This window comes from Phocoena phocoena, chromosome 20, assembly GCF_963924675.1.
Source record: "Phocoena phocoena chromosome 20, mPhoPho1.1, whole genome shotgun sequence".
In the NCBI taxonomy this organism is placed as follows: domain Eukaryota; kingdom Metazoa; phylum Chordata; class Mammalia; order Artiodactyla; family Phocoenidae; genus Phocoena; species Phocoena phocoena.
The window spans coordinates 39,729,569-39,800,198 of record NC_089238.1 but is presented as its reverse complement, the minus strand read 5'-3'; the positions used below and the strand labels follow the sequence as shown (position 1 = coordinate 39,800,198).

Below are 70,630 nucleotides of genomic sequence, written 5' to 3'. Positions count from 1 at the left end.
GATGAGGAGACTGAGACCCACCGAATTTAAGTGACTTTCCAGAGATTCACACCTGGTTAAGCCACTCTAGGTAAGATGATGAAACACTTTTAAAACAGGCAGAAAAGGTTACCAGGTGTCCTTCGAATTGACTATTCGGTGTTACCCAGCACATGGTTGTCTGTTTCTACAGGAGTTTGTAGCTTTCATGGTCTCTAAGCTGTTTTATTATTTTGGAAGTTGTAGAAGACTGTGATGGGAAATTGTTCTTGTCCATTAAGATGCAAATACACTTCATCAGGTGAAGTCAATTGAGATCTTGTAGCGAGGGGGCTAAAAGCTATACTTGTGGCTGTGCTTCGGATTCTCCTTTAAATTGTGTATAACGTCTTATTTTTCCCTAAATAATTAATCCGTTAAATGAAATCTTTGACATGTGTTGTTTATTTTATATTTGTATAACATTCATGATTTTATCCTTTAAAAAATGTATCTTTTAACAGTAGTAAGCTGGGGACTGCATCCACATGGGTCTGTTTTACGTAAGACCTTAGCCTTTCATCGGAGGCATCAGGCCCAAGGCCCTCAGAAGAGACGGAAATGAGTGCGGGCTGGGTCAGTCCTAGAGGGCTTTCTGGAAGATGGAGAGGGTGGGGTTTGAGGGGTGGGGAAGGATTTAGAGAGGGACACCTGAAGACAGAAGGCTTTCCAGGATGGAGGGCGGGGCCTGGGGTGGAGAAGGAGTATGGAGGCTGGTGAAGAGGCCTGTCTGGATGAAGGGTGGGCTCTGGGGTGCCAGGTGCCAGACGGAGGATGGAGGTGGGATTCCAGGTAGAGGAGACTGTACCTGATGCTGTAGGCAGCGGGGAGCCACCATAGGCTCTTGAGGGACTTAAAGAAATGGACCTGTTAAGAAGGCTGGTCTCTGGGTTCCTAAACTCTTCTGGGCACTGAATAGGCCCCGAATACCCTTTCTCCCGGGTGGAGGGCTGGGGCAGGCTGCCCCTCGCTGTCTCCTGTTAGGAGGGAAGCCACCCTTCCAGGGCCCTGAGAGAAGGCCCCAGGTAATGAGTGTGAAAGTCAGCCCCTCCTCTCTTATCCACCGAGGCCCATCTTGGGGAGCCTATTTCTGGGCCTGCTTGAAGATTTGTACTCAGGGTAGAGCTCATTTCAGGGTCAGCTGGCTGCGGGGTGAGCAGGGTCTGCACGCACACCTTTCTGCTGCTGTTCCCAGCCAGTCATGACACGTCCTCCCAGTGACCATACCCTCTGTCAGCCACTCTACGTGCATTATTCAATTCCGTCCTTACGGTATCCTGTGGAGGGGGACGATATTTTCTCCATTTTTTTTTTTAAATTGTGCAGGAAGGAGGTTTATGGAGGCCGAGTAACTTGTTCAAGTTCACATGGCTAATTAGGGGCAGAACCCAGATTTGCACCTAAGCCTGCTTGACCCCAAAACAAAGCCAAAATAGTCATGGTCTCTCCTTTGTGGGGCTTACTGCTTAGAGGAGGTGACAGACATTAACCACGGAGTGACAGAGATAAATGTCAAGTTGCCATGATGAGACATGCCGCAAGTTTGGGAAGCATGTGAGTGAATGTTTCGGGAGGTCTGACCTCGTCAGGGTGTGGGACGAGGCGGGAGAAGTGGGCAGGGGACAGGACTGCTTTCGATCTTGAGAGCAGTGGAAGGCATAAGAATGTTTTAAACAATATTGGAGGAGTGGTGGTGGCATAATCAGACCTACGTTTGTTTTTTGGGTTTTTTTGGCTGCGTGACATGTGGGATCTTAGTTTGCCCACCGGAGATCGAACCTGCGCCCCCTGCATTGGAAGCATGGAATCCTAATCACTGGACCACTAGTGAAGTCCCCAGACCTGCGTCTTGGAAGATTGCTTTATCGGTAGTGGGGAGTTATTTGGGGCAAGACAGAATGGAGGCAGGGAGGCTGAGAGGTGGTGAGCACACTAGCCCGGGAGGGAAGTGATGGTGGCCCTGGAGCTGGAGAGAGATGAACCGGTTAGAGGTAGATGTTGAAGGTAAAATCAGTAAGACGTGGTGATGTCTTGGGTATGGGCGTGGCGGGAGTGGATGGAATCAGGGATGATGCCTAGATTTCTGGTTGGTGCAGCGGGATGGACAGTGTTGCCGTTCACTGAGGAGCAGAACACTGGGAAGGAATCAAGTCTGGGGAAGAAGATTATGAGTGTGGTTTTATACATGTTGAATTTCGGGAGTCGCTGGCAGGCAGCAGAACTGCGAGAGGAGTCCAGGCTGCAAAGACAACCTAAGGACTGAACCGTAGGCTTAGACATGCAGGCATCGGAATTGACTGATCCATCCATTTATCCATCTATCTGTCCACTCATCTATCCTCCCATGAATTCACATATGCTTTCTCCCATCCTCCTGTCATCTCTCTATTTATCCACTCATTCACCCATCTGTCCTCCCACTAAGTCACCTATCCCAACTCCTGTCTTCCAGTCCGCCATCCATCCATCCATCCATCCATTCATCCATCCATCCCCTTGAACATGTCTCGGTAGTGTTAAAGGGGGATGAAGAAAGACGTTCATGCTTGGTGGGGTGTGGGGACAGTGGCAGGGCCCTCCTAAGACCAGCGAGCTCAGAGGTGGTGCTGAAGTAGAGGGAAGAAGCTCAGCAGGTGGGGAAGCATCTGTAAAACCTGAAGCGGCACCTTCCGGAGCTGCTGTCTGCTGAGAGCTTGAAGGGTTTTGTGCTCTCATCCCACTTTGCAGATGAGGAGATTGAGGCCTTCTGAATTTAAGTGGCCTTTCAGAGATGCACACCTGGTTAAGCCATGCCAGGGAAGATGATGAGACACTTTAAAACAGGCAGAAAAGATTATCAGGTGCCCTTCTAATTATCTATTAGGTGTTACTTGGCACATGGATGTCTGTTTCTATAGGAGTTTGTAGCTTACATGGTCTCTAAGCTGTTTTATTATTTTGGAAGTTGTGGAAAACATTGTGATGGAAACTGTTCTTGTCCATTGAGATGCAAATGCATTTTATCAGATGAGGTCGATTGATATCTTGTTGGAGGTGAATGGGCTAAAAGCTGTACTTGTGGCTACATTTTGGCTTCTACTTCGGATTGTGTATAACATTCTATTGGCTCCCTCATTAGTTAATGAGTTAAATAAAATCATTGACATCCATCCATCCATTCGTCCATTCGTCCATTCGTCCATCCGTCCCTCCGTCCCTCCGTCCCTCCGTCTAACCTTGTTTTCATCTATCTACCTCCATATCCTGCCACACATCCACTTATTCTTCCTCCTATCCATTTACCATCCATTTATCCATACAAACTCCCATTTATTCGCCCATCTACTTATCTATTTACCCCATTTGCATGCATCCATTCACACATCCCAAACATACTTACTGATGCCTACTACAGGCCCAGCACTCTGCTGGGTACTGGTGAAAAAGATGATGTAGAAAACCAGGTCTCTGCTCTTAAGGAGCCCACAGTCTGTCAGGAAAGGCAGATGTGTAAACCAATGGTCACAGAACAATTAATTTTCTTTGCCAAACGTACACAGAGAAAGGACACTTAACCCAATCTGAGGAGGTTAGAAAAACCTGCTTTGAGGTTGTGCTCCTTGAATTGAGCTTCAAGTTTAATTAAAATTTCGCCAGATGGACAGGACTGGGTGATGTTCCAGGAGAGAGAATAGCTTGTGTGTACGATGGCTGTGTAGCTGTCGAGAGACCAAGGTGATTCCAGGGACCCAGGTAATTTGGAATATTGGGAGTTGAGTGTGAATGAGTGGTGTGTTATGAGAGAAGATTGGAATGAAGGTCTGGAGTGTTTTCCACAGCAGCAATTGATTCTCTAACTCTCCAGACATCAAGTGGGTGTCCAGCAACTCGATTCAATCCTGCAGCTCCCCAGTCAGCACAGATGCCACAGCTTAAGGGCGCAGCACCACAAGACTGCCCCCCACTTTAGGCATCAGTTGCAGAACTACCCTTTGATTATAAGTAGAAAGTTCCCATGATCCCCTCCTTGGGTTCAACAGTGTGCTAGAATGGCTTGCAGAACTCAGGGAAACACTTTACTTACGTTTACCAGTTTCTTACAAAAAATGCAACCCAGGAACAGCCAGAGGGGAGAGATGTACAGGGCAAAGTGTGAGGGTGTGGAGTGGTGTGTGAAGCCTCTGTGACCTCTCTGGGGGCACCACCCTCCCTGCACCTCGATGTGTTTGCCCACCAGGAAGCTCATCAAGTCTCATTGTTCAGGAGTTTTTATACAGCTTCATCTCCAGCCCCCATCGGCTCCATCCCCTTTCCGTAGGTCAGTGGGTAGGGCTGAAAGTTCCAACCCTGTAATCACTTGGTATTTCTGGTGACCCTTGCCATCCTGAGGCTGTGTGTGGGCCCCACCGTAAGCCACCCCATTGGCATAAACTGAGGTGTGATCAAAGGGCTTGGTGTGATTAACAAAAGACACTCCTGTCACTTAGGAAATTTCAAGAGTCTTAGAAGCTCTATACAAAAACCAAATATTGTGACAAAAGATGCCCCTATCACTCTTCACACTTAGGAAATTATGTGGGTTTTAGTTGCTCTGTGTGAGGAACCCAGGACAAAGACAAAACATATTTCTAATTGTATTACAGCAGGTCATAGAGGCCTTGAATGACAGACTAATGCCTTGAATAACAGGCTGAGGGCCTTGGGGGCCACGTAAGAGCTTTAAGGAGGGAGTGACATGGTCAGGTATGTGTTTTAAAAAGGTCTCTCTGGCTATCTTGTGGAAGATGGGGTTGGCTATCTTGTGGAAGATGGGGTTGGCTGTGTGTGTGCAGAGGGGATCAAGTGGTCCAGTCTCTGTAGAATGAGGACTTTGCCAATGATGTGCTCTTGATCTAGGCCCTGGGGTTGGCCTAACCCCCAGGTTTAGCCTGGGCCCAAACCCAGTTCTCATTCCACTTACACTGCCAAGGCTGAAGTTAAGGCAGCCCGGCTGAGGGTTGTGGTACGAGGAAGATTTAGGGCTTCTCCATTTTCCAGGGTGGCATGCAGTAACCCCTCACCAAAGTCTTCAGTCTTGCTGTGGTCCATCTCCAGCTTTAGGACTGCTGTGGACTTTTGTGAACTGCTCACTGGTTTGTCTGTCAAACTGGGAAGGATCTCAGTTCCATGCCCCACTCTTCTGCGTCTACAGTTTGCATCCACAAAACCCATTAACTTCCCATCAGTCACCCCGTGATGTTTCCCCTGGCCCCGTGAAATATCCATCCCACCAGGCTTGCTAGTGACACCTGACAGTGTTTATCCCAGGTGGAGCTGCTACAGGGAGTTAGACATGCCTCCAGCCCTCAGAAAGCTTGCAAAAGGGGTGAAAGTTTGATCTGGGGCCCCATTGATCTGGACTGAGAAACCCCAGCATGTGGAATAGGAAACAACTCAGGCTGCAGAGTTAGGGGGACTTGGGTTCGTGTGTTTGCTCTACCACTCACTGAATTGTGCCCTTAGGGAAGTCACTTCACTTCCTCTGAGCTTCAATTCCTTCATATGTAGAAGGGGAAAAATAATATTTACCTACCTTAGTTTCGATTTTTTTTCGGTAGCAACTAATGCAACTAATGGGTGCCAACTTGGACCATTTTAAGGAAAATTTACTAGAACCTAAGTCTGGGCTTTTTGAGGCCCTGGAGTGGGGAACAGAGAAGTAGATGGGAACCCAGGCAGGACTTTGCCTCTTGTCTCTGCATCTCTCTGTTCAGTCTCCTAATTTTCTCACCCTGCAGACCCTCTCTCTCCATTACTCCAAAAAACTCCACCCTGCAGCTTAGGAGTGAGTTCACAGTAGCTCATTTTAACCAAAAGCAGACCTGACTGACTGTCTTTCAGACGTAAGTCCAGATTCCCAAGAGAAAATCGGCTGAGTTGCATTCCGGTGTTCACGTTTGATCCAATCAACTGTGACGAGGTTGGGTGGGGGAGGGCATATAGCACAGATGTGGCATCTATTGGACGTATGCATAAGCAGGGGGTAGTTTTTGTTTATTGAGGTATAGTTGATTTACAGGTGTACAACATAGTGATTCAAATTTTTCATAGGTTATACTCCATTTACAGTTATAAAAATTGGCTGTATTACCTGTGCTGTACAATATATCCTTGTATCTTATTTATTGTATACATAGTAGTTTGTACCTATTAATCCCCTACCCCTGTCTTGCCCCTCCCCGCTTCCCTCTCCTGACTAGTAACCACTAGTTTGTTCTCAATTATCTGTGAGTCTGTGTGTTGTTATATTTTTTCATTTGTTTTTTTTAATTTTTAAGATTCCACAAATAAATGATAATACACAGTATTTTTCTTTCTCTGTCTGACTTATTTTACTAAACACAATATCCTCCAGGTCCATCCATGCTGTTGCAAATGGCAGAATTTCATTTCTTTTCCCCATTGTATACTTTTGCCTCCTTTATCATAGATTAATTGACCATAAGTGCGTGGGTTTATTTCTGCTCTCTCTATTCTGCTCCATTAATCTATGTGTCTGTTTCTTGTGTTGTACCATACTGTTTTGATTACTGTAGTATAGTCTGAAGCCAGGGAGTGTGATACTTCCAGCTCTCTTCTTCTTTCTCAAGATTGTTTTGGCTATTTGGGGTCTTTTGTGGTTCTATATATAAAATTTATTTATATATAAATTTTAGGATTATTTGTTCTAGTTCTGTGAAAAAGGCCATTGGTATTTTGATAGAGATTGCATTGAATCTGTAAATTGCCTTGGGTAATATGGTCATTTTAACAATATTAATTCTTCCAGTCCATGAATATGGTATATCTTTCCATCTGTTTGTGTAGTTTTCAGTTTCTTTCCTCAGTGTCTTATAGTTTCTGAGTACATGTCTTTTACCTTTTTAGTTATATTTATTCCTAGGTATTTTTTTTTTTATGTGCTCCTATGTTAGATGCATACATATTTACAATTGTTATATCTTCTTCTTGGAGTGATCCCTGGATCATTATGTAATGTCCTTCTTTGTCTCTTGTTACAGTCTCTGTTTTAAAGTATATTTTGTCTGATATAAATATTGCTACCCTGGCTTTCTTTTGATTTACATTTGCACGGAATACCTCTTTTCATTCTCTCACTTTGTCTGTGTGTATCTTGAGATCTGAAGTGAGCCTCTTATAAGCAACATATATATGGGTCTTGTTTTTGTATCCATTCACCCAATCTGTGTCTTTTGATTAGAGCATTTAGCCCATTCACATTTAAAGTAATTATTGATGAGTATGTTCTTATTGCCATTTTGTTCACTGTTTTGGGCTTGTTTTTATAGTTCTTTTTTGTTCCTTTTTTCTTCTTTTGTTCTCTTTCCTTGTGATTTGATGCCTACCTTTAGTGTTATGTTTGGATTCCTTTCTCTTTTTTGTGTATGTATCTATTATAGACTTTTGGTTTGTGGTTACCGTGAGGTCAGGCTGTCTATCTGTCTGTCTATCTATGATTATTTTAAGTGGCTGATCTCTTAATTTCAAACACATTTTAACAACCCTGAAGTTTTACTCCCCTCCCCTCATGATTACTGTTTTTGACATGATATTTTACATCTTTTTGTCTTGTGTATCCTTCAACTGATTATTGTGGATATAGGTGATTTTACTACTTTTGTCTTTTAACCTTCCTACTAGCTGTGTGCATATGGTTGATTTACTACCTTTACTGTATATTTGCCTTTACCACTGAGCTTTTTCCTTTTATAATTTCCATGTTTTTGGCTGTGGCCTTTTCTTTTTTGCTTAGAGAAGTCCCTTTAACATTTCTTGTAAAGCTGGTTTGGTGGTGCTGAACTCTTTTAGCTTTTGCTTGTAGGTAAAACTTTTGATCTCTCCATCATATCTGAATGAAAGCTGTGCTGGGTAGAGTATTCTTGGTTGTAGGTTTCCCCCTTTTCATCACTTTAAATATATCATGCCACTCCCTTCTGGCCTTCAAAGTTTCTGCTGAAAGGTCAGCTGATAGCCTCATGGGAGGCCCCTTGTATGTAACTTGTTGCTTTTCCCTTGCTGATTTTAATATTCTCTCTTTTAAAATTTTTTTTTGCCATTTTAATTACAATGTGTCTTGTAGTGGTCTTCTTTGGGTTGGCCCTGTTTGGGATGCTGTGCTTCCTGGACTTGGACGTCTGTTTCCTTTCCTACATTAGGGAAGTTTCCAGCTATTATGTCTTCAAATATGTTCCCTGCACCTTTCTCTCTCTCTTCTCTTTCGGGACCCCGTAATGAGAGTGTTAGCATGCTTTATGTTGTCCCAGAGGTCTCTTAAACTGTCCTCATTTATTTTTATTCTTTTTCCTGTTCAGCGTCAGTGATTTCCACTATTCTGTCTTCCAGCTAACGGATCTATTCTTCTGTATCATTTAATCTGCTGTTGATTCCTACTAGTGTATTTTTCCTTTTAGCTATTCTTCATTTCTATTTGGTCCTTCTTTGTATTTTCTGATTCTTTGTTAAAAACGACTAGCTTCTCACTCTGTTCATCCATTCTTCTCCTGAGTTCTCTGATCATCTTTATGATCATTACTTTGAACTCTTTATTGGGTAGGTTGCCTATTTCCACTCCACTTGGTTCTTCTTTTGAGGTTTTATTTTGTTCCTTCATTTGGAACATGTTCCTCCGTCACCTCATTTGCTGTTTTTATTTCTGTGTATCTCGTAGTTGGTTACATTTCCTGACCTTGGAGAAGTGGCCTTCTGTACCAGACATCCTGTGCATCCCAGCAGCACCCTGCCCTCCGGTCACCAGAGCTCTAGGCTCTAGGTGTGCCCCTATTTGGATAGTGTGGGTCCTTCTGTTGTGGCAGGCTGACAACTGTGGGTGGTCTGGTAGGCACGGCTGGTCCCCAGTCTGGTTGGTTGCCAAGCCCTGTCATAAGCAGGGGGTAATTTTCAGAGAAAGTGGGGACCTGTGAGGTGGGCAACACCCCCAAGGTGGTCTCCTATGTTATCTCAGTTTTGTTGAGAAGACTGAATAGGGTAATGAATATAAACATTTGGCACAGTTTCCGGTATATACTTTGGGCTCTATAAATGGTATCTGCTATTATTCATTCATTGACTTATTTAATAAGCACTTTTTTTAAAAAAAAATTTCAAGCATGGACATGTGTTACTTTTTTAAAAATAATTAATTAATTTTTGGCTGCCTTGTGTCTCTGTTGCTACTCACGGGCTTTCTCTAGTTGCGGTGAGTGGGGGCCACTCTTCGTCACTGTGTGTGGGCTTCTCATTGCAGTGGCTTCTCTTATTGCAGAGCACGGGCTCTGGGTGCGTGGGCTTCAGTAGTTGTGGCTCACGGGCTCTATCTAGAGCGCAGGCTCAGCAGTTGTGGCGCACGGACTTAGTCGCTCAGAGGCATGTGGGATCTTCCCAGACCAGGGCTCAAACCCGTGTCCCCTGCATTGACAGGCGGATTCCTAACCACTGCGCCACCAGGGAAGCCCCTAATAAGCACTTTTATTGTATGGTTTGTATTAGATCCTACACTAGGTGCTGAGGGCAAAGCTGTAAGTTGTTGCTGGGGTTTTTGTCAGGATTGAAAGAAACAGTGCATACAAAGTGTTTAGTACAGTTCCTGGCACACAGTAAAGTTTCAGTAAATGTTGTCTGTAAATGTGGAATGTCTAATTGCAAAAGAGTGAAAAAAATTCTTTTTTTTTCTATATGTTTTTTGGTCCCTTGGCCATAGGACTAAGACATGTTTCATTACAAAACTGGATTTTAGTGATCAAAATAATGTCAGCTGCCAGACTGACAGTTTTCAGATGCTGTGTTTAAGTCAAATTTAGGAAAAGTTTAGGAAAATGACATTGGCATCTTCCAAACTCAAGCACTTAAAGAAATCATTAAGAGTTAACTCAGTTAAAAATACCCATCTGCAACCTGTGGTTGTCTTTATCTTCCTGACCAAGGATGGATGGACCTGCCCATCTGCAGGAGACTAATTGTGGTATAGCCACACGACAGAATTCAGCAACGATGATGAACATACTACGGCCACAAGCAATGTATGGGCAACTCACAAACACAGGGGTTGAGCAAAGGAAGCCAGACACTGAATGATTCAATTTATGTAAATTTCCAAAACAGGAAAAGCACATCTATGGTATTAGAAGTCTGGGCAGTGTTTGCGCTTGGCAAGGTGTTGGCTGGGAGGGGGCTTTAGGCATGCTGGTAACGTTGTTTTCTTGATCTGAGTGCTGGGTACACAGGTGTATTTTGTAAAATCTTACTGAACAGCACACTTAACGTGCATTTTAATGTATATATGATCTAGTTTGATAAAAAAGTTTTAAAAACAGAAGAAAGAGTGCCTCATCTTTATGCACCTGCCCAGCCGAGGCAGGTGAGGCAGGCTCCCCACTTGGTGATTGAGAAGGAATTAGATTTCTAGGCAGAGGGGGCAAAGGGAAAGTAACTCATATATTTATTCAGTCCATGGGAGAACTTGGTTTCGAGGCTCAGTAACAAACATAGTTTCACTTCTTCCGAACAATAATTTTTTTCTTTTTACTTATTTAAAAATATCTCTTGAATATTCTGTAGAGGGTGCTTCCCTCTACAGTGGCTGCTACTGAAGGTCAGTTTCGGACTCCACCTCTTACAAGTGCAGGAATTGTATCTTTCATTGTCATCCTGAGTTTTTTCTTTTATTTCCTATCTTTATTTTTCCTTTGTCCCAGTTCACTCACTTATTTTAAAAAAGTTGAGATGTGTGTATGTTTCCTTTGCCCCTAGTTACTCACTTGTTAGAGAAAACATGATAGTATGTGTGTGTCTTTAAGTGGCTTTGATTCTTTTTGGATGAACATGGTGTACGAATAAACAAAACAGTGCAGAAAACATTTATAGCAGCCTTACGTGTGTTGGGTATTTCCACCATTTATTTCAGAGGATGTTACAGGGGAAGGGTGTGGTTTGGAGGGGCTGGCCTGGTACACAGTAGGTGCCCAATGCACTTGTGGGGCATTGGCCAGTGAGGGATGGGGATGGAACACAGAGGACCGCACGAGGGCTCTGCTTTCTCCAAGTACCAGAAAGCAGAGAGAAATTCACTCTGGTCTGGGTCAGGAGCTTTGGGCTTGGAGCCAGAAAATCTGGGTTCAATTCTCCTCTTTTTCACCTGCTGTGAGTCCTGGGGCGAATCCCTTGTCCTTTAAGAACCTTGGTCCAGCAGAAGGGTCTCCATCAGGTACCACCTGGGGCCTGGGTCTTCTGTCCAGCATCTTCAGACTGTGGCCCCCTCCCCTGGAGCATCTGTTGAGTATGAAGGGGACTCTTTTTTTAAATTGAAGTATAGTTGATTTACCAAGTTGTGTTAATTACTGATATATATATATATATATTCAGTTATACATATGTATGATTCAGTTATACACATATATGTGATTCAGTTATACACATATATATAGTGATTCAGTTATATATCTATATGTAAAGTGGCTCAGTTATACATATATATCTTCTATTTTTAATATTCTTTTCCATTATGGTTTATTATAAGATATTGAAGATAGTTCTCGGTGCCGTACAGCAGGACCTTGTTGTTTATCTATTCTATATATAAAAGCTTATATCTGCTAACCTCAACCCTCCCCCAACTCCACTCCCCCTTGGCAACCACCAGTCTCTTTTCTGTGCCTGTGATTCTGTTTCTGTTTCATAGATAGGTTAATTTGTGTCATATTTTAGATTTCACATATAAGTGATATCATATGGTACTTGTCTTTCTCTTACTTCACTTAGTATGATAATCTCCAGTTGAATCCATATTGCTGCAAATGGCATTATTTCATTCCTTTTTATGGCTGAGTAGTATTCCATTGTATATATGTACCACATCTTCTTTATCCATTCATCTGTCGACAAACTTTTAGGTTGTTTCCATTTCTTTAAAAAAAATTTTTTTTTTTTTGGCTGTGTTGGGTTTTCATTGCTGCATGCGGCCTTTCTCTAGTTGCATTGAGCAGGGGCTACTCTTCATTGTGGTGCGTGGGCTTCTCATTGTCCTGGCTTCTCTTGTTTCAGAGCATGGCCTCTAGGTGCACTGGCTTCAGTAGTTGTGGCACACGGGCTTAGTTGCTCTGCGGCATCTTCCCGGACCAGGGATCGAACCTGTGTCCCCTGCATTGGCAGGCGCTTTCTTAACCACGGCGCCACCAGGGAAGTCCCTCCATGTCTTGATTATTGTGAATAGTGCTGCTGTGAACACAGTGGTGCATGTATCTTTTTGAATTAGAGTTTTGTCCAGGTATATTGCCCAGGAGTGGGATTGCTGGATCATATGGTAATTCTTTTTTTTTCCCCAAGATTTATTTATTATTTATTTATTTATTTAATTTATTTTTGGCTGCGTCAGGTCTTAGTTGTAGCACGCGGGATCTTTGTTGAGGCATGCGGGATCTTTCGTTTTGGCGTGAGGGCTCTTCGTTGTGGCACGTGGGCTTCTCTCTAGTTGTGGCACGTGGGCTCCAGGGCGTGTGGGCTCTGTAGTTTGCAGCACGTGAGCTCTCTCGTTGAGGCACATGAGCTCAGTAGTTGTGGCGTGCAGGCTTAGTTGCCTGGCGGCATGTGGGATCTCAGTTCCCTGACCAGGGATCGAATCCGTGTCCCCTGCATTGTAAGGCAGATTCTTTACCACTGGACCACCAGGGAAGTCCCTGGTAATTCTTATTTTTAGTTTTTTAAGGAACCTCCGTACTGTTTTCCACAGTGGCTGCACCAACGTACATTCCCGTCAACAGTGTGGGAGGGTTCTGAAGGGGACTCTTAACCCTGCCTCTCCTTTCTGTCCTGGTCCTCTCCACCAGAGCTCCTGGGGACTCTTGGTAACTCGGGGACATCCTCATGCCGCCTGCTCACATCCACAAATTTCAAAAGAACAGGAAATCCCAGAACCCAACAAGATGGCTGTGGGGAGTTTCACTGCCCCCTGCATCTGCTCCCCTTAAAGTAGGCTTAGCAGCTCAGGAACCTAGGAGAGCTGGAAACTGGACTGGCAGAGACAGATGGGCCCCTTTTTTGCCATCCCTTAGGAGGCAGTCTGTCTGCTGTTTGTTTTGAGCTGACCGGGGTGGACTTGAAATGCTGCTGGGAGAACCTGTCCCTGAGAAGTATGTTAATCATGTCACCCGAATGCAGTACAGAACAGTTTACACCCCCAGCCTGGAGTAGCTGAGCCTTTGCACTTGGGAAGAGGCAGCGCAGCGGTCCTGCAGAGTCTTGTGAATTTGACCCTGTGGGGAATAAGCTGTTTCTCAGCATCTCTGTTTGGACTGTCACCTTGTTCATTTTCACTGGCATACAACGTGCTACAAGCATCCCGCTCCCCCTAAAGCACGGCACAGGCTGCCCTCAATGTAACCTTTTCTCAGCTCAGTCTGGAAGAAAGGACACCCTTCCACTGCAGCCTTGGCACTGCCTTAAATCAAGCCACACCCTTGCTTAAGCCCTTTAATAGTTACCCATTACCACACGGTCAGGTCCACACTGGAAAGGACAGTCAGGGTCCTTTCTGATCTGGTCCCTGCCCACCTCTCTAGGTTCTATTCCAGTCACTCTCCCCCTCACCCCTTGGGCTCCAGCCATCTCTAACATCCAAATGCCCCCTTCTTTAGCCGCTTCTCTGACCTTGTTTTCCCTTAGGTTGAATTAATATCTCCTTCATCTGGGGCCCCATGATACACTTCACATTTCAAAATGATAGAAATTGCATAAGATTTTTTTGTGTGTTTGTGCATACATGCCCCCCTATTTGAGAGCCTTTGGAGGGGAAGAACAGAATCTTATTCATCACTGTGGCCCCAGCTCAGGGTCTGGCACAGGGCTCCATAAACATTTGTTGCACCAGTGGAGTTAGATCATAAAGGCACCAGAGACTGTGCTGAAACAGGGGGCTGCCTCTGAAGGGCCCCATCTGCCCTTGTGGTGTTCTAGTTCTTTCTCCCTCCCTGCCCCTTCTCAGTGTGTTACTTCTAGCTGTCCTCCTCCTTCCATTTGATACTTAGAAGCTTCACAGAAGAACTGTAGGTTTCTCGAGAGAACAGTATCCATGGTTGCTAAATAAATAAGCTACATTCACCGACAATTCAGCAAAACCACGTTTGGTGAGAATGACTGACTGCATTCTTACCAGGACACTGCTGGCTGCATAGCAGTCCTTGAGAAGACAAAACACTCTTTTTATTTTAAAAGAATTTTAGAAGAATTGCAAAAGTGGAGCTCACATATATCCTTCACCCAGCTTCCCCTAATGATAGCGACTTATATAACCGTAGTACAGTGATCAAAACCAGGAAATTAACAATTGGTACAATATTGTTATTGTATCCTATGTGAAGTTCACTAGTTTTTACCTAATGTTCCTTTTCTGTTTCAAGATCTGCTTTAGGATCCCACCTTGCTTATGGTTGTGTCTCCTCAGATTCTTCCAGTCTGTAACAGTTCCTGATTCTTTCCTTGCTTTCGTGAACTTGACATCTCTGATGAGTATTGCTCAGTTACATAGAAGTTTTTTATTTGCTTCTGGTTCCTGGTTGGTTTCCAGGTGATTGAGGTTCCTGGAGGTGTGTCTTTAGGGTTAGTTCTAGATAAGTGCTTCTTCTTCCTTTCCCTTCTCCTTCTGCTTGATTCCCTTGGGATTCTCTGGAGCAGGAGTCAGAGGAGGGCGGCATTCTGTGGAGGTGATCAGCGTCATAGCCAGCGCTCCCGATCACGTCTGCAGTCAGTTATACAATTAGCCGAGCACAGTGACCTTGCGATGGTCCAGATTCCTTCTTGCTTCTCCTCCTTTTCTGCATATCTTACTTGGCTCCTCCCCTCTCCCAGTTGTCCCTTGTTGGTCATCGATTAGAGGACGCTTCAGGACTGGCACCCCAGTGCACACACTTTCCTGGAGTTACACTCTCTGGGACATCTCTGCCAGGTCTGCTGGGGGAACTGGGTGGTGTATTTGGGGAGTGGGACCGTGTGCTGGGCCTTACGGCCCCCCTGCACTCACCAGTGATGGGGTCACGTGGCCCTTGAGGTTAGGGACAGGAGCAGAGGTCTGGGAGGGGAGTCAGCTGTGGTAACAAAGTGTCAGTCAGCTCAGCCCCATTACATTCAGTCACTCATCCTCTGATGGGAAGCCTGGGCTTTCTGAGGGGTGGTGTAAGAACGTGCTAGAACCCAGTCCCTTAATTCATTCACTCAGCTCTTCATTCACCCATTTATTTGACCAGAGTAAGGCCTGGTTGGTTATTATTATTGTATTTGTTGTTGCTGTCATTATTATTAATTCCTGGGAATGAGACTTCCCTGGCGATCCAGTGCTTAAGACTCTGCACTTCCACTACAGGGGGCGCGGGTTCGATCCCTGGTCGGGGAACTAAGATCCCGTATGCTGCATGGCGCGGCCAAAAAGAAAAAAAAAGTCCTAGGTATGAGGACATAGGGACGAATGTGACTCAGGCCCAGCCCTCAGAGTGCTCAGAGAGAGAGAGAGAGAGAGAGAGAGAGGGCGCGAGCGAGTGAGCTTGGAAGATCTCAGCACCATGTGACAAGGGCTCTGTTGAAGGGATGTGTTAAGTTTGTGGGAGCAAGGGAGAGGGAGTGACTTAATTGTGACAGGGATGTGCAGGGGATGGGGCAGCTGATGCTGAAGGATTTGGAACAGTTAGGCCGGCAAACTGGGAAGGGGCTGATGTTCCAGGTAGGGGAACAGCCTGTGCGAAGGCCTGGAGTGCGGAAAGTCTGTGGCTAGCTGAAGGGATAGAAAACTCTCCACACCTTTACTCCTTCATTTATTCATCCACTCATTTGTTCTGGGCCAGGCTCTGCTGGGAACAGGGCCACCAAGGTGAGGCAGTCCTGGCCCTGCCTAAGGGTCTCACGGCCGGGGGGAGTCATACAATTATTATGAGAGCAGAAATATACGTAGATGCCTTAGGGAGGATAGAGAGACGGGCAGGCAAGCTTTCTTTGAGGAGGATATCTCTGAGGTTTGATTTGAGGAATAGCTGGGCAAGTGAAGAAGCAGAGATGGTCATTTTTTACAGAGAGAGAGTAGCATGTGCAGAGGCCCAGGGGTCATCTGTTTATTCATTCACTTATTATGTTTGTTCATTCTACAGATATGTATTGAGTGCCAGCCCTGTGTCTGTACTATGCATAGAGGTTACAAAGTGAACAATTAGGAAGCTTACATGGAGAGTTTCAGTCACCTTAGGCTAAATTATGCTTTGGTGACAACCAGAAAATCTCAGTGTCTTACAACAGTGAAGGTTTATTTTTCACTCAAGTTCTGTGTTCATCGCTGGTGGCAGGGAGAAGAGAGGTAGCGGAACCATGAGCTGACTCTTATTAAAGTTTCGGCTCCAAAGTGGCAAGTGTCTCTTGCATTCGTATTTTATTCGAGAAAGTGCATCACCTGGCCAAGTTTGACATCAGTGGGTTAGGGAATGTGTAATCCTCCCACAGAGAAGGGCAGTGCATATTTTGACCAGTAAGACAACCTACCAAACGTCTGAGGAAAGGTAGCTTAATATGACTGGAGGCTGGAGACAGGAAGAGCAATTGGGAAATTTTGGAAATACCATAGTAGAGAGAATGAAGAGGGCCCCAACTAAGGTTGGAACAGTAAGAGGAGAGGAGGAGAGGGCTTCAAGAAATGGCAGGAGTAGAATGAAGGGAATTTGACACATTGTTCAACAGATAACTTAGAGAGAAAGAAGGAACGAGTAAGTGTGTGTACCTGGACCTTGCACACCAGTGAAGTAACCAATAAATCGATCACTTTTAAAGTGAGACCTTGATCAAATATCTCTCCTTTAAAAAAATTGTTAATAATTAAAAAAAATTTTTGGCTTCCCTGGTGGCGCAGTGGTTGGGAGTCCGCCTGCCGATGCAGGGGACACGGGTTTGTGACCCGGTCTGGGAAGATCCCACGTACCGCGGAGCGGCTGGGCCCGTGAGCCATGGCTGCTGAGCCTGCGTGTCCGGAGCTTGTGCTCCGCAACGGGAGAGGCCACAACAGTGAGAGGCCCGCGTACCGCAAAAAAAAAAAAAAAAAAAAAAAAAAAAATTAATATTTACATACAGTAACATTCACTTTTTTGGAGTATAGTTCTATGATTTTGACAAATGCACATTGTGTAGCCCCTACCACAATTAAGATACTGAAAAGTCTCTCTCATGCAGCTTCTCTTTGTTAATCAAACCATCCCTCCTCCCCAACTCCTGGAAACCCTGATCTGTTTTCTGTTGCTGTAGTTTTGCCTTTTTCACAATGTTGTATAAATGGAATCATACAGTATGTAGTCTTTTAAATCTATTCTCTTCCACTTAGTGTAATGCATTTGAGATTCACTCAAGTTGTTGCATGTATCAGTGTTTCTATTACTCAATAGTATTTAATTGTATGGCTGTACCGTGTGCATGTTTAAAAAAAAAAAAGCCCCTGGTCACATTCTGTTATTCTCTACACTCTGCAAAATGTTGGTTGCTTTATGTGATGCCCCAGGCAGGGTTTTTTCTGTTTCTTGCCGAGCACCCTATGCCTGTAGGTCTCCCTCTGCTCAGTCAGGAAAAGCCTTCTCTGGTTCCCTGGGCTCAAAGGTAGAGTTTCGTTTTCTTCCTTTGATGTAAAGACTCACTTCCTGCTCAGAGTCCCATATGAAAACAAAACCCCTTTGCGCAGCTTCCTGTGTAACATCATCAAACATCCCACCAGCAACCGTTACTCAGGAGCATCAGAGGTTAACGGCACTTCCTACACCTTATGCTACAAAAGCACATTGCAAAGTTCTGTGAAGTCCCTGAGAGTTGGTGGACACTCAGCTTTCCGAGACATCCCCAGACGGTCTCTGGATGGACTATGGGATATTGGTCTCAGCTTTTTCTCTTATATGTTTGAGTAATGTAGTATAAGAGTAATGTAGGATATTTCTCTTTTTAAAATTAATTAATTAATTAATTTTGGCTGCATTGGGTCTTCGTTGCTGAGCGTGGGCTTTTCTCTAGTCGTGGTGAGTGGGAGCTACTCTTCGTTGCGGTGCATGGGCCTCTCATTGCAGTGGCTTCTCTTGTTGCAGAGCACAGGCTCTAGGCGTGTGGGCTTCAGTAGTTGTGGCACGTGGCCTCAGTAGTTGTGGCTCGTGGGCTCTAGAGCACAGGTTCAGTAGTTGTGATGTACGGGCGGGCTTAGTTGTTCCATGGCATGTGGAATCTTCCCTGACCAGGGCTCGAACTCGTGTCTGCTGCATTGGCAGGTGGATTCTTAACTACTGCGCCACCAGGGAAGTCCCTAGGATACTTCTGTGCATTGCAGAATCCTATGGGGTCACTTGGCTGGAAAACCAGGTTTTCCTCATCCCATGGACTATAATAGCTCTGATCCAGAAAGTTGCTGGAAATCTGGGGTTAAAAAACTCCAAAGGCTAAGAGATGAAGATCCCACAGGACCAAGTTCAATGGAATGATTTTAAAAAAAAATCAACAACTTGTTTTGCTGGGTTCAAAAGCAATTAGTTAATTTAAAAAAAGTATCTGTTGCATTAATAGATAGTAAACCAAAAATAAAAGACAAAAACTTTAAATGATATATGGGGACAAACTTTGCTTATCAAATTTACTGTTTTTCAATGAGAAGGAAGTGTTTACAAGTTAACATTAAAATAACATTCTTTTCTGATTATAAACATAATGCATGCTGATTATAGAAAATTTGGGAAACACAGAATTAAAAAGTAAAAATTTTTCATAATTCCCAAGCCTGGAGATGGATATCTGCTAGAAAAAGTTGAGATCTGACTGTAAATAGTGCATTGAGTTCAGCTTTTTTGTTTGACCTTGAGTTCAACTCAAGATCACCATGTCACGACTTAATGGCTGCCAGTATTGTTTTATGGATCCTGCCATATTTTACCTTACAGTCTTTTATTATTGGGCATTTCTGTTGTTTCCTATTTTCTGATTTGTATATACCTGAAATTAACACTTGTGGCAGATACATGCTGTACTTCTCTCTTAGGCTATGTCCTTAGAAGGGGAATTGCTGGGTGGTCTGGAGTTTTGGTTGTGAAGATCAGAGATTCAACCTATCATTTCGAGGACAGTAGAATTTATGGTAAGGATTCTTGACCTGGGCGATGCCTGGAACCAGGGTGCTCAAGGATGGCTGCTCTTTCTGGCCCAGAGTTGATGCTCCAGGATTGGCTTGGTGAAAGCAGGGTATAGCAGAGCAGGAGGGCTGAGTGTGGACACTGAGGCAGGGGGCCCTGGTGCAGGAAAGGATAATGGGGTGCACATGCCCAGGGATCCCACAGCCAGGGCCAGCTGCTCCCTCTAGTTGAGATTCTGTTGTCATCAGTGCTGCTGGAGGCCACAGGTACCTATGGGGAACTAGGTACCTGCCTTTCTTTTCCCCATCAGAGACTGACAGGAGGGGGAGGTGCAGAGTGAGTTGTGGGGCCAGACCCCATGGTTGCCTCTCTGATCTGGGTTCTGCCAAGGTCCAGGCCCCTTGGAACCTGAGGTCTGTGTCAGGATACCGTGGTGTTCCATCCCCGGGATGCTATCGAGTCCTGAGCACGTGTTGAGGCCGCGCACCCCCTAGTGGTCATTTTCTCCATGACTGGCACAATGGGTGTGGATGATGTCTCTTGGTCCACCCTCCAAGCCCCCAGGTCTGAGGAAGTCTCCCGCAGAGCCACATTTTCCTGGGAGCCAGGAGGCGGGTGCTACTCCCAACTCTCTCTTTAACTCGCCGTGTGACTCTGGCCACTTTTTATCGCACAGAGCCTCAAGGTCAGCCAGAGAAGAGAGCTTGGGGCCTTCCCAGAAAGGCAGAGTTCCAGAAAGATCCCTTTCTGGGTCTCACTTTAGTCATCTGTGAAATGAGGAAGGTCATGCTGGCTTCATAGGTTTGAACTGGGGAAGGGCTCAGAGCCTTTGCGGCTCCTGCCCACTTTGGCCAGGTGGGGGGGCCCATGGAGCGAGCAGGTGTGTGCAGTGTGGTAAGCAGATTCCAGGGAGCACTGGGTTTGTGCCCTTTCCTGGTGTCCACTAAAGGTTCCAAACTGAGAGGTGAGCCCTTAGCTGTCATGAGGATCACTCTTCCCACCTCAGGGTAAATAGGAGTCAGAGAAGGTGTGGCCAGGGTGGCAAAGTGCTCAGAGCTGGGCCCCTCTGGGAGGGTTGGAGGGAGAGGGACTGCCTGATTTGGGACTGCCCGAGAGGCTTCTTGGAGGAGGAAGTAGTGAAGAGATCCCATGGGCTCCAGGGATTGGAAAACTGTTGAGTTCAGGGGGCAGGCACTTCAGACAAGTAGGAAAATAGAACACAAAAACCATCCTGAGGGGGTGACATCAGCAGAAATGGCAGAATAAGGAAATCCTCTCTTCCATAAAAGCAATGAGAACACTGGAAAAAAATGATCAAAATCGACTTTTTCAGAACTCCGGAAATTAAGCAAAGGCTTGAAACAATCCAAGGAGTATTCATTAAAAACAATCAGCTAAATCTTGGTAAGAATAGTGAACTTTGTAGTGTTTTAACTTTCCATAGTCCCATTCCCCTCTCTCCAGTCCTGTAGTAGCCTTGAAACCCAGTAGCTCCACAATTAACAGTGAAAATCAGCAGCCTGGAAGCCACTGGAAGGAGCAGAACAGAATTGCACCTCCTCCAAAGCTCAATTTCCCAGGTAACTGTCCTCATCTGACCCATCTGGTGGTTCCCTAGATGACCTCCCTTGAAAGGTTGTGTTTATTTGACCTGGCTTGAAGCTTGCTTAATGCAAGCAAGCCTTTTTTCCTGGGGGCATTTGTTGAAAATAATCAGTAGCAGTCATGTAACATCACAGTTGCCTGAGGCAATGATAACAACTGGGGCAAACAAGGAGCTAAGGAAAGTCTTAAAGTTAGGGCATGAGCTGTCCACAGAGGGCTTTGAAAAACTTTGGCATATTCCTGGGAATCTAAAAGGCCACTCACATGTGCAGGGATGTGCGCATTCTCAGAGAAGACCTGGGAAGGCCCTAAGCTCTCACCTCTGACTGACCTGGAGGCTCTGTGCAACAAAAAGTTAAGGCTAAGGCAGATTTGTAGACTGCCTGCCTGAGTATCAGAGGAGTTCCCCAAAATACAGAACACCTTGGCAAATGCTGAGAGACTTATTCATTCCATTTAAGGGCCTCTGTCCAATTGCTAACTGACCACTACCAAACAGAGACTTCAGTGACCACACACAACAAAGAGTACAAACTTTACAGCATTAGTTCAGGAAAGTCACTAAACAAACTGCAGAAGCAACAAAACCCAGCAACAACAGACTCTGGGGGTCAGGGATCTGGTTTCTGCAGTTGCCATATTGTATTATTTAAATATCCAATTTTCTATAGAAATTATGAGACATGCCAAGAAATAAGAAAGAATGGCCCATTCATAAGAAAACAAGCATTCAATAGAAATTATCCCTAAAGAAACCCAAAGGTTGGACTTACTAGACAAATACTTTAAGCCAGTTATTTAAAATCTTTTCAAAGAACTAAAGGAAACCATGTCTAAAGAATGAAAGAGAAGTATGAGAGTGGTGTGTCAACAAATAGAGAATATCAATAAAGAGGTATAAAAAAGAACCAAATAGAGATTCTGGAGTTGAAAGTACAGTAAGTGAAAGGAAAATACACTAGAAGACCTCAAGAGCAAATGTGAGTTAGCTGAAGAAAGGGTCAGCAAACTTGAAGATAGGTTAATTGAGATCATCTAGTCTGAGGAGCAGAAAAAAGAAAATTAATAGAGCCTTAGATACCCATTGGACATTAGCAAGCATCCTAATACATGCATAATGAGAGTCCCAGAGGAAAGGAGAGAGAGAAAGAGACAGAATATTTGAAGAAATAATGGTCCCAAACTTCCCAAATTTGATAAAAATATTAATCTACACATCTAAAAAGTTCAATGAACTCCTAAGATCAACTCTAGACACATCATAATGAGACTGTTGAAAATCACAGACAGAGGGAATGTTGAAAGCAGCAAGAGAGAAACAGCTTATCACATAAAACGTTTCCTCAATAAGATTAACACTCAGTTTCTCATCAGAAGCCAGGGAGGCCAGAAGGCAGTGGGATGACATGTAAAGGGCTGAAAGAAAAAGCCTATCAACCAGTAATTCCATACCTAGCAAAACTATCCTGCAAAAAATAAAGGTGAAATCAAGACTTCCCAGATAAAATAGATTCCTCACTAGCAGACCTTCCCTACAAAATATACTAAAGGGATCATTCAGGCTGAAATGAAAGAAAATAGACAGTAACTTGAATCCACATGAAGAAATAAAGATCAGCGATAAAGGTAACTGTATAGGTAAATATAAAAGACAGTATAGGGCTCCCCTGGTGGTGCAGTCGTTAAGAATCTGCCTGCCAATGCAGGGGACGTGGGTTTGAGCCCTGGTCCAGGAAGATCCCACATGCCGTGGAGCGACTAAGCCCGTGCACCACAACTACTGAGCCCGTGCTCTAGAGCCCGCGAGCCACAACTACTGAAGCTCGCGCGCCTAGAGCCCGTGCTCCGCAACAAGAGAAGCCGCCGCAGTGAGAAGCCCGCGCACTGCAATGAAGAAGAGCCCCTACTCGCCGCAACTAGAGAAAGCACACACGCAGCAACGAAGACCCAATGCAGCCAAAAATAAACAAATAAAATAAATACATTTATATAAAAAAAGGCAGTATATATATAGTTTGTAACTCTTCTTTCCCTCCTATATGATTTAAAAGACAACTGCATAAAGCAATAATTATAAATCTATGTTGATGGGCATACGATGTATAAAAATGTAATATGTACAACAGCGATAGCACAAAGGAGCGGGGAGGGAGTGGATCTATTAGGGGCAAAGTTTTGTACACTACTTAAATTAAGTTGGTACAAATTCTAACTGGATTGTTATAAGTTAAGATTTTAAGTATAATCCTTAGGAGAACCACTAAGAATAAAACATAAAATATAGTCAAAGAAACGTCAAGAGAATTAAAACGGTACACTATAAAATATCTATTTAACATAAACACGGCAATAATGGGGTAATAGAGGAACAAAAAAGACATAAGCGAAAGAATACAAATAGGAAAATGACAGGCATAAACCCTACCTTGTTGGTAATTACATTAAATGTAAAAGGATTAAACATTGCAGTCAAAGAGAGATTGGTAGAATGGATAAACTGCCCTGATCCAACTATATTTTGTTCACAGAAGACACACTTTATATTAAAAGACACAAATAGGTTGAAAAGAAAAGGACAGAAAAAGATATACCATGTAAACAGTAACCAAAAGAGAGCTGGAGTGACTATACTAATATCAGACAAAATAGACTTTAAGATAAAAGTTGTGACTAGATGTGAAGAGGTGCATTTGATAATGCTCAAAGGGTCAATCCATCAAGAAGATATAACAATTATAAGATTATATGCCCGTAACAACAGAGACTTAAAATATATAAAGCAAAATCTGACAAGAGTTGAAGGGAGAAATATACAATTCAACAGTAATAGCTGGAGATTTTAGCATTAGACTTTCAATAATTGATAGACTAACTAGACAGAAGATCAGTGTGGAAATAAAAGTCTTGAACAACACTAACATACCACTATAGAACACTCCATCACAACGGGAGAATACATATTCCTCTCTAGTGCACATGGAACATTCTTCAGGATAAAACATATGTTAGGGTATAAAACTAGTTATCAGTAAAGTTACAAGAATTTAAATCATAAAACTTATGTTCTCTGACCACAGTGGAATGAAATTAGAAATCAATAATGGAAGGAAATTGGGAAAATTCACAGATGTTTGGAAATTAAACAATACATTTCAAATAACCAACGGATCAAAAAAATCCCAATGAAATTAGAGCAAAATTGGAATTAAGACAAATTGCCCCCTGAGAGCTCCAGGAAAGTGTTCATCCAGAGCACAGTTTGCAAAATCTCATCACTGGGAGTCACACTGCCCCGGAAATGCTGCAGGAAACGAAGGAGCGGGGGCCTTGCTGCAGTGAGCTTCATCTCCCACCTACCCAATTCAAGTCCTAAGTCTGGCAAAGAGGCTTCCTGTTCTCATTTTCGATTGTGAGGTTTTCCAGGCAGGACCCCAGTGTTGGGGTCCACACACCCCACTAAATGCCAGCTGCTCAATCACTGTTGTCAACCAGCTAATTAGATTGATTTCCTCTCTCACTGCTGATGTATATTACTCATCTGGTTTATTTCTCAGTTGGAAAATGTGTGGCAGCTCCAGCTTCCAGAGGCCCTGCCTGCTGTGTAGAGTTGGGGTGGGATTGGGGGCCACGTACAGAGGCTGAGGGAAGGCATGGGGCTCTGAGAGGAGACCTGGATGGACTAGGTGTCCCTCTGCTGCAATCACTTTCCTGCAGTGTGTTTCTGAAATCCTGACTGCACGTGTCGCCTTGCACCCTGGGTTCCTCTGATGATGGTGGTGGTGTATGTGCTTGTGTTTCACATGAGCTCGCTCAGCTCTAGAAAGAGAAGTATTTCAAGATTTTTCTTTATTTAGTTATAAAAAAATACAGTATGTCCCATGCACCAGTGTAGCCAATATATATATAGTCATTATCACTAGAGCAATTACTACAATGGTAGGAAATAGAAGGTTACAGGAATTTGTTTATCCAACTAAAAAACCTGAATTAAAATTGCTAACCTAAATAGCAACCTGCTTATTATGCAAAACCCCTTATTCTATATGTTTGTGAGAGCTAGAAATGTATAAGTATCATTAGTAAAAAAAAAAAATACGAAAAACTCGTTATTGGTTAAAAATAAAAAGTCAGTGTTATCTACAGTCCCCTGGATTGAGGGGCCTTGCCCAGAGCAGGAACCTTGGTCCATGACAAATGGTGAGTCAGAGAGTTTGCCTCCTTCCCCGCACCCCTGTTGAGTGATGCCACTTCCCCAAGGTGTGTTTGCAGTGGAAAGTCCCGTACGTGGCTGAAAGTGGAAGAGGAGCAGGTGACCACTGGGCCTGAGCAGGGGCCTTGCCTTCTGTAGGGATGGGGCCCTGCTGGGGTTCCCTGAGATGTGGCAACAACGAGGTGTAAAGGCAAATGACACAGCTGTGTTGCGCAGTCATGTTTGGGTTTGGACTTTGGCCAGAGTTGATGTGGGTCACACCTTAAGTGCCTCTAAGTCAAGAGATCAAGAGTAGATGGAGAGAAAGAAAAAAGAAAGAGCATGAATGAGTGACTGGGCGAGGCAGGGAGAGATCTTCTGCTCCGGGAACATCTGCCCCGCTTCCCAGGCAAAACTGGAGGGGTGTCGTGAGTGTCAAATTGGGGTCACAGCGACTCCTGGCCCTCTCTGGAGGGAGTGGGTGTGGAGATGGCCCTCACCCTATGATCTGTGGTCTCGTTTGGTCTCCACTGTCCCTCCAGGATGAATTCACAGTTGCTTTAAAGTTCAACGAGCCATTTCCCTGACCTTGGATGAATTTTTAGTACCCAGTACAGCATAGTTACAGGCATGGCAGGCCAGCGAGGTCACCTCAAGACCCAAGGTCGGGAGATGTCAAGAGGCCCTTCCTCCCTTTTGACAGGCCTGGGGAGAGGCTGCAGAATGCTGGGGGTCTTGGGAGGGTGTGAGGAAGCTAAAGCAGGGCAGGCCTGGGGGGCGGGCCCAGTCTCCTGGGGGACTGGGCTAGAGAGTCTCGCCCCACAGTCATGCCATCCAGCCCCTTGCCTCCAGGTGACAGGCACCAGGACCCCCCCCCCCCAGCCTCCCCCCACTAGGGGTTCAGGGACCTCAGGGGAAGACCTCCCCCTGGCAGTTGAGCATAATCTGCTTTGAGAAGACTGAGAAAGTCTTTGAGTTGGACCCGTAGTCGCAGGTGACAGGGTTATGTGGATGTCTCAGCCCAGACAGAACACCAGCCTGGTGTTTTTCAACGTTTTGGGAGTAGCCATCACTGAAATACGTTCCTGGACATTTCAGGGACTTGGATTTTGCCATCCAAGGTGGTGAGGTCTCTGGGACCCATGAGGAAGGGCTGTTAGGCTGGGACATGAGTGCTACGATTGGAGGGCTCAGTGCCCGTGTCCGACTAGCCTGAGCTACCCAGGCCCGGAGGCCCGCGGTCCCCTAATACACCAGCTCCTCCCGGGGGTCCGAGCCATACAGCTCGGCCAGCATCTTGAACCTGGGCCCCCAGTCATTGAGAAAGTCATAATCGATGTCCGAGTCAGATGAATCGGTGCCCAGGGAGCTGAGGGACTCGGCGATGGACTCGGCGCCCTCGTAGCCGTAGATGTGCAGCGTGTCGTAGGGTGGGCCGCCGCCGTCGTGGTCCGCCTCGTCCTTCTTCACCTCGATCATCGCGGCCATCTCCCCGGGCCCGTGCGCCCCAGGCGCGTGCCGCGGCGGCTTCTGCACCTGTGCGTAGAGGGACGGCCGCGTGTCCAGCGCCGGCCGCGGGGGCTTGGTCCCACCGTGGCGCACCGAGTTGAGCACCGACACGTCGTAGCTGGTGGTGTCCATCTCGCCGCCGCCCTCCTCGTCGTAGGTGACCAGCTGCTCGTGGATCTCCGGCACGCTCTTGCCGTGGGCGCGGGCCTGCTTCCGGAGCCGCCGCCGCAGGATCATGAGGAGGGTGATCACTGCGAACGAGCAAGCCCGAGCGGTCGGCCATGGCCCAGCAGACCGGGGGACTCCCCCCAACACCCCCCACCCCCACACGCCTCCCGCAGGGGAGGTTTACCTGCACCCTCCCCTCCTCCCTGGGAATCCCCGGGCCAGCCCAGCTCCCAGTGACAGCTGGGCCAACGCAGAAGTTTTGGTTTGGTCTAGACACCTGGTGGGTCCACCCTCACTCCCACTCCAGAGTCATCTCCACCCCACCCCCACCCAGGATCCATCCTTGCTGGTGTCCTGGCCACAGTAGGGCTGGGGGGAGAGCAACAGAGCGGGCCTCCCTCAAGTTCATTCATCTCCTGCCACTCTCCTCCCCATCTACCCGCATCCTCAGTTCCTCCCTCCTCTTAACCACCGTGGCAAATCCTTCTGTGTCTTGTCCAAAGGCCAGGAGGCCAGAGGTTGGGGCGGAAATGGGGAAAGGGATGGAGTTGGAATTTGGAGTGCAAAGATTCTGAGCCGTGATGATGATGACGACGGGTCTTGGTGGTGCTGGTGGACATGGCACCCGTTGCAGTAGCAGCAGCTACTCTTGAGCACCTACTGTGTACATGCTGGCATGGTATTGGCACATTTTCACGTTCGTTTACTCAAAGTAGGTATTAATATCCCATTTTACACGAGCAAACCGAGCTCAGAGAAGCTGAGTGGCATGCCCAGAGTCCCACGATCAGGCAGCGGTGTGATGTTGGCCCTGCTCAAAGCTCTGAGCTGTGTGACTGCATGGCAGTTGCCAACCCCTAGGAGGGGTGGACCACGTGGGGCAGAGAGCTCCCGGAAGTAGGCTCAGAGCATCCCTAGACTCTGTCGTTCTAGCCTCGAGTTACTTAACGAACTGTTCCGTACATAAGAAAAGCCAGGATGCCCTCTCTGAGCCTCTGTTTCCTTGCCTATAAAATGGAGGTGATGACTCCTCTGCTCTGTTTGTATTTGATAAGGTGGCTATGAGGTTAAGTGCAATTCTGTGTGTGGTGGTGATGCCAGTATATCATTATTACTAATTTTTATTGAGAGGAAAATCTGGGTCTGGACTCTTTGCCACGGAAGCCCCAGAAGTGGGGGCACTGCCAGGGGGCCTATCAGGGAAGCCACTGGCAGGAAAGGCCTGGAGCAGATGATGTGGGTCCCTCACTGTGTCCCCCGGTCAGTCCTGTCATTGTAGTGCACAGGGTGACCTCTAACCACCCAAGGGCTTCCTCTGGAGGGCCAGCCCCTGCCCCAGGTGAAACGCAGAACTTACACCTCTGGGAGGAGCCCCACCATCAGCTGGTGGGCATCGTTGGAAAAATATGGGCTCTGAGTGCCGCCACCCAGTCTCCAGTGAGAAGAAGCTCCAGTGTCCCATGGTGGCAGCTTGTGTGACACCTTGCCCTTGATCGGCTGCCTACCTTTCCAGTCTCACTCCCCCTCTTCCTTCTGGGGCTTCTTGGGAGTGCCTCTCAAATAAACCATGTGCACCCCAATCCTGGTCCCAGGGTCTGCTTCCTGGGGAGCCCAAACTAAGGCAAGGCCTAAAATGCTCCTAAAATTTCTGAGGCCCAAACAAGAGGAAAAGAGATATCAAGTCTGGAGAAATCCTAAAAATAGAAAGAAAACCACTGGCGATAATCTAAACTAGAAATTTTAAACTTTCCGTTTCTCTCCAAAAGAAGAACTGGATCCTCTTTTTTCAAAGCAGGTGCGACTTGTGGGATCTTAGTTCCCTGACCAGGGATTGAACCCGGCCCCTTTGCAGTGAGAGCGAAGAGTCCTAACCATTGGACCGCCAGCGAATTCCCTCAGAAGAGGTTTTATGTAAATAAATGCCTAGAACAGTGCCTGGCACACAATAAGTGCTCAAAATATGTCAGTTGAATGAGTGAATGTTATATATAAAGTATTTTAAACTGGGGAAGGAGACTTGAGTCCCCCCTTCTTCCCCCCCCCCTCCCCCACCATCCCCACAGTTAGGCACCCAAGGAGGTGAAGCTTACACCTAGCACAGGCCTGCACTAGGGCCTGGAGGCAGGGCTGGGCCTGGATCCCTGGCCTCTTCCTTCTCCTGTGTAGCCCCCTCAGTGTCCCCTCCCATCCTCCTGGGCACTGACCTGTGATGGTGAGGATGCAGAGGAAGATAGCTACCAGCGCCTGGATGCTGACGCCCACCTGGGCGGCCACCTCCTCACACAAGGTGAACTCGCCGCGTTCGTTGCACTTGCACACGGTCACATCCAGCATGCTGGTGCCTGTGAGGCTCGGCCTCCCGTTGTCCGAGATGAGCACGGGCAGCTGGTGGACCTTGGTGCGCTCTCGGTCAAAATACCCGTACTTGACTGTGATGTTGGCCGTGTTATCTGGAAACACCAAGTCCTCGGAGTCAGGCTCTGCGGCCTGGAGTGCCCATCCTCTCATCCACACTGCCTGCCGCCTCCAGGAAGCCCTTGGTGACTGCACCAGCCCACGTGCTGCCTGGGCTGTGTCTCTGCCCTTGGCACCCCCTGCCTCAGGTTTTAGCCATTTGAGCGCAGGTCTGTTCCTCCAGAGAGGGGATGTTTTGGGCAGCTGCTTCGACCTAGCCTCTAAGAAGGACTTGGCCAGAATGTAAAACCCTTGCTTTCTGTTTCTGTGGGCAAATGATATGCCTGACCCGTAACTCTACTTCAATAAAAGGTGACTGTCAGCTAATTAATGCATTGTTTCAAGCTTTGATGAGCAATCAGGGGGAAATAAAGTCTTAAAAAGTCTTTTAGCATTGGGCTAACTTCTAAGGCTGTTTCTGCTATCCCTGAAAATCCATTAGAAAGTAAAAACAATGCACAGTTCCCTGGGGCACGGAGGGAATGATTGCATATGTAATTGAGGATTCCCTGGTCAGGCTGGAATTGAGAATGCGCTTTGGCCCAAACATAGGCTCTCCCTCTCAGCTCCAATCAATCCATGTACAGAATTCCCCAGGGAGATTTTTTAACATGCTGGTTTTTCAGAACCGCCCCCCTCCACTCCTCCTTCCTTTTCCCCCTCCCCTCTCCCGCCTTTCTGAGTCAGTGGCTGGATAATCTGCCCTTTGTTGGCTCCTAGGAGATGATGATGGTTAGAGGGTCCAGGGACTCCCTGTTCCAGGGTTTACCTAGCTGTGTGGGGTTGGCACACTCAGGAAGCCAAAAGCAAAGGAGGCCATCTTTTAGATTTCAAATGGAAGCCAATTACATTTCATTATTAAGTAGCCATGTCTCTTATAATTGAAAATAATAACAATATGGCCACTGACACTGTATGAGGGAAATTAGAGATTTCTCACTATACTCATTTAATATTGTAGCAGGACATTCATGTTCTAAGTGAATCTGAGATCAACAAGCTAGTCTCCTGGTCACATATGGGGTGTCTTTGGGTTGGTGTTTAAGCTTTCTTCTCCATTGCAGCCCTCCTCTGAGGCAGGATTGAGGTGGGCGCTGGGGATGGGGTGACAGGTATTTTTTCCATATTATTTACTACTAAAGACAGCGGAATGTTGAATGGTCTGTCATTGACTGTCCACGCGTCATAGCCACCATCCCCATCCCACAGGAGGCTCCTTAAGGACGAGTCTGTGGCTGATCCCCTGGGTCTGCCTCTCACTCTCAGGGACCCCACTCCCTGACCTTCCTCAAAGGTGGCAATGGCTGTTTCTATACAAGGATCCTCACCAACCACAGTGTTGCCAGTTAGGGATGGGCAGGGATTCCACCCCATTCTGGGTGAAGGATTGTTCTGTTTAGACCCAAGGGGGATTTTTTGTGTTTTTCTCAGGAAGGTGCAGAAGCCACGGAAGCCTGTCTGCTTTTGGCTGGAATTCAGTCAACTCAGCACTGACACTCTCGGAAGCACATACTCATGAGAAACTCTGATTGGCCGCTACTGACATCACAGGGCTCTCTAGGCTGTGATTGGTGGACCAGATCCTGTCCCGAGGACACCTGCTGGTAAGTAGTCATTGTAGCCAAATTAAAACACTGTATCCTTGGCATTTCGGGTTTCAAATGTCCAGTTTTGCCTCTTTGGAAGCAACCTCAAAGTTCTATGTCATACAGCAATTTGCAGTTGCGCTGAGCGCAGGAAGGAGTCTTTGGCTAGTTTGTGAACCAAGCTGTCTACACCGCATATCTGTTCTGTGCTCCTCAGTAACCTGAGCATCTTCTGGGGAAGGGCAGGCCATGTGGACGTAGCAGTGTGCCAGGGTGGCTCTGACCATTGCACAGACCAGTTAGGTATGTGGTGGGAATTGTACAAAACCCCCTGTAACTTGAAAGCCCCACTGAGGGCCTGCCCGCAGTTCAGTGGCTTGGTCCTTGACCCTGGCACTTCAAGACTCAACCCCGTCCCCGAGCCCCCCAAGAGCCAGCCTGACTGCCTTGAGGCGCACCGTGATTATCCGTGAGGGTGAAGTTGCTGTCCTCAGTGCTCAGGGAAAACTTGAACTTCGCATCTCGTGGTGTTATATCCTTGTCTATTGCCGAGATTTGCACGACCAGCTAGAGGGTGGAAGATGGGGGCCGGTCATTAGCGGTGTTGGGTTGGCCGGGGTTTCAGTGATGGGGAGGGACTTTGGGTTTAGATCTGACCGTGGCTGCCTCTCACCTGTAGCACTAACCTAAATGGTCTCCACAGAGCCACTCTTTCTACCACCACCTCCCCGCCAATCTACTCACTACACATTCTCTCTGAGCCTCAGTTTCACCCTCTGTGGGGATAATGTCACCTTTCCTCAAGGCTGTTGTACAAGTTACATTAAACTTAGTGAAATGCCGGCTGACCATGGCTGGGAGGTGCTGCCCCTCGGCCTGCCCCAGGCGGACGCTGCCTTGCCCTCCCACCTGAGTTAGACTCACCTTGCCCTGGGCAGCGTTCTCACACACTTTGGGCTCGTAGGGCTTGGCAAACTCTGGGGCGTTGTCGTTCTCATCCAAAACTTCGATGTGGACCTGCACAATGGATTCCTTGCCCGTGGGGGTCCCTGCAGGGGAAAGGACTCATCACTACAGTGGGTTCAGCAGGTGCCAGCCCTGGGATTAGAATGTATATGGATGGGAGTCCTGGAGGGGCGCTCTTTTTGCAGGAAGAGGGGGTTATGGACATCTGGAAGGGAGGCCAGGGATGGCCTCCTGGTCGAAGGGAGTGGAAGAGGAAGGGGGTAAAGCTTCAAGCACAAGGATATTTGCTAAAGAATTAGCTGTAAGAATCGAAAAGGTGAACAACAGAAGTGTATTTTTAAAGGTTTTAATTAAATCAATTAAGTAATTATTAATTCAGCAATTTAAGCAATCAAACTGATTTAAATAAATTAATTATGAAATAATTGAAAAGGTAAACGATCTAATTGAGATTGCATTAATAAATTACGTCAGTTTAAAAGAATGGACTGTGTGGCTGTTTGCAATGCCCAGGTAAATTACATTTTAAAAATTACAGTCTTTTTAAAAAAGATATTTTAGTACCATGAGAAAATGATTCTGGAATAAGGTTAAGTAGAAATGCAGGATATGATATTTATACAAGTATTATGATCTCACTTGTATAAAAATACATATCGTAAAAAGACCAGAGGAAGTACACTACAGTGCTAACAGTAATTATCTGTGTACGGTGGGAATATGAGGGTATAATTTTCTTCTCCTTTTTTGTGTTTTCCGTATTTTAAAATGGGCAGCCAACTATTACTATAAGATTTAAAAATTGTATGAGTGAGATTAGATGGGGAAGAAAGGGGCAAAGACTGATCTGGACAGTACGCAGGAGTCCATTGAAGCTGACCTGGCTGCCAGGTGGGGGACGTGCTGCCAGCAGGAAGCAGGGGCCCTTCAAGGTAGCACCGGTGGGACCCTGGCCAAGTCACCCCCTTTCTGGGCCCTTGTGCTCTCTGTGTGAGGTGGGAATATTGATCCTTCTCCCAGAGGACAGTTGTGATTTTCTCATAGAGGCTAAGAGTGCACAACTCCGATACTTGCCTTTCCCTTTGGCAGCAGTTACCCTAATTTCTGGAGAATCTCACAGTCTTGGAGTTGGAAACTGCTTCAGATTTTGAATTCAGCCCACTGACTGGCACATAAACACCCTCCAAAGCAGCCTTTTCCAAACGACCACACGGCACTCGTTCAGTGCACATTCCTTGGCCCCACTGGACCAAAACCTCCAGGGAGGCATCTGAGAAGCTCTGTGGTTAAGAGGTGCCTCAGGTGACTCTCATCACAGGGACACCTGGCAGCCTGTTTCGGAACAGTGCTTCTTATACTGTAGTGTGCATGAGATTCTGATTCAGTCTGGGGTTGGGGCCTGATGTTTTGCTCGTCTAACAAAGTCTCAGATGACGTGGATGCAGCTGGTCCATCCACACTTGGGGATGGAGGCGCTACAGCATCCCAACCGAGTGGTGCATCAGCAGGCGCTTACAGCACCTCTGGAGACCCAACATGATAGATTTTGACGATTTGAAAAGGAGAGGAGCCCAGGTCCCCTGGCAAATGGGGCCACTCACCACTAGAATCCAGCTCTTTGGCCTCCACTGTCAGGTTACACCAGGGGTAGACTTCTCTGTCCAGCTCCTTCTCATTGTAAATATTCCCCTGCTTGGTTATTCCGAAGAACTGGCCCTTGTCACTTGTCCTGCGGATGGAGTATCTGCCCACGGGAGAGAGTTTCAAGGTTTTCCGTTGTTCTTTGCTGAGTCCAAACTCCCCAGCGGGACAGATGAGACCCTTCAGGATCTGTCCCTTGCATCCATCCCCCATCCTCCTCTCACTGCTCATTGCACTTGACCACCCAGAGGGAGTCAGAGTAGTGAGATAATCCCTTTGATGTTGGCAGTGTTGCCATCACTGGGCTGAGGGTGGTACTTGAGACTCCATCAACAGCACTTTCACAGTTGAGGCAGGTGGCACTATAATCAACTATACCACAGCTTGGATCGCATTTTGTGATTAATGAAAAGATAGTTGGGCAAGAGCCAGGAAGAAATAAAAAAAGGGGCTGGAAGAGGTACGAAGTGATTGAAAGGAAATTAAATTTGTGAAGTAAAAATTGGAAAAGTTCTTAAGGAAAATGGCATGAAGAGAAGAAAAGAGAGATGAAAATATATAACATTCCAAATATATATATTTCTAATACTGAGGAAAATTCCAGAACAAAGAGAACAGAAGAAATAACAAAAGATATAATAGAAGAAAACTTCCTGATCTGAAGAAAGGCCTAAGTTTATAGAAGAGTCATTGATATCAGGCGTAATTTTAAAAAGAGATCAATATTTAGCTATATCTTGATGACACTTTTGAATTTCAGAGCTATATAAAGAAACCAAAAAGAGTCCAGACAGAAAAGGTACGTCCTTATAAAGAAAGAGAAATCAGACTCACCCCAGACAGTCTCACAAAGTTAAATGCTAGGACACATTGATAATATTTTTGATTTGTAAATACGCAAGGATTCGGGAAGTATATCATCCACAAGATGGGTCCTGAAAAAAATTTTTTTGAAAACTCACTTCATCTAACAAGTGTCTCAAAATAAAGTAAAAAAAAAATCTGGTTTGGGAGGAATTAAAATTAAACTATTGATATCTTTATCATATATAGGAAGGCAATGGTGTGTGTGTGTGTGTGAGAGAGAGAGAGACAGAGACAGAGACAGACAGAGAGAGAGACAGAGATTTTTAACTAGAAAATATTGGTCCAGGAAAACATTTAAAATTTTACAGATAGAAGCAAATCTCACTGGTAGAAGTAAAAATGCGTGTACTCTATCCAAATATCTACGAGAAAATAACATGAAAAAATAGACTCTACAACAAAGATGGAGGAAGAGAAAAAAGTAATTAAGTTTGAGAAATAGCAAATGTAAAACAAGATAAAAGAAGTAAGATCAAACATATCATTTACAATGAAAAATGTAAATAGGTTAAACACAAAGCATCTCAGTGTAGATTAAAAAGCAAAGCCATGAGGACACGGGGGGGAAGGGGAAGCTGGGATGAAGAGAGAGTAGCGTGGACATATATACACTACCAAATGTAAAATGGATAGCTAGCGGGAAGCAGCCACATAGCACAGGGAGATCAGCTCGGTGCTTTGTGACCACCTAGAGGGGTGGGATAGGGAGGGTGGGAGGGAGATGCAAGAGGGAGGGGATATAAGGATATATGTATACATATAGCTGATTCACTTTGTTGTACAGCAGAAACTAACACAACATTGTAAAGCAATTATACTCCAGTAAAGATGGAAAAAAAAAAAAAAGGCAAAGCCAATTAATTACATTCCAGTTTCAAGAGACAACTTACTGCCCATGACCTAGAAAAAATTAAAAGTAAAGGTTGGAAAATTTATTTCAGGCAAACATGGGTAACATGAAAACAGGACAAACTTTACATCAGGCAACATGGAATTGAGGACAAAATGTCATAAGGATGAAAGTGACAAGTCATAATGAAGGTAAAATAGTTATAAACCTTTGTTAACTGAATAGAAAAAATACATAAAGCAAAAGCTTAGATATTCCAGAAAAAAATGGACAGAAAGACACACGAAGACAATTGCATTACATCACAGAACAAGTTAAAGCAAAGCCAAAAAATGCCCTACCAATTGTAAATGAAAAAAAAGTCTCTTAAACCATTGGATCAATGAAGAAATAAAAATTATCATTATAGACCATTTAGAATAGAATGGCCATGAAAACAGTTGTCCTAAACTTAAGAGATGTGATCAAAATGGAGGTACACATTTGTCTTTAACAGGAAGACCTGATAACAGAGAAACATTAACTCTCCCCAAATTGATATATAAACACAATTCTCATGAGAATTCTGATGCTTTTTTAAAAACTGAAGAATTTTATGGTTCATGTGGAAGAATGAATGTTTGAGAATGCATTAAAGATATATAAAGTGAAAAAACACTTGAGGGAGGGACTTGCCGTAGTGATGAAATGGGTATAGTATGATCCAAAAAAATTTTAAAACAATCAAATCCCCCAAACAAACAAAGGACAAATCCACCATAAATGTATGTAGATGTTTGTGTGGTCACGAAGAAAGGCATGATAGGACCACAGCACACCATGAACATGAGTTGTCTGGAAATCAGGGTTATGATGTTTTCTTTATAGATCCTTGTGTTGTTTGATTGTGTGAAATAAACACTTTTTCCTTTTGTGGTTTTGGGAAGACAAATGTAATAAATCATGTTTAGCGAAGGGGTTTCATGGATGTCAAGTTGGCTGCTCTCTTGACTGTCACATCTCCCCAGACGGGACCTGTGGGAGCTCGTACCTCCCCTTCAAGGTAGAGCAGACAACGGGAAGCTCTGATGGCCAGGACCATGCTGGCCTGGGCAGAGCAAGATTCCACCTGGCCACATGGGTTAGTGGAAGAGCTTGGGCTTCTTGTCGTGCCTCTGTGCATGTCCCATGTACCTTCCAGGAGAAGCCAGTTTCCCCCTCTGAGTCCTGGGCTCAGTCCAGCAGGCCTAAGAGCCTCAGTGCCTGGGTGGTGTCGTGATCATCACCATCGTCACGCCTTCCACCCGCCTTACCTGATGCTCCGCTTAGCGGCATCGGGGTCCACGGCCAGCACTGAGCCGATCAGAGGTTTCTTCTGGTTCTCCCGCAGTTGGAAGTGGTAAAAGGGCTGCTGGAAGGCGGGGGGCTCGTCCACATCTGTGACGTTGATGATGACACGGGCGATGTTCTTGGTGGAGGTGCTGCTCAGGTAGCGGAGGTCGATGGTGGGGTCCGTGGCCTCGATGGTGAAGCTGTATTGCCGGATGCGTTCATAGTCCAGGGGCTGCAAAGGGAAAACTATGGTGAGCACTTGCTCTGAGCCAAGCACGTGGTGGTGATTTTCACAGCAACCCTGCGAGGTCACACTGGGATGACCCCCTTTTTTACAGATGAGGGGGCTGTGGCCTGGCTGTCTTCAGCTGTCTCCCGTGTATCCTGACCGTGGCTCAATTCCAGGTATTGAGGACAACCAGTGGATCAGCTACAGTCTTGCTATCAAGGGGACCACAGACTAGTGGTTCTATCCCCAGCTCCTTAAAGACATTCCTTTTCTTTGTGCCTTTGCTCAAGTCTCTCCTCCTGCCCTTGCCCGCTTGGCATACTCCTATTCACCCCTCAGGAAGCCAATCTGAAGGTAATCAGATGCCCTCTCAGAACCCATTCCTGCCCCTCCCAACACAGGTAATTGCTCCCTGCCTGGGTACCCTTTATGTCTGTGTGTCTGTCCTCCCTACTGGCTGAGAGCTTTGGTACCGTGGAGGCCGTCTGACTCCCCCCCTGGGTATATCTAGTCCCCAGCACAGGGCTGGACCAGAGAAGGACTCGGGAGAGGTCTGCTGGAGGAATGGCCTGGCTCAGGCAGAGGGGTTCTGGAGTGTCCCCTTTGAGGCAGGTCATCACTGGCCTTGGCCTCCCAGTCCTCTGCATGGCCGTTCTGAAGCAGTCTGTGCCCCTGGCAGACCTTCCCTCCTCTTCTAGATTCAGCCAGCCCAACTGCTTTCTCAGCAGCAGCCGCTGCCAATGGCCACCCCCTCCCCACGGCATTCACTATTTCCTTACATGCTGATGGCTTTCAGCTGCAAGCACTTGTAATCTTCCAGGGCTTTCCTGGCCCCATGCCCAGGGCAGATCAGAAAGTGCCAGGGAGGGGACTTCCCTGGTGGCCCAGTGGTTAAGAATCCGCCTTCCAATGCAGGGGACGCAGGTTCGATCCCTGGTCAGGGAACTAAGATCCCACATGCCACGGGGCAACTAAGCCCACGTGCCACAACTACTGATGTCCCGCTCTTCAACTAGAGAGCCTGTGTGCTGCAAACTACAGAGCCCACGCACTTAGGAACCCTCACGCCACAGCTACAGAGCCCACGCGCCCTGGAGCCTGCACGCCACAACTAGAGAAGAGAAAACCCACACACCATGACTAGAGAGAAGCCCGCAGGCCACAATGAAGAGTCTGCATGCTGCAACTAAGACCTGATGTGGCCAAAAATACATTAAATAAATAAATAAATCTTAAAAAAAAAAAAGGAAGAAAGTGCTGGGGAGTGAGCCCCCAGGAGCCCTCAATCAGCCCACAGCTGCTGCGACTCTGAGGCATATTCCACACTGTCCCCCAGATGTCCCCAGTGGGACTGCACCCCACTCGCCCATGGTGTTCACCTGCTCATTGAGGAGCCTGTATTCGCTTCCCTCCTTTTCACATCTCACTGCTCCTGGGGCTTCCTGAGATCACTCCCCAAGTAAACTATTTACACCCAAATCCTTGCCTCAAGGTCTGCTTCCGGGGTAGCCCAGCCTAAGGCACTGACCCTTCTGTCCTGGCTCCCCTTCCCAGCGCCAGGGTCACAGTGTCCACGAGCACACGGCCAGCTCCAAACTGACCCAGAACGTGCACCTTTGGTGGCCTCTGATCCGGGAGCAACCCCTGGTTGAGTCCTGAGGAAGCCGGGAGCCCCCAACCCCACATCTGATGTCACTGCCACAGGTCTGCGAACCTTCATGGGCTTGATGATGCCCTCGTTGCGGCTGGGGTCAGGCTCGATGGTGAAGGTGTCCCTGTACTCGCCCTGCACGATGCTGTACTTTGTCTTCCGGTTCTGGGGCTCGTCTGGGTCCTCCACAAACAGAGAGCCCAGGGGGCTGCCCACACGGATGTCTTCGGGCACAGAAAATAGGTACCTGGCTGATGCAAAGAGGCGCCCCAAAGGGCACTGGGTTAATGAGATAGATGAGGCGATTGTCCCCATACTATCCCAATACATTTTGTTACAGGAAACGGGCACAATAAAATAGTAGTAGTAGTAGTAGTAGTAATTCCTCTGGAACTTTGTGTCCCAAGGCAAAGAGGTTGTGCTCTGTCCTTCCATCCACCTGACAAGTAGTTATCAAGCATCTGCTGTATGTCAGGCACCTTGCTAGGGGACCTGTTAATTGACGATTGAGAGAATCTCTGCCTTCAGGGAGCTTGTGCCGTACACAAGGAGGCCACTTCGGGAAAACCCGCCTGTCCTTGGGGTGGCTGAGCCTCTGCATGAGCCGTCAGCATTGGAGTTGCAAGTGATCAGTCATCTGACTTTCCTCCCCAGCCCACCCAGGGTGTGTCAAAAGGGGGGAGAATCAGTCTGTGGATGGGTCAGAGCCCAGCCCTGGCTCTGGCTCTGGAGCTTTGCTGAACCCCTGTTCCCCAGCTCATGGGGATTTTCTAGCTGGGGTCTGGGTTTTCCTGAGTCCGTGGGATCTGGGTGAAAGTGGTCCTATCTGGTAGTGGGACTCTGGGCACACGGTGGCACACAGCAGGGAGTGTGACTCCCTGCTGGCCTGTGAGGGCTCCGTGGCAGGGGCAGTTGGACAGCCTTGGGAACGTGTTCATAGATGGGGAACACCGGAAAGACACCCCTGACGTAGGCCCGCCCTGGGTTGGAGAGAGAGGTAGACAGATGCCAGGATCCTCTCTGAGAGCTCCCGGGTCACGGAGCCTGGAGTATCCCAGCCCTCGCCCTGCCCGGGGCCCTAGGGGAGGGGCTCACACTGTGTGAAGATGGGGAAGTTGTCGTTGACGTCCTGCAGAGAGATCAGCACAGTGGCCGTGCCCGATTCCCCCCGGAGGCCCTGGGCATCTCGTGCTTCCACCACGATCTCGTACTTGGCCTGCTTCTCTCGGTCCAGGTTTTTGTTCGCTGTGACAATTAGTCCTGCAAAAAGTGTCACATCAGGAGCCGTGTTACTTGGGGAGCTTTTAAAAAATAGTGATGCCCAGCCGCTACCCATAGGGCACCTGGCTTCAGAGCTCCCCAGGTGATTTCACTGTGCAGGCAGGACTGAGAGCCAGGGGTGAACCACCTTCCACCTCCATGCCCTGCACTGCTAGGCCAAACGCTTTGGTCCAGTATTGGTCCCAGCCACCTGGAGCACTGGGTTGAGCAAGAACCTGAGGCCACATCTAGGCTCAGAGTGGGAAGAGTGCTGTGATGGGTTAGTGGTGGCTGCCTTGGTGCAGTGTAGGTTGTGCTGTGTGTTTGCCATCACTCTGAAAGATGGCTTGCCTCAGGCCTGACCACCTGGACTTCTGTCTTGCTCCCAAGACTCAGTCCTTACAGTTTTTTGGGTCACGTGGAGTGGATAATGACGATGGGCCATGTGCTCATTACACGTTACCTAATTCAGACTTCACACCTACCGTACAAGGTGAATATAAGCTTCCCCCGTTTTGAGATTAGGGCCCTAGCTCTCCCAGAGGTCAGTTGACTTGCCCAAGGTCTTTAGAAGCAGTGAGGAGCAGAAATGGGTTCTGAAACCAGATCCATTTGATTCCATAGCTGGAGCTGCTAACCGGCATTCTCTTCCACCTCTCGTGTCAGTGCTTGGGTCCTGACTTTGTCCCCTGGACTTGAGTTCACGTCTTGGGCACCTGTCTGCCTCCTTCTGCCCTCACCAGCCACCTTGTCTTGACGTAGGGTACGGACTGCCTCCAAAGGGTGGTGTAGGTCAGTGGTCAGTGACACCTGGCAGACTGGGCTTCCCTCGGTGCCTGCACCTCCACCCCCTCCAAGCCAGTGCCGCCCCCGGGGGGGGTTAGTCACACAGACCAGAACCACGGATGCTGAAATGTTCTTCTCCCTTCAGGAGTTGGTACACGACAGAGGCGTGGTCTGCCACAGTGGGGTCATCTGCATCCATTGCTGTCACCTGGATGACCGAGGTCCCTGTGGGGAAGAGAATCCAGGGTTGCTGCTTTGCGATGGCCAGCCCCTCACCCCATTCCCAGATGAGGGCCGGTGGGGCTCAGGCTGTTCCCTGAACCCCCCTCCCCCAGGTCTTGAGGGAGAAAAGGCTGCTTTGTTTTCTGAGGAGCCTGCCTGGGGGCAAAGTGCTGGCAGTGGTGGAGGCCCAGCTCCCTCAAACATGAAGGGCAAAGAGAACAGGTGGTTTTCATTTATGGGGGAAATGAGGGAAGAGGTGAGTGGCTGAGGTCATGGGGAGAAGCAGTAAGGGCTGCTTCTTCCTTCTGGAAGCATGAGAACAAGAGAATAGGAAGGGCCCCCAGAGGGCTGGGTTCACATCTCTTTCCCCTTGAACTCCAGGCTCCCCATACTTAACAGGAAGGTCTGGTCCTGAGACCTGGCGAGAGAGCCCGGACTAAGGGCTGGGGAAGGGAGACCTTTTCTGGCACCCCCTGGAGGCTGGGGGTAGAATTGAGGAAGGAATAGTCTCCTCTGGAGGCCTGGGGTCCAGGCTGCTGACACACCTTGGGATGAGGTGTGTCCCTGTCCCGCCCCCCTCCACTCCTGTGTGGACCCCAAAGGTGACTCCTTGTCTTGGTGGAAGAGTTGGCCTCCTTCATGTGCAAAGGCTACGCTCTTGGCATGCCAGCCCTGAGAGTCAGAGCAGTGGGTGGCGTTGGCTCCAAAGAGTAACAAGACGTGTGTGTGTGTGTGTGTGTGTGTGTGTGTGTGTGTGTGAGACGGTCAGGACTCCACCTGGGGCCAGGTCAGAGCTTAGTCTTTAGGGACCAGAGTTCCTTTCGAGTCATATAAAGTGGCAATATGGGCATCCCCATAGCTGCCCGGAACTCACTGAATCCTGCCCCAGGCAGTGAAGCTGCCAATGGGAGAGGTGCCTCCATGCCAGGGACGAGTGAGGGGAGAGGGAGACAGACAGACCGGGTACGTACCTATCCCTGACATCTCGGGCACGGAGGCATTGAACACCCGGTGCGTGAACACAGGCCAGTTGTCATTGATATCGTGAACTTTGATGGTGAAGCTGGAAGGAGACTCCAGGTTCTTCTCAGTGTTCTTGTCCACCACGAGGGCGATGAGTTGGTACTCAGAGATCTTCTCCCTGTCCAGCCTCTCAAAGGCATACACGTCCCCTGTGCTCTCATCAACCTGGAAGACCTTGCCGGCAGACTCTCCTTTGAGCTGGTACTTGGTGTTCTTGTGGTTCACGCTTGATTTAATCTAGGAAAGGAGAGGCGCCGTGAACTGGAAATAGCAGTGGTGGCTGTGTGCGTGTGAGTGTGTGCCCGTGTGAGTGTGCCAGGGCATGGCATTATTAAAAAAAACCAATTATATCAACTTACAATTAAGTGAATCATATTAAAAACAGAGGTAGGGGCTTCCCTGGTGGCGCAGTGGTTGAGAGTCCGCCTGCCGATGCAGGGGACGCGGGTTCGTGTCCCGGTCTGGGAAGATCCCACATGCCGCGGAGCGGCTGGGCCCGTGAGCCATGGCCGCTGAGCCTGCGCGTCCGGAGCCTGTGCTCCGCAACGGGAGAGGCCACAGCAGTGAGAGGCCCGCGTACCGCAAAAACAAACAAACGAACAAAGGTAACGTACTATAAGTCTATTGCTTCCTAACACTGTCATTTTACTACATTTTACTATGTTCTCTTGAGTTTTTAAAAAAACAGTCTTATTTTTTACATCTTTATTGGAGCACAATTGCTTTACAGTGATGTGTTAGTTTCTGCTTTGTATCGAAGTGAATCAGCTATACATATACATATATCCCCATATCTCCTCCCTCTTGTGTCTCCCTCCCACCCTCCGTATCCCACCCCTGTTCTTGAGTTTTTATGTTGATCGTATTGAATGATGGAAATATTGGCTAATGCTGTGTTAATGCACATCTGTTCCCAACTCTGCCTTCAGTGGCATCAAGTTGGTAGCTTGCAACAGACATGGTGAAAGTATTTATACCAAGGAAATTGGCAAATGCTACAAACAGGATCTTTTCCCCTCAAAAGCCAGTTGTCAACTATTTATCAGCACATCAGTGGTCTCAGTCATTTAGTTTTGGAATGGTGCATAAAATGTTCTCTTTGTGGAGATTTACAACATATAGTTCTGCAGAAAAGAACTCCACTGAGCTTTGTTTAACTCAGGATTTCCTATACTTGTTAGACCACTGAATCCTTTTTCTTTGTTACACATACTGTTAGTGTCCTTAGGAATAAGACTTGGAAAATCATGTGTGAAAAGCAGTTTGCACAGGCTCTCAATAAACGCTAGTTGTTATTCACACTAGACGCCCACATTAAAGGCTATTAGAAGTTTAGAATTGCTGAACATTTCATTTATGGAATCTTGGAAACAGAGGCTATTAGGAACGTAAGCGAATCATATTTCATACATGTTGAATGGTCCTCCCGTAGGTGGTTAGGGTGTTCAAAAAATAGAGTTCAATAAAGTAAAAGAAAAAAATCAGATGCCTACAAGGTGCCAGCCTGGGAGCATAAAGATAGTCCAGACCCCATTCTTTCTCTCAGGGCCTGGTTTGAAGCAGAAGAGGCTGAGATTTTGATGAAGGGCAGCATTTAAGGGTCAGTTGGAACAAGAGCCTTGAGTGAAGGTGTTGCATCAGAAAGGCTGGAGGAGAACCTGAGAGAGAGTGGGGTCTCAGGACAGAAGAGGGAGCATCAAGATGGGTGTGGTCAGATCCCACGAGGTCTGGAAAGCATCCCTAGGCTTAGCAGGGGTGCAGTCATCGGAGCCCTTGGTGAGAGCAGCGTTAGGGGGTGGTGGATTGAGAAGCCGGACGACAGGGCTTTATTATTATTATTATTTTTTTTGCGGTACGCGGGCCTCTCACCGTTGTGGCCTCTCCCGTTGCGGAGCACAGGCTCCGGACGCGCAGGCTCAGCGGCCATGGCTCACGGGCCCAGCCGCTCCGCGGCACGTGGGATCTTCCCGGACCGGGGCACGAACCCGCGTCCCCTGCATCGGCAGGCGGACTCTCAACCACTGCGCCACCAGGAAAGCTCCCGGGTGACAGGGCTTTAGAGAAGAGTCGGGGAGGTGAGGAAGTGGGGACAGGGAGTGAGGCTCCTCCCCCTTGGTGGGCGGGGCGGGAGAGAGGTGAGGCTGTAGCTGGAGGTAGTGAAGAAGTATCCTGGAGCAGGGCTGCGGGTGTGCAGGGGCAGATGGTTCGTGGGGAGGTCCCGAAGCCCAGTGGCCGGGACATACGATGAACAGATGGGCAGGAGGCAAGAAGTGATGCGCCAGCGCTGGAACCTGTGACTTGGGCGGGAGGACAGTGGGGGTCAAGAAGGAGGGACAGTCTGGGGCCCTGTCTGAGTTACTCAGGGTTAGGATAGGATGGTCGTTCCAAGCCTGGTTCTGGTGGGTGCATTAGGATCCATGTGGGCAGGAGTAGCAAGGGGGCGTGAGTCAGCTTTGATCTGTTACTGGAATTCTGCCTGAGATTGCATTTGACTCACACCTAAACATCTTTGATAATTTCTCAGTATCATCAAATAAATAGTGTTAAGAAGACTTCATTTGGATATGACTTTCTGTTTTCCTTCCCTCCAACTTTTCTTAAATAGACTTTATGTTTTAGAACTGTTCTAGATTTATAGAAAAATTGAGGTGATAGTACAGAGGGTTCCCATACACATCCCGTGCCCAATTTCCCTGTTATTAACATCTTACATTAGTATGGTACATTTGTTGTAATTAATGCACCAATATTGATATATTATTATTAACTGAAGTTCATATTTTGTGCAGATTTCCTTAGTTTTTACCTAATGTCCTTTTTCTGTTTGAGGATCCCACCCAGGATACCACATTACATCTAGTTGTCATGTTCCTTTAAGTTACTCTTGGCTGGGACAGTTTCTCAGATTCTCCATGGTTCTTTTTCTAATTGAAATATACTTTATTTACAATGTTGTGTTAGTTTCAAGTGTACAGCAAAGTGATTCAGTTATATATATATATATACACAAATATACATATATATTCTTTTTCAGATTCTTTTCCATTATAAATTATTACAAGATACTGAGTATAGTTCTCTGTGATGTATGGTAGGTCCTTGTTGTTTGCCTAGTTTATACATAGTAGTGTGTAGATGTTAATCCCACTCCCCCCACTATCCTCTTTGGTAACCGTAAGTTTGTTTTCTTTGTCCGTGAGGCTCTGCTTGTTTTTGATGACCGTGAGAGTTTTGAGGAGTGCTGGTTGGGTGTTTTGTAGGATGCCCCCTATTGGAATTTGTCCGACGCTTTCCTCACGATTAGACAGACTGCGGTTATAGGTTTGGGGGGCCCTCCCCTTTTTTAAATTATCCCTATATTTGGATATAACATCTTAATGCCGAAAGCTATGCTGACCCATGTCTGTGGATTCAGAAGGCCACTCAGCTCCCATTGTCCAGCAAACAGCTCTGTAAACAAAGGCTCCTGGCTCTGATCTTGGTAATCAGGGACTTCCTTTCCTCCGATGACGTCTTTGGAGCCAGGAGGTGATCCTTGGAGCCCTGTCCTTGCCTCTCCCAGACACCGTTGCTTCTTCCCAGGGTGGGGACTGCACGGGACCCTCTGTCCCCATGCCAGGTGCCAAGTGCACACTGTGGGCAGGGGGCGGCAGGCCTGAGGCTCTTCCTGCTGCGCAGAGGACTTCGGGCGAGCCGTCCAAGGTCTGCCGTGTCCGGGCTGGGCGGCATGCCGGTGGCCCTGCTTGCTGCTGACTGTCCCTGACTCAGCCCGTGGATATTCGTTGGGGGGCAGCCATTCTCTTTGGAGGTTGATTCACGGCACACTCATCCCCTTGGGAAGGAGTAGATGGGCCGATGGCATTTTCCTCTAGGGCACAGAGTTCACATCGGTGTTGGGAGTCAGGAACCCTGTGCTTTCCTAGGGCTCTATCCTGGTTTCACTGTGTGACCCTGGGCAAGCGCCTTCCCCTCTGAGTAGCCAGACTGAAGGATCTGAATTTCCCAGCCATTCTTGGTGGCCAGAGGAGGCCTGGGCACAGTGAGCAGTGGAGAGGGCCGTGGGCAGGGCTGTGAGTATAGATTCCCCAGCTGGCTCCACCGCCATCTGCCATGGCATTTCTGGTGCTGAGGCCAGACTTGACCCTTCCCCATCTAGGGGTCGTTTCTGGCCTGTTTCTCTATAACCATAGGGCTCCCCCATCTCCAGCATGTGTGGGGTTCTTTGTCTGATACATGCTGCCCTTCTAGACCAGCGTGGGCAAACTGTTTCTGTAAAGGGCCAGATAGTAAAAATTTTCGACTTTGTGGATCATATGGTCTTTGGGACAATTACTCAAATCTGCCATTGTAGCATGAAAGCAACCACGACCATTTGTTAAGTGCACGGTGTGGCTCTGTTCCAATAAAACTTTATTTACAAAACCGCATGGCGGCGCAGTTCTACCAGCCCCTATTTATGTATTTATTTATTTAATTGAAGTATAGTTGATTTACAGTGTTGTGTTAGTTTCTTGTGTACAGCAAAGTGATGTATATGTGTGTGTGTGTGTATACATCTTTTCCATTATAGGTTATTACAACCTACGGAATATAGATCCCTGTGCTATGCAGTAGGTCCTTGGTGATTATCTGTTTTATATATAGTAGTATGTATACGTTAATCCCAAACTCCTAATTTATCCCTCCCCTGCTTTCCCCTTTGGTAATCGTAAGTTTGTTTTCTATGTCTGTGAGTCTGTTTCTGTTTTGTAAATAAGTTCATTTGTATCATGTTTTTAGATTTGACATATAAGAGGTATCATATGATATTTGTCTTTCTCTGTCTGACTTACTTCACTTAGTATGATAACCTCTAGGTCCATCCATGTTGCTCTAAATGGCAAGATTTCATTCTTTTTTATGGCTGAGTAATATTCCATTATTTATAGGTACCACACCTTCTTTATCCATTCATCTGTTGGTGGACACTTAGGTTGCTTCCACGTCTTGGCTATTGTAAATAGTGCAGCTATGAACATTGGGGTTCGTGTATCTTTTTGAATTAGAATTTTCATATTTTCTGGATATATGCCCAGGAGTGGGATTGCTGGATCATATTGTAACTTTATTTTTAGTTTTTTAAGGAGCCTCCATACTGTTTTCCATAGTGGCTGCACAAATTTACATTCCCACCGACAGTGTAGGAGGGTTCCCTTTTTTCCACTCCCTCTCCAGCATTTATTATTTGTAGACTTTTTGATGACAGCCATTCTGACTGCTGTGAGGGGATATCTCATTGTGGTTTTGATTTGCATTTCTCTAATAGTGGTGTGGAGCATCTTTTCATGTGCTTGTTGGCCATCTGTGTGGCTTCTTTGGAGAAATGTTTGTTTAGGTCTTCTGCCCATTTTTGATTGGGTTGTTTGTTTTCTTGATACTGAGCTATATGAGCTGTTCATATATTTTGGAAATTAAGCCCTTGTCAGTCACATCATTTGCAGATATTTTCTCCCAGTCTATAGGTTGTCTTTTTATTTGGTTTATGGTTTCCTTTGCTGTGCAAAAGCTTATAAGTTTGATTAGGTCCCGTTTATTTATTTTTGCTTTTATTTCTTTTGCCTTGGGAGACTGACCTAAGAAAACATTGCTGTGATTAATGTCAGAGAATGTTTTGCCTATGTTCTCTTCTAGGAGTTTTATGGTATCATGTCTTATATTTAAGTCTTTAAACCATTTTGAGTTTGTTTTTGTGTATGGTGTGAGGGAGTGTTCTAACTTCACTGATTTACATGTGGCCAGCCCCTGTTTTAGATCACAAGCTCCATGAGGGTGTGGACCGTGTCTGTCTTTGCCCCCTGACCATGTCCCAGAGCCCAGCCTTGTGCTTGGGACCATAATTCCTCTCACCAGTACACTGATCTTTCTTTAGCTGACCCTGCTTAGCTTCCAAGAAACTGACGTGGTGAGATTTTAAAGCACTGGAAAGGAATTTTTCTCCTCACTGAAAACTCTTGAAATACCTAATCCATCTCCCTGTCGTTGTGTGTGAAATTCCACCACTAGAGCCATTCCTTTCTTTTTCTTTTTTTTTTTTTTTTTGCGGTACGCGGGCCTCTCACTGTTGTGGCCTCTCCCGCTGCGGAGCACAGGCTCCGGACGCGCAGGCTCAGCGGCCATGGCTCACGGGCCCAGCTGCTCTGCGGCATGTGGGATCTTCCTGGACCGGGGCACGAACCCGCGTCCCCTGCATCGGCAGGCGGACTCTCAACCACTGCACCACCAGGGAAGCCCCTAGAGCCATTTCTTTCAATTAGAGTGTACGGTTTTGACCTCAGCGACCTTTTGACACAGGAAGATAGTTCATTAGTCCCTCAGATTAGCTCCAAGCTCTAGGAAGGTGACTGAGGACGGACATGTTTTAAATGGGATGAAATGAGGGTTTAGAGTCGTAGACACCGCCCTGGAGGGCAGGCTTGGGTCAAGTGCCTTGTTATGGGTGTCCTAGGATCTGGAGCTCATAACGCCCTAAATGCTAGGGCAAAACACCCTGAGAGACAGGGCTTTCTGAGGAGGTTCAAAGGCCTCGACTAGAGATGGCAAATCGTGGCCTGGATGATGAGCTGTGTCACCAGCACAGTTCTGTAGAAGTCTGCTCAGGTCTTCCAGACCTCTCAGGTGCGCAAAGTTAATGGCAGCCTTGGCTGGTCCTGCCCTGAGCCCTGAGCCCCCATGCTAGGCTGCCCTCCTTAGCTTGTGCACGGGGTGGCCCTTCTGCCAGTGATACTCACTCCATAGGCCAAAGTCTGCGAGAAAGATGAACCATTGTGCTCACCATTACTTCCACCACCACCACCACCACCTCCACCTCCACGATCATCGTCGTCGTCACCCCCACCACCGCTGTTACCACCACCACCTTCTCCTTGGCTATCACCATAGTCGCCGCCACCATGACATCTGCCACCTCCACCATCTCTCCCTGCAGCCACCACAGCACCTGTCACTGTCTTTATCATCACCACCACCACGGCACGCCTCTCCCGCTCTGGGGCCTGAGCCTTACCTTGCCCACATAGTGGGGCAGTGAGCCGTTTTTCTCTTCATCGATGTGCATCTGGTTCCAGATCCAGTCTCTCTTCTGGCGCCGGTGAATGGGCAGCGAGCTGGGGGGGTCGGGTCGGTCAGGGTTGACTGCCACTGCAGCTGCTGCCAGCAGGCCCAGGCAGGTGCCCCCTGCAGCCAGCAGCATCACGAACACCTGCATCTTCCCGGGACGGACGGTTCTGAGGGACGAGGAGAGAGACCATCAGGGAATGTGGGGTGCGAGCATCTCCCGGGGAGCACTGAACTGTTTAACCCTTCATCCTTCACTCTCTGCTCAGACTAGCAGAACCACACCCTCTTCCTGCCCCCGTGGAGCTCCTAGTCTGGGAGGGGAAGCCAGACACAGAAACAATTCGTACTTAAGAGTCACGTGTGCTATTGGGCAAGCAAGCATGGGCGACAGGGGAGGCTAGAGGAGAGCTGTAGGGAAGGTTTCCTGGAGGAGAGAGCAATGCTGATGTGGATGGTAGCTCCCAAAGCCTTGTGCGGTGGACACCCAGCTTGGATTTTACAGACAGGGAAACTGAGGAACAGAGAAGTTAAGTTCACAGTGGAGTAAATGGTGGGGCTGAGAATAAAGCCCAGGTGTCTGACCTCAGCAGCTGACATTTATCAATAAGTGTCATCGATAAGTATAAGTACAAAAAATAAATATCAATAACTATTGAATGCCTGACACTCTTCCAAGCACTTTATATGTGTTATCGCACTTAATCCTCCCAGTAAGCCAAAAGGTGGGTATAATTGTGGCCCTCACTTTATAGATGAGCGGAGGAAGAGAGAGGTTTAGTAACGTTTCTGAGATCACCCAGACGGGAAGCCTCAGAGTCAAACTCAAACCAAGTCGGCCTGGCCCCAAAGTTCATGCTTCTTCCTACTGCCCTCTCTTGACCTAGCAGCTGCTGTGTGGTGGGATTTAAAGACTCCTCTGAACAAACATGCCCCCCGGCTAGTCCGAGAGCCCCTGTGGCAGTGTTGCTTTGATGTTGTCTTAGAAGGCTCTTAAGAAACCCAAATGTGGTGACCTAGAGGGCCAGGCCCTCACCAGAGGCAGCGCTCACAGTTGGTGATTAGCTTAGGAGCTGTCACGAGAACAGGGGTGGGATGGGGTGGTGGGTAGAGAGGCTGGGCTCGCAGGACCAGCTTCGTAGTTTGTGGGGCGTAGTATAGAATGGAAACGTGGGGTCCTTTTCTCAAAAGTTACTAAGAATTTCAGGACAGAGACGGAAGAATGTGAAACCCAGCATGGGGTCCTTTTAAGCACAAGACCCCATGTGATTGCCCCCATGAAGGCAGCCCTTGGGACATGGGATCAACCTGGATGGGGATCTGGGGTCACCCAGAGATCAGGGCCCGACTTCATCCTGAATTCCAGAAGGAAGAGGGCTTGTCTCACTGCCCCAGGGTGGGTAGAGGCTGTGACCTCGGCTGTCACTATGCCCTCTCAGCCCTTGACCCCATCAGTCTACCCTTGCTGGTCCCTGTGTCACTGACCTGTGGCTCCTGGGATGGTTCAGAGGAAGAAGGCTGGTGGGTGGGAGTGGGAGTCAGAATCAGGGCTCCTGCCTGGAGAGAGGCAGGGACCCACTGGGTGCTGGATGGGAGGCCACCTCCCTGGCTGTCGCCCGCCCTGGCCGCAGGGAGAAGCTGGATTTTGCACAGCACAGGAGGTTTCTAAACTCTAGTAACATTTCCTCTGAGACACTGGCGCCAGGCTGTCCTCAGTGAGGGCCGGGGGTGTGTGTGAAGACTGGCCTGTGGGCCTGCTGAGCTTAGCATCCAGCACCCCTGTGGCCCCCGGCTGCTGGCCCAGGCAGAAGTAGGCTCGCAGGGTTTGGCTGGGACAGAGCATTAGCCGGGCCTGGAACGCAGGTGCCATGTGCCTGGGAAGGCTTCCGGTCCCAGTTCCCTCAGTCCTCAATGAGGTGGTCAGACTGGAGGAGACCTGGTGCCCTTTGAGGTGGGCTGTGAAAAGGGCAGCTGCTCTGGGCCGGAGGAAGGCAGTGAACAAAGGCTCAGGGAGCTGAGAGTTCTGCCAGGAAGCTGGTCCTGACTCAGGGGAGGTGGCAGCTGTGACCCCTGGCCAGCCTCGCTGGGCTCAGGCCCGGTGGGTCATTTCCTTCTTTGCCTCAAAAGGAACTGCATGTCTTGCTCCCTTCTTCCTCCCTCAAGTGAGAAGTGACTCAAAAAATGAAAAAGTAAAACAGATAGAAGTGAAACTGAGAAATGGGGAGAGAGAAGTTCTCAGGCCCCTGGGCAGGACAAGATACGAGGCCACGCCCTGAGCGGATGCGTATTGAGCATCTACTGTGTGCTAGGCTTTGGGGTGCAGCAGTGAGCAGGACAGACAGGACCTGTCCCCGGGGAGTGCACGCTGTCGTGGGAACCCCAGGAAAATAAGTACATGGGGAAAAACATCAGCTGCTGATCAGAGGCTCTCAGGGAATTACACTGGGGGACACAGCAGAGGGCGAGGGGGCAGCTGGCTGAGACTTCAAGGCCAGGGGAGGCCTTTCAGAGAGATGATATTCATGCCAACATCGGAGTGTCAGCCCTGGGAATGCCAGGGGAAGGGAGGGTATTCCAGGCAGAAGGGTCAGCAAGTGCAAAGTCCCTGAGGTAGAAAAACGGTTCGTTTGTTTGAAGAGCCAAAAGAAGGCCCTTGGGTCAGATGAGCAATGGGGGCTCCAGAAGAGGTGACAAGGTCGGGATGGTAGGCTGAGTGACAGCTCCCCAAAGGTGTCCATGTCTTCACCCCTGGAACCTGTGAATATTACCTTCCCTGGCAAAGGACTTTCAGCAGATAGCATTAAGTTAAGGATCTTGAAATAGGGAGATTATCCTGGACTATGTGGATAGACCCAGTACAATCACAGCGTCCTTAAAAGATGAAGGCAGGAGGGTCAGAATCAGGAGAAAGGAGATGTGATGATGGAAACAGAGGTTGGGGTTTCCATCCTCTGTTTCCTTGGCCTGTGGGGCCCCAGGCCAAGGAATGGGGGCGGCCTCTGGAAGTCAAAAAAGGCACGGAAATAGATTCTCCCCTAGAGGCTCTAGAAGGAAACAGTCCTGATTCTCACCCACCGAAACCCATTTCGGACTTCAGACCTCCAGAACTATAATAAATAAATAAATTGGTGTTGTTTCAAGCCAGCCACCTTTGGGGTGGTTTGTTACAGCAGCTGGAGGAAACTAATGCAGTTGGGTTGTACAGGGCAGCCTAGAGAGAGCTTTTTCCTAAGCACGAGGGAAGGTGACATGATCTGATTTGAAGAGATCCCTGGCTGAGGTGAGGAGACGGGCTGGGAGAGAGGGGAGACCAGCAGGGGAGGTCACTGTCATCCAGGCGAGAGTTGATGGTGGCCCAGACCAGGTGTAGAGGTGCGTGGCCATGGGATGTGTTTTCGAGGTGGAGTTAACAGGACTTGCTGTGAATGGAATGTAGCGGGTGAGGGATGGAGAGGAATCTAGGATGGCTCTCGAGTCTTTGGCCTGAGCAGTTGGCGGGGGCAGGGCTTTGCTGAGGTTCGGAAGACGGGTAGTGGTACCAAAAGGTCTGTGTGGGCTGTGTCAGGTTGGAGTTGCTATGAAACATCTCTGTGGCCATGGCCAGCAGCTGCTGGAGACATGGCCTGGTGTGCGGAAGAAGGTGGGGCTGGAGCAGCTTACAGACAGTCCCTTCACGTGGCTGGTGCTCAAACTGTGAGGCTGGAACATGAAGGAGGACAGGTAGCGAGGGAGGAGAAGTGGCCCAGGACAGCCCCATAGGTCTTTACTCTTTCTCTGTCTCATGAACTTGTCATCCAGGATTAAGCCCAAATGTCCTCCTCTGGGGAGCCATCCCTGGTCCTCACCTTGCATCTCATGCATCCCTGGGCATCTTCCACTGCAGCACTGCCTGGGGCTCGTCCCAGGGTTGACACCCAGGTCCCATTGCTGGGCTCAAATCACAGCTTCCTTCCCTTCCTGGAGAATGGCTTTCTACCTGCCCTGTCTACATCTTCCCTTTTCCCCAAGGCCCAGCCACACCTGACACATGGCTCTCTCCTCTTTGGGTTCACACAGAGCAGGGTGACGGCTGTGATTCCAGGGTCTGTGGTTTAGAGAATGTCAGTTGTGCTGCTTTGCTGCTCTGTGACCGTGAGCGAGACTCTTTACCTCTCTGAGCCTCAGTCTCATCATCTGTACAATGGGAACACTAGTGTCTACCTCTCAGGGTTGTTTTCAGGCCTGAATTGAAAAAAACATTTGTAACATGGCCAAAAAAGTAGCTAAGAATAAAACCAAGCATGTATGAATCCTCACCGACACTCTGTTTTGCTCTACTGAGTAGTTAGCTTACCATTCTTGATTGTGAACACCCAACCATTTGGTTGGGGGATTTGCAGGTCCCTACCCTGCTGAATCTACTCCCCCACCCCTCCCCTGACCTCTGCTCTGTGTCAAGGGGACTGACCCTTGGCCTACAGGCGCGAGGTTCTGGTGTTTGGCCAATGGGGGCTCTAGCAGGTGTCTGAGGATGGGAGGAGAAAAGTTGGGGTACTTCCTCCCTGCTGCTGTCTGCTCTGGTTCATTTGTACTGCTGTGGCTGCACCTCTCCATCCCGGTAGCTTCTGTGGCTCCCATCCGTCCCTCACTGGGTTCGGGAAACACCCTTCCCTCCTCTTTGTCCCTTTGGTCCTGTGGTGGTCTGCTGCTGGTCTCTGCAGGACTCAACATCCCGTTTGTTCCCTTGACTGAGCTCACAGCTCTGTAAGTGTTTCCTTCATAAAGTCTCTCCTTTGAAACACCTCCTCAGTGGCACACTGAAACCTTATCTCACTTAAGCCTTGCAAACTGCCAGGTAGTTGTCAGTGATCCCATTTTGCAGATGAGGCTCAGAGAGGTGGAGTGAGCCCTGCTGGGTCACACAGCGGCGAGTGGTTGAGCCAGGATTTGAACTTAGGCTGCCTTTCACCCCGAATAGTGCCTTTCCATCATGCCACTCTCTCTCTATTTCTGCGGTGACATTAATATGTAATAATAATAATAATGGTAGTAATAATAGTAATAATAAGCAGCTGTTCTCCATGTTTGACTTTCATAGATGAAATCTCATTTAGTTTTCACACTGTCCTCAGGATGTAGGAATTATCATCCCCATTTCACAGAGGAAGAAACTGAGGCTCAGACACAAACACCTCGTAAGTGGTAGATCTGGAACCCTCACCCAGATTTATCTTTTTCTAAATCCTGGGCTCCTTCTACACCCAATCTCAGAGGGTCCTGAGGGACTTTTCCATCTGAAAAGCCATGTTTATTTGTGTCTTTTGCCTTTTGTGTTAGAAATTTGTCCACGTAAATGGGGGCTGAGAGGAAGGGCTTTTTCGAAAAATCGAAAAATCGTTCCTCCTCCTCCTGCTGTTGGAGAGGAAGTCAGCTGGCAGGATTTGCTGGACCCACAGCTGGAAACAGAATTTCCCTTGGCCACACCTCTGGAGGTGTGGTCAGAGCACAGCTGGGGTCAGGTTTATTTTAGCCCTTTACTTTCCTGTAAGTAGGAGTCACATCTCTTGGTTGCTCTCACCAAGTTTTTGGAGAGATCAGGCCGCTGCTGGTTGGGTTTGCGGTACCACAGATGTGTGGTGGGCCTGAGGATGTTGGAATTGATTTCTGTGCTCAGAAATGCCCAGCTGAGTAGCCCCGGGGCCTTTCCTGACAACAGACATGGGGGAGAGGGGATTCGCTTGGCAGCTCAGACGTGCCTGCTGGGCACCCAGAGGCCAGGTGCTGGCCTGTGTCCCTGTTACCCAGGATCCGTGATGATGCTCAGTCCCTGGAGCTGTGTACGAGGCTTTTGGGGGCAGCTCCAAGTGGACTGATGGATGAGGGTGGGCCCTCTGTGCCCTCGGTCAGTCTGGGAAGGTCCAGGGGGCCCAATGAGAGGACAGAGTGTGTGGCCCAGGCCCCTGGTAATGGGCATGGAGCCCAGGAGAAGGGGCAGAGGAACCTCAGAGCATCTGGGGGATGGCTGGGCTCAGTCATGCCCGGATCAGAGGGCAAGGCCTTGGAGAACTCCTGGGTTTGGGTCTGTGTCCACAGTGGGTGGGACCACTGAGCTCAGAACCTAGATGCCTGGGTTGGGCCTGAGGACTGGCTCTGAAAGCTGAGCCAAGTTGGGGGGGGCTGGAGAGGTTGTGTGCCTCTGCTCCTCTCCAGTTCCCTGTCTGGGTCTCAAGGGTGCGGTCCAGTGGTTGGGACTCCGTGCTTCCACTGCAGGGGGCGCCGGTTCAGTCCCTGGTTGGGGGAACTAGGATCTCGCATGCTGCACAGTGCAGCCAAAATAAATAAATAAATTTAAAAATTAAGAAAGAGGGGGGTGTTGCTTGGTGAGCCTCGAAGAGGAGCCCCAGCCTGTGGGATGGTAACACCCACCAGGCCTGGTCACAGCTTCTGGCCTTTGCACTTGCCGTTCTCTCACCTCTGCCTGGACTTAGGTCACATGTCACCACTTCTCTGAAGCCCTCTCTAGAGCCTGGATGTTATACAGTCATTCAACAAACATTTATTGAGCACCTACTATGTGCCAGGTACTGAACTACAAGTGGGGAGCCTACACAGGCTGCACCCTTGTGTAGAGACATTAACCACTTGATAAAAAACACAGTTTCAAGTTGTGGTGCTTTGATGGAGGCGTAGAGGAAGATGTGAGAGGGCAGAGAGGGGAGGGCCCTGATTTCTCAGACGGTCTCAGCCCAGCAGTGAATCCTGCCTCTCTCTGATCTGCTGTGAGACAGTAGGCAAAACTCCCTTTGGTCTGTTTCTCAGGACCCCCTCTGTCACTGGCGTTTGGCCTTTTCAAAGGGGCTGTGAGGTCCGCTCAGCTCTGTGCTCTAAGAAGGAGCCAGGGGGCCCCAGAGGGAGGTGGAAGGGGGGCGGGTTGGGGCTCCTCCTTTTGTAGTTAAATGGGCCCTCGGAAGCCTGGGCCAGCTGGGAGCTGCTCAGCGGGCAGCCTGGCAAACGCCCCCGGCTGGGATGGTTCTGCCCCGACCCTGTTCAAGCCTTAGGTTTCAGGGGCTAAGTCCGGGCGTTTATTGAGCAGACTGGAGGGCCCTTGGGGGTGGGGTAGAGGAAGACTCCAGGTCAGGGATACACACATGACATCCTCAGGCCACACGGACACACAAACGTGCTGCCTACACAAGCACACACCCCTGTCCCCCGAAGAGTCTCCTCTCTGTGGGGCTGGCCCCTCTCCCGCCCAGCACGCCCGCCAGCAGCTAGGACAAGACCTGGCAGCAGAGCCCGGCCCCAGGCAAAGCCGCGGAGGGTGGACTGGACGCTCAGTCCCAGCCCAGCCTCCTGCAGGCTCTGGGCTGCAGCCCAGAGGCCCTGGGTCAGGGATGAGGGGCCAGGAGGTGGGAGGAGAGGCCCAGAACCTGCAGGGGTGGGGGTGAAGGCACTAGAGCCCCTGCCCCCTGTGTGGCCCTGGGCGGCTCTCCCACTGCCCTCCCACTCCACACCTCGAGCCTCAGTCTGGGGTCGAGGTTGGAGCCAGTGACCCCCAAACTCGTTCAGGGATCACCGGCACTGGGAGGATGAAGGGTGAGTCCCCAGGGGCCGTGGAGCCGGGCAGCTATGAGCTGGCCCCTTGGGGCTTTATCCTGGTTTGGGGCTCAGTTCAGCCCTGTGACCTGCTCTTGTGATCCTCTCCCCTCGGGTTCTGCCAACAGCCTCCCTCCCTCGGCTCCCCTTAGAGCTGCCCACGCTGCTCCCCTGCTGACCGCTCCTCCCTGGCTCCCCACACCCTGCAGGGTGAAGCCTAGCTCCTGAGCCAGCATTCAAGACCCAGCACAGAGTGCCCCTGCCCACCCCTCTGGTTCTCCTCTCCCTCACCTCCCTGCCCCACCCAGCCTCGAGGAGAACTGGACGTTTATGGAATACACAGGCTGTTCCCTCTGCCCGAATGCCCTTCCTTGCTGTGGCCCCTGGGTGAGTGCTCTGCTTCTTTTCAAGCCCCAGTCCGTACCCCCCACAAGGTCTTCTGATTGGCTCCCGCTCCAGCGCAGCCTCTGCCTGCTGGCGCGAGTGTCTCTGACCAGGCATCCGCTTCATCCCAGCATCCAGCGGCGTGAACTCAAGGCCCAGAGGACCTTGAGGTGTCGGTGTCCCTACTGCTGTCTGTCAGCCCGCCTCGGTCTCCAGCTCTGATCTTGCACTCCTTCCCTCCTTCCTCAGAGGATTTAAAACAAATCTGCACAAATCTGCCTACAGCACCTTGGGTGGTCAGAGCACATACAGTGGTTGATAGAACTCAGAGAAGCTCCTCCTGTCACCATACAGCATCTCTAACGGCCCACCACTTTGTCAGGCACACCACCATTAGGATTTTGATCCTTTGAGGACTGTCAGATTGTCCTTCTTATGGGTCCCTGATGAACATACACCCGTGTGCAGGGGGCTTCCGAAGGTAGGGCTGGCGAAACAGAGATCATGGGTTGCCATTCACATACTCACGGCAGACATCAGTAATCAATTACAGTGTTCGTTTCCCACCGAACTTGAACTCAGCCCCTGAATCCTCAATACAGTCTTTGAGCTAGATACAACCAATTCACCAGACCTAGTGTACGATTCGAAACAAATTTGTCCTGGGGTCTCTGGGTCATTCCCTTATCTCCTAATGGGGCAGCTCAAAGCTTGAAGGAGAGAAAACCCACCCTTGGGAGAGCCTTTTCCAGCCTCTTCTGGGCTTTCTGACTTTGTCTGGGGCTCTGAGGCAGTCATTGGCGGCAACAAGTCTCACACACTTGCCTGTTTGCTCATGAGCTGTGTGGCCTTAGGCCCATTCCTTGCCCTCTCTGAGCTCTAGCTTCCTCATCTCTAATGGAGGATTGAATGAGATCATGGGTACAAAGCCCAGCACACAGTAGGTGCTTAGTAAATGTGTGGGTGTCTCAACCCTCACCTACCCACTCAGCCTGGCCTGGCAGCTGTGGGCTTGACTGGCCGACTCACACCTGACCTCATTTCCTGGTTCTGCCCTGGGCCCACCTCCTGCTCCTGTCTGTTCTCCTCTAGAAGGAAATCTCATTCACTGCCTTCCTGGCCCAGCCGCATGGGCCCTACTTCCCCCTCCTCCCAGTGTCTGCACCTGCCAGAATCTGATAGTTATGCTGTGGCAGACAATCTGGAGGTCCCTGAATCAGTTTAGAGACTATGTGGTCCATCCCTTGCCCTAGAGAAATTAGAAGACTGAAGCTCAGAGAGCAGGCCCAAGACTTCCCAGCATCCTCTGGGGCTCCTGCTCTTCCTCCAGGGAGTCTTCTGTGATTTCTCCACCCAACATCAGCTTGGATCTGGGTTACGATGGGCTTGTCAGTATCTCTCCAGCCAGAAGCTAAGCTACTGAGGGCAGCAGTTGTCTCCTAGAACATTCCTCCCCCAGGATCATTGGGCTCCTGGCTCATCCTGGTGCCTGCTTCTGTGGCTTGAACTGTCAGGTTCAATCCTCCCCTGCTTCTCCCCTCTCCAGGCTTCCCTATGGAGTGTGACAGGGCAGTGGGGTCAGAAGGGGCTGGCCTCATTCATATCCTGCTTTCACCTCATAGTAACTGTGTGACCTTGGACTGGCTGCTCAGCTTCTCTCAGACTCTGTGGTCGTGTCTGTCAAATGGGAATTCTTTTAGTAGCTTCAAGGATGCCGAGGGGGTGCAGAGAGGTGATGGAAGTAGTAAGGGATGGATCCCATGGGCAAGGGGCTCAAGATTTTTTTCCCTGAGCTAGTGGCCAGTGTGTCCACTGTGTATCCCCGAGGCAGCAGCAGAGCTGTGAGTCATCCAGCTATGGGAGAAAATAAGCATGGCCCCTCCAGCTTCCTGCTCCCATGTCCGGCCCTTGTTCAGAAGCACTATCGCTCAGGTCTAGACTGCAGGGTGGGCAGCTTAACCCCTGCAAGGCCGGTGGGCCCCTCGCCTACCCCCTCACCACTGGAAGCCAGAATTAGCAGGGCTGCCTGGGGGCGCAGAAGCTCCTGGGCCCCTTGATCACCTCCAGGCTGGCACCCACACATGGCTGGACTCAGGCCAGATGGGAGGGTCCCGCTGTTCCCCATCACCTGAAGATGAACCAAAATTCTCGGTCCTGCTACTTACTCATGGCCTTCTGCATCACTGGCCCTCCTGCCACTCCCTGCTCTGAAAACCTTCTGGCTGCACTGGCCTCTCCAGGTCCAATGAGCTGCCCAGGCTCCCTGCCTCCCCTGGAATGCCCTTCGTCTCCTGTCAGGATCCTGTCTGCCCACCACCCATGGCAGAAATGTCCATGGGGTGGGGGTGAGGAACAAGCATAGTGCTTGGCGTGGAGTAGCTGCCCAGAGCGCTCGCTGGAGGATGAGCTGACGCATCTCTCACCTACTGGGGACTGACCGACCTCAGGGGTCAAAACCTTTGTGACACTCAGGCCATGGTCAGCTCTGGGTGGCAGGTAAATTCAGCTGTGATTTCTTAAAGCTCCCCTCCTACGATCCGTTCCCGGTACCAAGTGTGTATATCGCTTCCTTTAATTGCCTCATGAAAAGACCCTTTCTTCCAGTTTACAGATGAGGAGGCTGGCACATGAGAAGCTGCATGGTTCTGGAAAGAGCCTGGGCTTTGGGGTACGAGTTCTTGCCCCAAATCTCAGTTGCCTCAACTGAGAAATGGAGAAAGGCTGTATCTAATTCATCGGCTTGCTGGTAATATAAAGTAGTGAGCTCCAGTGCTTCAGAGCCTTCTGTAGACATCATTTCCAGGTCTCATGATGAACCGCAAAAAGAATCGCCATCTCCATTGTTCAGAGAAGCAAACTGAGTTTTGGAGACACTGAGTAATTTTCCCAAAGTCACGCGGGAAGCGAGTGGTAGAGCTGGGATTTGTATCCAGGATGGCTCTCACCCTAGACCGCCTGCCTCCAAGTCTTTGGGGGGAACTTCTCTAAAATTATGAGGGCTGCTGGGTCCCTTGGGCCCCAATCTACGGGTACCTCGGTTTTGGGGGAGAAAAACTACAGCTTCCGCAGCTCGTAACCGGCCCCTACGGTGTCTGGGGAAGGAGGGGAGGGGATTCCACAGGTAGGGCCTCCGCTTGCCTGTACTGAAAATGGGGGCAGTGGCTGACAGGGAGGGCCGAGGCTCCAAGCTCCCCTTCCAGGGCTTCTCTCCCAATCCCAGCACAGAGCCTTCGAGGGGACGGGATGATGTCATCCGTGGTAAATCCTCTCTCGTGGGGGAAGGGGCACCACTTGGGTGCCAGTCCTCTGCCCCTGGTGTGCTGGGCGACTCAGGCGGAATCCTGTCCTCTGAGCATCTGAGCCCAGCACCCACAGAAGCCAGTGGGCCCTTGAGTCTGGGAGTCTACCTGTGGGAGAGCCGAGCTTACCCCTTCCCCGAGAACATCCCTTCGTGTCCGCGGCACCACCCCTGGGCGCACCTTTCCCAGCTCTGTTGTGAGCCAGGAGACCCAGTCTACCCCAAGGAGTGGCGCTTCCCTGGGAGCCGATGATGACCGTTCTACATATGGGGAAGTCAAGGACCCTCACTCACCTTGCCTGTGGGCTGAGAGGTGTGTCCGTTCCGTCTGGCTGTCCAGCCGGGGCTGAGCGTGCCGTGGAACTGTGCAGAGCTCGGCCAACAGCCTCTGGAGGGGAGCCCCACCCGGCGGTAAGGGAGGCCTGGCCGCCGCCCCTTCAGGTTTTCCAGCTGGCCCTGGCCCATGTGCACCCCCCCCACCCCCACCAAGGATGGTTTCCTGTTATTGTTCGTTTGTGAGGGCCGGGCTGGCTGCAGAGAGGCAGGCCCCGTGGTGGGCGGCCTCCTCGGCCCAGCTGGGCCGTCCCCATGGAGGCCTAGCCCTGGACTTGGCCGGGACGCTTAACTCGGGCCCCAACCCCAGGCCTCAGCTCTGGGGCTTTGAGCCCAACACCTGCCGAGGGGCTTCGTTCATCTTCCTCGTGACCCCGAGGGCAGGTGCCGTCACCCCCACTTTATAGCTCATGACACTAAAAATTCAGCAAGTTTGAGGTGCTTGTCTACTCAGCTGGGGCGTAGCACAGCCAGAAATCCAGCCTGGGTCACCCTGGGCCCAGAGCCAGATTTTCCCAGGTGACTCCATGACATGCTGGGGGAGGGGCAGACTTTGCAGTGGCTGGGGAGGCCTCAGGGGCCCCTGCGGTGGGGTGGGTAGGAGATGGGAACAGGCTGCAGCTCCTGGGTCTGTGAACTGGATTGACTTCTGGTGGGCGTGGGCCTGGGTTCCAGCTGTAAGGTGCCAGCCTGGGTGTTGGGGGTTAGGGGTGCGCCCTCTGGGTTTAGGAATATCAGGCGGAGCCAGGTGCCTGATGGGCCAGTCATGCACCTCCACCCCAGCCTCAGTTTCCTCTTCAGTAAAATGGGGATAATATGACCTCAGCCTCACATGGCTGTTGAGATAAACAAGAGTCCAAGAGGGGCGTGGAAGATGGGGAAGCTGAAGGCAGGACCAGGGACCCTTAGAACCAAGAAGCTGCGGGCAGAAGGCGCTCGGGTTCTGTGAATCATGAGAGTTACAAGAGGAGGTTTTACAAACTGCAGGTACCGGGGCCCCACCCCAGTCCAACTGATTTGGAATCTCCCAGGGCAAGTAGTGGGAATCTTTGCCTAGTTGCCCGTGTTTTTCCATGGATGGATGAATGGCTGGGAAGTCCCGAACTGGTTCTCTTTATACAGCTGGGCAAACAGAGACCTGAGAGGGAGAGAGCCTTGCCCAGGGGCACTAAGTCAGTGGACACTGGTGTGGAGATGGGGAATGGAGTGGGAGGGTATTTTGGGGGGAGGGGAAGATAAAGATTTCCCTGTTCCAGGCATGTTGAGTTTGAGATGGCTTTTAGACACCCAAGTGGCATGTCAGATTGGCAGCTGGAGATGGAGGTAGATAGTTGGATATAGGTGGATACAGTTGGGGACAGGGGTGGATTTAGTGGATACAGTTGGAGACAGTGGGAGACAGGGTGGATACAGTTGGAGACACTCAGCCTGGAGGTGAGTTTTGGAAGCCCTGAGCGTATGGCTGGCACCTGAGGCCTTGGCAGTGGACGAGCTAACAGGGAGGGAGGCCCCGGGCCTCTTGAGATCTGTAGATTCCTTCGGAGAGAGCCCAGGGAGGAAGGAGGGAAGCCAGGGGTGTTGGCTGGGTCAGCCTGGGAAAGGTGGGCACTGAGACTTGACCACTGGATCTGGAAGTGGGAGGTCCCTGATGGCTGTGACCAGAGCAGGTTAAAGGGAAAGGAGTCGACATGAGGGACTGAGGGGGGCGGCTGGTGCAGGGGGATCAGGAAACAGAGGCGTGTGATCCCGGCTCCTTCCCTCAGACTTGCAGTGAATGGAGCAGAGAGATGGGCGGCTTTTAGGTTTTGTTTTAAAGCAGTGCTGGCATGTTTGTGTGCTGAGGGGACTCCAGCAGCAGGGAAGGCAGATGGCGCTGGAGGGAGGATGGTCCTGAGGCGGGCCTCTGCGCGGGAAGCCGCACATCACTGGCTGTTCGCGGAATGAACAAACAAAAGCTCAGCACTTTTTTCTCCAACAGGATTAACTCTGCCTTCTCCTGCCAGGGGGTGGGGTGGCCACAGAGAAGCCAGGACCGGCTCAGGGCTCCGTCCCTCGTGCCTCAGCCTGACTTCTCACACCCGCCCGTGCCGACTGCCTGCCCTTGTGGTCTGTGTGCCCGTGAGGTCGGTCCAGGCCCGGGCATCACTTCCTGCTGGGTCTCAGACTCAGCCCTGGTGGCAGACAGGGATGGGGTTTGTCCTGGCACCATCCCTTTGTGATCTCAGTCTGGGAGGAAGTTGACTCTGCCCTGAAACCCCGCTGTTCCTGTCATTAGTAAACAAGGGGCTGGTCATCTGGGCGTGTGCCCCGGGGGGTGGGGATGGGTCCTCCACAGAGAGGTAGTCCAGGCCACGGAGGGAAGCTCGTGCCCCTGAGGGTCCCCTCAGGGTCTCCTGCCCGATTTCTGCCACTGCCCAGCCCCGATTCCAACCCCTCTGGAGGCAGAGGAGGTGACGGGAGGACACAAGGCCAGGAAGGTACCATCAGGGGCAAAGGAGGCAGCCCGAGGGCCGGCAGGAAACGGGATGGTCTGTGGGACCTGATTAGTAGCTGGAGGGGGAAGTGACAATGGAGGCGGTGTGGGTGGGCTGGGGAGTGTGATAACAAGGCCTCTGCCAGGACATAAGTTGACCGGGGAGGGGGCCCTATGACATCTTGCTTGGAGGGGTTCAGGCTTGGGGGTGCAGATTCTATGCCAGCTTGTCACTGGCTGTGTGACCTGGAGCCTGCCGCTCTGAACCCCTTTCCTCACCTGTGAAATCAGTCACCAGTTCAGACTTTGCAGGGCTGTCGGAGCAGCAGACGAGACAATGAAAATAAATGATCGTAACAGCACACATGCGTTGAACAGGTATTTCTCAAAGTGTGGTCCTCTGGCCACCTGTCTCAGAATCGTCTGGGGAGCGCGTGTTGAAAATGCAGATTCATAGGCCCCAGCAGGGCGGCAGAGGCAGAATGGCTGGCAATGGAACCCTGAGACCTACACGTATGTAGCTCCTAGGCCACATGCTTGCACGCTCACATTGGAGGACCCTGGCCTGGGAGCTCTCCCTCCGTGGGACACCCCTTTCAATCCTCAGGACAACCCTGGGGGAGGGTTCTGTTGTTATTCCCATTATACAGATGGGGAAGCATAGCCTGGGAACTAAGTGCTCCCAAGATCACAGAGCTTGTCAGTGGTGGACTGGAAATTCCCAGCCAGGCCTCTGTGTCCAGAGGCCACCTCCTCACCCACCAAGCTTTCCTGCCTGGCGCACAGCAGGGGCTTCTCAGCAAGCGATCCCGTTCCTTCTTCCCCACAGTGTGGGAGGCCCGAGGATGGCACAGGGAAGCCGGGCCGCCGGGTCTTTGCCCACACTCTTCCGCTCACTGGGCTGCTTCCTCTGCCCCCCTCACATGCCTGCAGAGCCCCCATCCCCTGCTCCCCCCAGAGCTTGTCTCCTCCGCCCTCTCCTCCGCCATTCCGCTTCCTCCTCCGGGCCCCTGAAGCCTTTTACACAGACCCCCTTCACGGCCCAGCACCTCGCTCATCTGCTTCTCTCTCTTCCCTGCGCCTGGATTGTGTCTCCTTTGCGTGTCTGTTCCTGGTGGGCGCACAGCACGGGGGGAGCGCTCCATAAACGTGGACTTGAAACCGTGGGCTCCTAGAAGGGCAGCCAGCCCACTGTGGATCCGATCTGCAACTTCTGCAGGGGATGTGTGGGTGTGTAGGGCTCTTCACCCCTGTACGGGGTGGCCCCACACCTGTAGGCAAAGCCCTGGCAGAGAGCGTGAGCACAGCACATGGTGTCGCAGAACACGTAGGGAGGGCTAAAGCGAGGCTGCTCCTGTGAGAGTGCCTGGGACACACTCCGTGGTTCTGTCCGCAGCTTGATGTGCTGGCTGAAATACTTTCCATTTCCTTCCTCTTTTCTCCAGATGATTGGCCGAAACCTGCAGTTGCTGAGGAGTGTGGGTACCTGAGGCTCAGACTTTCCCTGTGCTGGGGGGACAGAGAGGACAGTTGAGTGCCCTGGGCTCCCAGGCTGCCCACTGGGGGCGGGCGTGGGGTGGGCAGGAGAGGGCTGTGTTACCCGTGAGCCCGAGTGCAGGGCGCTGTGTGAGCAGCCTGCTGGATTTTAGACGAAAGGAAAGCACTTTGGCCGTTGGTGCAGCAGGGATTTGGGGAAGGCACCCTGGCTGTGGAGAGGGCAGTGAACCCAACCTTCCGAGGAAACGGAAGGCGGGGTTGGTGTAGGGTAGCCTGCAGGGGCTCAGGAGGGAGGAGGGGCAGGGGAGGAGTCTCACCTTCAGCTGTGGCTCCGAAAGGAACAGGGAGCTCTGCTCCAAGCAGGGGCTGGGCTGGACTCACCTCTGGGCACTCAGAGCTGAGCTCAGGGTGGGCCCAGAGCCGGGGTCATTGAACGAATGAATGCGCGAATGAGAGCATGGATGAGTGCGTGCATGAGTCGCCGGCACGTTGAGGCAGACCCGGGCGAGGGGCGAGTGTAGCGTGTAGCTGTGGTCCGTGGTATATTCCAGCACATAGTGGGTCCTTTTCTCAGAGGCTTCAAGGAGGCACTGAATCAGTCAGTCAGCCTCTCAGCCCTGCTGGGGGCCCAGCTCTGTGCCGGCTGGGGGTGGGGACCCAGGGAGGTGAAGGAGGCTGTCCCTTGATAAACTCTGAGACTGGGGTGGACTTAATTACAGTCACCAACCTATTATGTGTATGTCCGGGCCCAGGCTCTGAGACTTATTTTTTTATTCTTTTTGCGGTACGCGGGCCCCTCACTGTCGTGGTCTCTCCCGTTACGGAGCACAGGCTCCGGACGCGCAGGCTCAGCGGCCATGGCTCACCGGCCCAGCCGCTCCGCGGCATGTGGGACCTTCCCGGACCGGGGCACGAACCCGTGTCCCCTGCATCGGCAGGCGGACTCTCAACCACTGCGCCACCAGGGAAGCCCTGAGCCTTATTTTTAATACGCAGGGCGACCTTGAGGGGGCGTACGGCTCTGCCCCTTTTACAGCACTGAGTAGCTAGCCCAGGGCAGCACTGCCCACCTCAAGCCAGGGCTCCCGCGAACGTTCTGAGCCCTGCTGAACACCCCAGGCCCACCTTAGGCTGAGCTGCCGCAGCCGCCTGCCTCCGGGCCTTTGCCTGTGCTGTCCTTGTGAAACAGGAGGGAAGGGGCCAGGGCACAACCTTTGAAAGGATGACGTAGCCCAAGGACACGACATAAACTGTTTAGAACCAAATAGGTCCAAGATGGCAGAGAAGTTGACTTCCACTGACCTTGAGCCCTCAGTATATGCTCATTGTAATACACCCACAGGCGCCATGACAGTTCCATCCAAGGCTGACCATAAAGGTCAAAAAGTGGGCGGTGACGAAATTCCTCGAAATCCCCAACCCTTCCCCAAAATAGCTGCAATACTCCTCCCACTCATTAACCTATGAAAGTACCCACCCCTATAAAAACTGAGATGGCCCACACTCTGTGGAGTGTATTTCTCTATAAAGAAATCCACTTCTTACCTACCGCTTTGTCTCTCACTGAATTGTTTCTGCAATGAGACATCAAGGACCTGAGCTTCATTAAGTCCTGAGACCAGGTGGTGTGTGATCTCAGTTGAAAGAACATGGGTTCAAGTCCTAGTCTGGGATTTGGCTGGGTTCGAGTCCCGGCCCCTGGGGCTCAAGTCCCAACCTGAGTTGCACGGTTTCCCTTGCACCCAGGATGCTCTTCGTTCCTACCTCTGTTAGCCCAACCCAGCACCACCCCTCCGTCCAGCCCTGCTAAACTCCCATTCTGGAAAGCATCTTGCCCCTTGGAAAGATCCCATCTCACCTGTACCCCACTCATTCAGTTCCAAAGCCTACTGGGCTCCTCCCCTCTTATATAATGATTCCTCACTACAGCCCTGAGAAGTGTAGGTACTATTCATATTCCCATTTCCCTGATGAGGGAGCTGAGGCTCAGAGAAGCTGAGTAACTTGCCCAAGGTCACACAGCTCCTGAGCAGCGGAGCCAGGATTCCAACCCTTGTCTTCCAGTTCCCAGTTGAGTGCTCACTCTACATCATCATCCTACTCCAGGCAGCATGTCATTGTTTGATAGTGTTTTGTGCTTGTTTATTGTTTAAAAAAATACATTTCATGATGTGCAGGCTTTGTCTAGCTCTGTGGTGGGCACGGGGGACGCAGAGGTGACTGGGCTGGGTCCCCACTTTCGATGTGTCAGACCAGTGTAAGCAGCACTGGTGGAGCCAGGTTGGCGACAGAGGTGTGTGCCTTGTGCTGGGGGTGCTTGGAGGAGGTAGCCTGGGGAGCTGCCAGAAGATGGGCAGGGCAAGAGGAAGGACTGGCCAGGAAGAGAGAACAGCAAGGTCAGAGGCACAGAGGCCTGTTTGGGAAGGAGAGGCCATTCCCTGGGTGGAAGCGTTGAGCTGCTGGGTGGGGGAAATCAGGGACTGGCTGGAGTGAAGCCAGGCGGCCGGGGCCTTTCAAGCCACACTGGGGACCCCAGGGGACCTCTCACTGGGCGGGCCCCGAGGAGCCCTGAATTTTAGGTGATTCGCCCCGTCCAGTCTGGTGGTCTATGGCCAGGCTGGGGAGCCACAAGCTGTGGCTGTTGAGTGTACAGTTGCTGGAGCTGGACTAAGTGAGGCCTTTCCTTGGCCAGGAAGGGACCGATTGAACAGGGATTGAATTCCCGACAGTGAGAACAATACCTTATCTGCACAGCACTTTCCCAGATGTTTCTCACTTTTCTCCCACCACATCCGGGCAGGCTGTTAGGAAGCGGTGTTTGAGCTCGGGGCTGAGGGGTACCCAGGAGCAGCCTGACGTGAGGGTTGAGGTCCCGGGCACGCCTGCTGCTTACCGTCCCGCTGATCCTGGACGCACCTTTGGTGCCTCAGTTTCCCGGTCTGTAAAATGGGAGTGATTGCGTGCCTTCCTCGTGGGGTTGCTGGAAGGATTCATTGAGAAGGTTCAAGTAAAGTGCACAGAGCTGTCTCTGTCATACAGTAGCCACTCGATAAACGTTAGTCATGACAGTGACGCCACAGAGAAGTTGATGGCGGGGGGCGCGCGTGTGAGGGTGTGAGCGCGGCCTCTGCATGTGCGCAGCGTTTGTTTGGCAGCCGTGTGGCTACACGTGCATGTGCCAGAGCTCGCGTGGACCGTGTAAGACGCCCTCATTGATGTGGCCATGTATGTTTGTGGGTGCACAAGTGGGCTGAGGGGTACAGCTGGGCCAGAGGAGGGCCAGGCCTGGGGGCAGCCCCTTTCTCCTCCATGATCTGGAATCATCTGTCTCTGTTACCCTGTTGACCAAGCCTTGTGTACCCTCATCTCCTGCAGAAGCCCAGAGAGGTCAAGGCCTTGCTCCAGGGTGGCCCAGTGAGCCGGGAGTGGCAGGATGGGACCAAGGGCCCTTCCTCCCTGATTGGAGGGCAAGCCTGAGTCTGGCAGAGAGCTTGCTACACGGAAGCCAGGACTTCTTACCTCTGGGCCTCGCGTTGCTTGCGTCCTGCATCGAGTGTCCCAGAGAACAATGGATCGGAGGCTTTGCCATCTGTGGGGCAGGAAGGTGGGTCAGGAGCCGCTTGATCCTGCCTCTTGATGGGGCAAACAGGGCTCTGGCCGTTCTCCAGGCCCCTCAGCTGTCTCCAGACCCTGCCCTCTGTGGCCTGTGAGGCAGATCTTATGGGCACAGTCCAGCTAGGTGGTGGGGGTCTGAGCTGGTCTTGGGGAAGGAAGCTGCCAGGGAGAACTCAAGGCAGACTGGGGGAAACTGATCACAGCTGGTGGAGGTCTTGGGGGTCCCCCAGCTTCATCCACCTGCCATGCCACTGAGAACCAGGAGGGAAACGAGAGACTTTACCTGGCCCAAATCAACCCTCCCCAGCCCTGGGGCTCACGCTCACAGGCACAGGGCTGTCTCTGAGCCTGTTAACTCAGTTTATGTACGGTTCTAACAAGCCTGTGGGCAGGGAGGGCAGGGTGGTGCTGTGGCAATCCTGCCAGCGGAGAGGAGGAAACTGGGGGTCTGTTTGTCTGTATGGACGGCTCTTCAAAGGCTTGGGCTGTTTCTGTACCCCCTTGTGTGTGAGAATCTGGCCATCATCAGGGATTCCCCTGCCTTGGGCTGAAGGACCACTTCTGAGAGCAGGTCCTCCCACTCTGTTTGTACTTCTGGGAAAGTTTCCTTCTGCTTTTGAGTCCTGGCTGTGGTCACTCACAGGAAACACATGGTGGTCGTTGGCTGGAGTGAGGGAAGACTGGGGTTAGCGTGGTGGGGTTTGGAGGGTCTGGACTCCTGGTGACAAGGGAGGCTGGATAGGGATGGGTTGCCACCCTTTCCCACCCTGTAGGCCAGCGCTGCAGGGCCTCAGCTCTGGGACTCTCACTATGGCCCTCCCTCTGGGAGGGTCATACGTAGTCTCACCCCACCCCGCCTGTGTTTTCACTGGTCTGCTGTTTGGTGCCAGGTCCTGCCTGATGACCAACATCTTTTGCTCTTTGGGACAAGGTCCAAGTTCCTCAGCTGGGTATTCAAGACCCTGCTGCCCGCTGCAGTCCTGCTTCTCACCCTTCAGCTCCAGCTGTGCTGGGGGAGTGAGTTCCCTACACGCACAGGGCTCTGTCAGGCCACAGGGCCCTTGCGTGTGCCATGCTACTGCCTGGAATTCCACCTCCCAAAGAAACTCTAGTCCTTAAAGCTTCCTGAAATTCAATCCAAATATCATCTTCTCCATGACAAACAACAACAATAGAGTTACCCCTCTTAAAAAAAAAAAAAAGGCTTTATTGAGCTTTATGTATTTTTTAAAGTTTTATTGAAGAATAGGTGGTATACAATAAATTGTGTATGTTTAAGGTATACAGTTTGACAGTATTTGACATATGTATACATTTGTGAAAACATCACCACAATCAAAATATTGAACGTATTTATCACCCCCCAAACTTGTCTTATGCCCCTTTGTATCCCCTGCCTATCTCCCCTCCCCAGGCAACTGACGATCTGGATTCTGTCAGTATAGATTTGTTGGGACTTTTCTAGAATTTTATAGATGTAAGAACCTTTATGTACTGTTTCTTTTTTTCTAGTATATTCACAAAGTTGTGCATCAATCACCGTTATCTCATCCCAGAACATTTGCATCACCCCAAAAGAAACCCAGTACCCCATTAGCAGTCACTCCCAGTTCTCTTCTGCCCCCAGCCCCTGGCAACCAGGAATCTACTTTCTGTCTCTATGGATTTGCCTTTTCTGGACATCTTCTGTAAATGGAATCAAACAATATTTGGTCTTTTGTGACTGGATTCTTTCACTTAGTGTAATGTTTTCAAGGTTCACCCATGCTGTGTATCTATCAGTACTTCATTATTCTTTTATGGCTGAGTAATATTCTAATGTGTAGATATTCCACATTTGTTTATCCATTCATCAGTTGATGGACATTTGGGTTGTTTCTGCTTTTTGGCTATTATGAATAAGACTGCTTGAACGCTTGTTACAAGCTTTTGTGTAAAGGTTAAAAAAAATTGAAGTACAGTTGATTTGCAATATTGTGTTAGTTTCAGGTGTACAGCAAAGTGATTTGGAGATATATATATATATACACACACACACACACACACACACACACACCTTCTTTTTTTAATCTGTTAATCCCATACTCCTAGTTTATCCTCCCCCGCTTCCCCTTTGGTCACCATAAATTTGTTTCCTATGTCTGTGAGTCTGTTTCTGTTTTGTAAATACGTTCATTTGTCCCATTTTTTAGATTCCACATATAAGTGATATCATATAATATTTGTCTTTCTCTGTCTGACTTACTTTACTTAGTATGATAATCTCTAGGTCCATCCATGCCACTGCAAATGGCATTTCGTTCTTTTTTATGGCTGAGTAATATTCCACTGTATATATGTACCACATCTTCTTTATCCATCTATTGATGGACACTTAGGTTGCTTCCACGTCTTGGCTATTGTAAATAGTGCTGCTATGAACGTTGGGGTGCATGTATCTTTTCAAATTAGAGTTTTCGTCTTTTCTGGATAAAGGAGTGGGATTGCTGGCTTATGTTGTAACTTTATTTTTAGTTTTTTAAGGAACCTCCATACTGTTTTCCATAGTGGCTGTACCAATTTACATTCCCGCCAACAGTGTAGGAGGGTTCCCTTTTCTCCACACCCTCTCCAGCCTTTAGTACATGTAGACTTTTTGATGACGGCCATTCTGACAGGTGTGAGGTGATACCTCATTGTAGTTTTGATTTGCACTTCTCTAATAATTAGCAATGTTGAGCATCTTTTCATATGCCTGTTGGCCATCTGTATGGCTTCTTTGGAGAAATGTCTATTTAGAACCTCTGCTCAGTTTTTGATTGGATTGTTTGTTTTTTTGATATTGAGCTGTATGAGCTGTTTGTATATTTTGGAAATTAAGCCCTTGTCAGTTGCATTTTTCGCAGATATTTTCTCCCAGTC

The 70,630-nt window shown here is 49.5% G+C and overlaps 1 protein-coding gene across 2 annotated transcripts; it reads right to left on the bottom strand.

Moving 5' to 3' along the window:
- Nucleotides 1-25,617: 25,617 nt before the first annotated feature.
- On the bottom strand, nucleotides 25,618-60,134 carry CDH5 (cadherin 5). 2 transcript variants are annotated; one of them, XM_065898698.1, is made up of 12 exons: nucleotides 60,106-60,134; nucleotides 48,505-48,724; nucleotides 41,411-41,699; nucleotides 40,326-40,442; nucleotides 39,267-39,431; nucleotides 38,235-38,422; nucleotides 36,273-36,523; nucleotides 33,224-33,366; nucleotides 31,581-31,705; nucleotides 31,115-31,223; nucleotides 28,821-29,066; nucleotides 25,618-26,699 (listed from the first exon to the last, which is right to left on the bottom strand). In XM_065898698.1, the coding sequence occupies exons 2-12, from the start codon at nucleotides 48,703-48,705 to the stop codon at nucleotides 26,185-26,187; spliced, it is 2,349 nt and encodes a 782-aa protein (XP_065754770.1). In that variant the 5' UTR covers nucleotides 48,706-48,724; nucleotides 60,106-60,134; the 3' UTR covers nucleotides 25,618-26,184. The 2 variants fall into 2 exon arrangements, with proteins under 2 accessions (XP_065754770.1, XP_065754771.1); XM_065898699.1 differs by lacking the exon at nucleotides 60,106-60,134 and adding an exon at nucleotides 52,656-52,675 and having other exon boundaries at nucleotides 48,505-48,748.
- Between the last annotated feature and the right edge of the window lie 10,496 nt (nucleotides 60,135-70,630).

Excerpts from the sequence above, each read along its gene's own strand:
- CDH5 (XM_065898698.1), bottom strand. The coding sequence starts at position 48,705 with ATGCAGGTGTTCGTGATGCTGCTGGCTGCAGGGGGCACCTGCCTGGGC. Across the intron at positions 31,706-33,223 it reads CAAAGAGCTGGATTCTAGTG|GGACCCCCACGGGCAAGGAA; the intron begins GTGAGTGGCCCC and ends TTTCCCCTGCAG. Across the intron at positions 26,700-28,820 it reads CTGCATCCTCACCATCACAG|TGATCACCCTCCTCATGATC; the intron begins GTCAGTGCCCAG and ends GCTCGTTCGCAG.